We start from the raw sequence: 72,089 nt of genomic DNA, 5'->3' as shown, positions 1-72,089 counted from the left end.
TACGTGTGTGAATATAAGTGTGCATGCATGTGTGTGCACAATGTAAATCAGTGGATTAATGCTTGCTGCTTGTGCTTCTACAGACTGGGTGGATAGACAGCTGATGTAGTAGTGCTGGCTAACAGAATGAGCTGAGCTGTGGAAACATCTGTCTCCAGTGGTGTGTGTGTCAGCCCCAGGGGCCACAGGCCACCATGTAAGCACCACATAACTCTGCTGTTTGCAGTATACACTATGCAGCAAGCCCCGTTAACATCACATAACTCTGCTGTTTTGCAGTGTAGGCCAGCATCACTTTAACGCTACCATGGCCACTGGGCTAAATACAGCTAGAAGCTACCATATAACTCTACCTTCGCCATTGTATGCTATAAAGCTAGCGCCTCAGGACCATGACTCTACAGCTAAGCCCTTTGGCATCACATAACTCTACCTCAGCCACTAGGACACAAATAACCCATCATTCTACCATAGCCAGCTCCAGTCTAAATGCAGCTAGCTGGACCAGGAAGTCATTCTAGAGTACTGGTACATAGCTCCAGTGAACAGCTTCAGAACAGAGGTCCAGTGAAGCTTTCACTCTTCCTATGGGCTCAGCTGTCAGCTGCCCAATCCACCACTTTTCTCTCGTTCTCCTCTAATCGACTCCGATTCCAATTTCCAGCTACAGCCGCTGGAATTACAATAGGAATTGATTGAAGTGGCAGCAATGCCAGAGTCCATTACTAAAGACTGAGTCTGGGAGAGGCTTGGGGACTTCCGGTGTGTGTTGGGAAATTGAAGTGGGAATTCTGTCTGGATACGCCAGGAAGAGAGAGGAGAAAAGTGGGATGTGGTTAGGAGAGAGAGGAGAGAGGAGAGAGAGGAGAGAGAGAGAGGGAGAGTTGTGTTTTAGGGTTAAATTTAGAATGTGGGGGCAGTCGGGCGAACAAGGGGGAATGAGGACACACACTAATCTGAGTGTGTGCAATTAATCCACCATTCAGAAATAGCCTCTAATGCAGGGGTCTACTAGGCATACCTGTATGTCGCCAACACAAGCGCGCGCACACACACACACACACACACCTCTTAAAATGGGGAACTGAGGTTATTTCAGTCACAAAGTGGATGTTTGTGGTAGAACCCCTCCCCCTGGTTATGGTAAATGATGGGTCCTCAACATCCCAAGGGATTTAGAGTAGGGTAGGGTTTCCAGAAAACACACACACAGCTAACATTCACACACATAAACAGGGGTATGATATGTGAGCCTGTAGAGGTATCCAGGTCAGGTGTCTCCTGGCTGCTTCAGAGCTTTCCATCTGATTTAGGGTCCATTGATCAGGTTATAAATATGTCTCCTTCTGCTCCTCAGGGATCACAGGGTTATTATAAGGTCCTGATCAATAAAGCCTCTCAAATGAGGGGAAGAGACCATCACAGGTTTTATAGTCGAGTGAGTGTGTACTGGAAAGGTGTGTGTGTGTTTTCAGAAGTGTAGTTATAGTGTCTACGTCAGTCAGTGAGTGAGTGCAGTGAAGGGAAGAGAGCCAGTGGGGCAGTATACCGTATATTACTATATACCGGTATTGATGCACGGACCAGTTTGGGGTTTTACTTTACCTATAACAGTATTTCAATGATTGGTTTATTAAATGTGTTAGGCCACTCCGCCGCGTGTAATGTCAGTTTTTATACAGTAGTTCACTCCATTTGCTAGTTGAGTCGTCTCTCTCGAACTCTCTCCTTCAACACACACCAAGCCCCGTCCCCCATCACTCTGTACCCTGTCACTCAAGGAGAGCAGTTTTTGCTCTATCATGAGTCACGACAACTTGCCGTTCACTTGCCGTAACAGTCTGCGTGGTCAATGCTGCAGATGCAACAAGATGTTGATTACAACAATGTTGCTTTCCACTTTTGTCTCTTAATATAAATCCTCAAGCGTTCTATATTCGTACTATTAGTTTGTGTATCTTACGGTCGGCAAACAGCTAGCTAGTTTGTCTTTTCTTAGCAAGTTGTGGCTAAAATAAATTGTGCCGCTAATGCTAATTGCTAGTTAGATGACTAGTTAGCTAGCTAAATGTACTGGGTCAGAGCAAATGTAGCTAGCTAATACCGCCTGATACCAGTGCTGGTGTAGGCCTAGATCAGCATGTTGTTGGTGCAACGATATATTCTAAAATCAGAGAGGTATAGGCAACGCATTAATATTTTAGCTACATCAAAGCTATATCAAGTAAGATAAAAATGTAATGTAACATCTAATTAGGGTCCACTGGGAAACACTGACCAACACTTTGGTTCATACCTTGTCACAATAACCCACAATAACCCCTCCCTGGCTTTTTCATTTGTTGTAATGTCAACGCTGTATTCAAAGTGCCCACTATAAGTTTGATTGAACAGTATAAAACAAATCAGAATGGAGAAAGCCCCATTAAAAACACTTAGAATGTATGTGTTGCCACCCTATGGTCATGCACTACTCATGAAGCATATTTAGAACTTACATTACTAAAAAACCTACAACAGTCAAACACCATCAAAGACTTGAAACATATTGTGAAATGATGGCCATATTGCCCAGCCCTACCAGTGATTCCCTATGAACTAAATCAAATGTAACAGCTCCACACTTCCAGGAACAGGGTTATGATTTCCTCGCAATCACTCTTAATGGAAGCACACACATTCGTGTATGTGTGTATGAGTGTAAGTGTGTGTTAGAGTGTTCTCCTCTCTAAAGCATGTGTGCAGAATTGGCTAAGTTTAGTGTGTGCGCGCAAGAACAGTGTTTGTTATGTTTGGCCTATGTGTCGTGTGTGAGTGTGCATCTACTGACTAGGGTGGCTAATAAGGGCACTGTGGCGTGTTGTCAGCAGTACAGATGGCACCTCAACCTGAAGAACAGGGCTCTGGCCAAATCACTGCTACGCTATACTTGTACACACACCTGACACCTGACACCTGACATACAGCCTGCCGGTTCTACTATAGAATAGAAATACACATTACAATGCCATCGCCTTTTTTTCATGCACATAGTGAAGTTGGTGAGAGTGTGTATGCAGGTGTGCATGTGTGTGCGAGTGCAATTATATTCAGTATTCACTTTGCCATCTCAATGTAAGACTCAGCCCCTTGGTGTTTAGTCTAGCCGTCAGCAAGGCCATATGAATCGGTTCAGGGGGGCTTAAATGATGCCTCTAATTGTAATGCCTAGCGCCTGCTTAGTGATTAGTGTGTGTGTTTGTATATATGTGTGTGTGTATGTGTGTGTATACGTGTATGTGTGTCAGGTGAGCTCTGTGTGTTAGCGAGTGCATGTCCTACTCTCTTGCGCTAAACACACACTTCCACCCCCGCATCCCTTGGGCTAGCTGCATTGGTAAACGGCAGCGTGCATTCTTCTGCCCTCCCGCCCTATTAAAGGAAAACCAGGAAAGAGTTAAAAATAGCCTGAATTTTGAATTTTCTAATCTAATAGAAGTGGAATCCACCCTGCTGATATAGAGACATATATGTAACAGATATCTTGAGATTGATACCAAGGACAAAAGTTCTGTATGAGAGGCTAAACGCACCAAATTACATTTAATTCACATTACAGACATTAAATCTAATTCAGAGAAACTGGAGGAAACTCAAGATTGTATTATTACACTTAAGTTCCACGAGGTACAAAATAAGCTTGTGTAAGATGCTCTTGGCATGTGATGGGGATGATGAGCAGGCGGACCTAATCACATTACAAGTTACAACACACTACCACCGTGGTTGTGTTTTTAGGCCCTCAGTAAAATATACCATGAAGGGATTCTCTCGGCCTGTCTACATCTCACCAGTGTTCCCACCTCTCCTGTGTGTACCTTTTCCTCTCCTCTCCTCTACCTGCCTGCTCTCCCTCTCGCTCTCTGGGACATGGTAGAAAACAGATCCAGTCTAGGTGGCACATGATGGAGGGATGAGCCCTCTATTAAAGAAGAGGATGAGGAAAGTGGTATTGGGTGACAGGCCAAAAAATAAACCAGCAATGGAAAATGGAAAAGGTAGGCTCAACCTTGAGAGATGATCAGATTTCAAAAACCAAAAAGGTATTTCTGGTGCAAAGCAATGTTCAAACCAAACCACTTGACCATAACTTTCTATGTAATTAAATGAGATGCAATTCATTTCAATGGAAAACACTGCATGAATGGCTTAACTACGTTAACAACAGATGGATATAATGTAAAAAGCCATAGTAGGTTAAAGTAGGCTCAAGTAGACCTGAAGGAGGACCAAAGGACCAACTCAGTCTGACACTTAAAAGGTCCAATCTATTTAAATGAAAACCACTGCATCATGAGCATGAATGGATTAACAAGGCTAACAGATGGACATAACCTCAAGGCTCCAAGTAGGTTGAAGTGGGTTGAAGCAGGCTAAAGTGGACCGTCCAGAAAGAGGGCCAAAGGTCCAACTACAGTGAGGGAAAAAAGTATTTGATCCCTTGCTGATTTTGTACGTTTGCCCACTGACAAAGTAATGATCAGTCTATAATTTTAATGGTAGGTTTATTTGAACAGTGAGAGACAGAATAACAACAAAAAAATCCAGAAAAACGTATGTCAAAAATGTTATAAATTGATTTGCATTTTAATGAGTGAAATAAGAATTTGACCACTGTAAAAAATAACTTAGTACTTGGTGACAAAACCCTTGTTGGCAATCACAGAGGTCAGACGTTTCTTGTAGTTGGCCACCAGGTTTGCACACATCTCAGGAGGAATTTTGTCCCACTCCTCTTTGCAGATCTTCTTCAAGTCATTAAGGTTTCGAGGCTGACTTTTGGCAACTCAAACCTTCAGCTCACTCCACAGATGTTCTATGGGATTAAGGTCTGGAGACTGGCTAGGCCACTCCAGGACCTTAATGTGCTTCTTCTTGAGCCACTCCTTTGTTGCCTTGGCTGTGTGTTTTGGTTCATTGTCATGCTGGAATACCCATCCACGACCCATTTTCAATGCCCTGGCTGAGGGAAGGAGGTTCTCACCCAAGATTTGACGGTACTTGGCCCCGTCCATCGTCCCTTTGATACGGTGAAGTTGTCCTGTCCCCTTAGCAGAAAAACACCCCCAAAGCATAATGTTTCCACCTCCATGTTTGACGTGGGGATGGTGTTCTTGGGGTCATAGGCAGCATTCCTCCTCCTCCAAACACAGCGAGTTGAGTTGATGCCAAAGAGCTCCATTTTGGTCTCATCTGACCACAACACTTTCACCCAGTTCTCCTCTGAATCATTCAGATGTACATTGGCAAACTTCAGACGGGCATGTATATGTGCTTTCTTGAGCAGGGGGACCTTGCGGGCGCTGCAGGATTTCAGTCCTTCACGGCGTAGTGTGTTGCCAATTGTTTTCTTGGTGACTATGGTCCCAGCTGCCTTGAGATCATTGACAAGATCCTCCCGTGTAGTTCTGGGCTGATTCCTCACCGTTCTCATGATCATTGCAACTCCACGAGGTGAGATCTTGCATGGAGCCCCAGGCCGAGGGAGATTGACAGTTATTTTGTGTTTCTTCCATTTGCGAATAATCGCACCAACTGTTGTCACCTTCTCACCAAGCTGCTTGGCGATGCTCTTGTAGCCCATTCCAGCCTTGTGTAGGTCTACAATCTTGTCCCTGACATCCTTGGAGAGCTCTTTGGTCTTGGCCATGGTGGAGAGTTTGGAATCTGATTGATTGATTGCTTCTGTGGACAGGTGTCTTTTATACAGGTAACAAACTGAGATTAGGAGCACTCCCTTTAAGAGTGTGCTCCTAATCTCAGCTCGTTACCTGTATAAAAGACACCTGGGAGCCAGAAATCTTTCTGATTGAGAGGGGGTCAAATACTTATTTCCCTCATTAAAATGCAAGTCAATTTATAACATTTTTGACATGCGTTTTTCTGGATTATTTTGTTGTTATTCTGTCTCTCACTGTTCAAATAAACCTACCATTAAAATTATAGACTGATCATTTCTTTGTCAGTGGGCAAATGTACAAAATCAGCAGGGGATCAAATACTTTTTTCCCCTCACTGTACATATGGAGCATGAGTGTCTACCCCTTAATGGTCCGAATCACTGTCATACATAGGTTGCCTTCCTAACGACGTGCGTGCTTAATATAGAGATAACCTACTCATGTATCCTGCTCCAGTAGCTATCAGTCTTCATTAGGCTGGCTTTAGTCCCAGAGTGGCTGTGATGAATGGCTCCAGAGAGAGAGAGGTTGTGTTCCAAATGTGCACTACTTTTGACCAAGGCTCATAGGGCTCTGGTCAAAAGTAGTGCATTTTATAGGGAATAGGATGTCATTTGGGGCACACCCAGAGAATACAGACAAGTTAAACACCTTCAGTCTGCCTCTTTCCATCTCTTCCTCAGTCTCCCTCTCTCCGTTTCTGTTCTCCCTCAGTCTCCCTGCATCTATCCTTTCTTTCACCCTTCTGCTTTGATCATACTGGAGGCCTTAATGCTCAAATCAGTTTTGTTTTTCAAATCCGTTCTGGAATACTGACTGTCCAAAAAGCAACGTCTCAGCCGCGAAGTGGTAGGCCACACAAGCTCACAGAATGGGACCGCCGAGTGCTAAAGGGCGTAGCTTGCAACACTCACTACCGTGTTCCAAACTGCCTCTGGAAGCAACGTTAGCACAAGAACTGTTCATCGGGAGCTTCATGAAATGGGTTTCCATGGCCGAGCAGCCAAAGATCACCATGCGCAATGCCAAGCGTCGGCTGGAGTTGTGTAAAGCTCGCCGCCATTGGACTCTGGAGCAGTGGAAACGCGTTCTCTGGAGTGATGAATCACGCTTCACCATCTGGCAGTAAAGTTTGGTGGAGGAGGAATAATGAACTGGGGCTGTTCTTCATGGTTCAGGCTCTTAGTTCCAGTGAAGGGAAATGTTAACGCTACAGCATACAATGACATTCTAGACAATTCTGTGCTTCCAACTTTGTGTCAACAGTTTGGGGAAGGCCCTTTCCTGTTTCAGCATGACAATGCCCCCGTGCACAAAGCAAGGTCCATACAGAAATGGTTTGTCGAGATCGGTGTGGAAGAACTTGACTAGCCTGCACAGAGCCCTGACCTCAACCCCATCGAACACCTTTGGGATGAATTGGAACTCCGACTTCGAGCCGGGCCTAATCGCCCAACATCAGTGCCCGACCTCACTAATGCTTGTGGCTGAATGGAAGAAAGTCTCCTCAGAAATGTTCCAACATCTAGTGGACAGCCTTCCCAGAAGAGTGGAGGCTATTATAACAGCAAAGGGGGGACCAACTCCATATTAATGCCCATGATTTTGGAATGAGATGTTCTACGAGTAGATGTCCACATACTTTTGGTCACGTAGTGTATGTGTTCAGACAGCAGTCATTTGCTGACTGACATGTCTACCGCTAGTTGTTATAGTAACGACAGGTGTCTGCGCAGTGGCGTAAGCTGATTGGTGGTGGTGCTCGTGTTTCCTCTCACTCAGACGTTGTGTAGCTAGCTAAGGTGACAGTGCCTGCAATGGAAGACTCCAAGTCCCTTCAAAGGATGCTCCAACTTTCAAAACGAGTCATTTTTGGCTAGCCACAACAGTCGCATGGCCAGGAATCAGATTTGTATCTGATTTACAACCACCTATGGAAAATATCAGACTCCATGTGCTTTTTGGCTGCTCAAACTACAGGAAATAGATCAGATGTGTCACTTCAAACTGCCAGTGTGTGAACAAGGCTTTATTACCTCTCCATTTTCTCTCTACCCCCACTCTTTTCCCGTCCCATCTCCCAGCACAGGAGGTTGTTTATATAGATCGTAACAGAGGTACAGAGGCAGTCTGCCTTGTCAGAGCTTTAATGTACTGTATTGTAGCTGTACTGTAAAGACACACAGCTGGCCAGGTGGGTAGTCAGTCCCCTTCAGAGGCTGAATCGGAAACGTCCCAATGGTTTCTGGAGGTGGGCACAGCCACACTCACATAACTTCACCCAGAGAGTCTTCCCATGCTTCTACAATCTGCACAGACACTTACCACCCTCTGAAGCTGGTACCAGAGTACATCTCTGTATGTGTGGAACCTGTATGTGTGGAACCATTTTCATTTTGCCCACTTTCTTATTTTCTCGTTCTTCCCTACTTTTTCACACACACCCCTTCTCGCTCCCTTTTCTCTTTATTTAAATCTCTGCTAATTAACTAAAGGGAAACTTCACAGAGAACAGAGTATTGTGAGAAGGCTTCATTTAGAATGCAAGGCCTAGTTAGAGAGAACTGAATATGGTCATAAGACACATCAAGTTTATTTAATATGACAAACTAGAGAGTAAAAGAAAAGGCTGAAAATGATCAAAAGCACTACCACAAAGAGAGCTAGAAAGAAAAGCGCAAGATATTTTTTTAAATACAGGTGAAAGAGAGAATGAGGAAGCTCAGCTCATACAAAGTGACGTCCAGTCAGCCAGTACAGAAAAGGCTTACCTCTTCTCCTCCTCCTCCCTGTTTCTCTCCTCCTTTTCTTTCTCTACACCCTGCTGCCCCTCGCTCTGCCCTGCCTATTGATCCTCAGTGCCAAGGGCCAGCCCTGCCACACTCCAGTCAGTGTCCTGAGCCCACCTCGGCTGGCATACACGCACACACAGACATAAAAAAAACGGGCACACTCTCCTTTCCTCTCACATGTAGCCACCGAAGCCTTCAGTGACAGGGAACATAAAAGTTCCCTGTCTGGCCAGAGGACAGAAACACAAAAGTTTGAGTAGACAGACTGAATCCTAAGCAGTGCGGCGAGTGTGTGCTGATGTGAGAGATTATGTGAGAGTCATGAACAAAGAGTGAATCCTCAGCGGTTTGTGTGTACATATGTGCATCACGCTTGCCATGTCACAAATGTGTGCGTTAAATTCATCGTCGAGGGCTCTCTCAGTCCTTTCACAGGACAGACACTCCCTCTAGTACTTTTACTACCCCACCGTGGGGTTTACAGAGGGCTCAGATGGAATCAGGCTTCACTTTTTAATTAAAGCCCTGCTCTGTTCTGTGTGAAGCTTGCGAGAGGAGACCGAAGATGGAACGAGAGTGGAAGAAAACGCTCTAATGATCAGCTATAAGGCTGCAGTCCCATTCTCTGTAAAACAGATCATCCTGTGTGGCTCTCTCAACTACTAATTGTGTCACAGGCTCACAGCATGGAAGGCAGTGAAAAGAGTGATGAAAAGTAGAGAGCGAAAGCTTGAGACAGTTCTCAGAATCTGAAGATAATCTACGAATTCTGAGAACTGGGTTTGTGGGTTTCTAGTCTCTTTAATTTTGTCACTGTTATTGACGATTGCGATTCTGAGGGGTGTGTGACGAATAGAAGGATACGTTGCAACCTCTTTGTAAACACGCACGGATACACACACACACACACACACACCTCAGCATAATAGACAGTGAGAAGGAGAGTCACGTTGCACTCAAGGGGCATGCTGCTGCAGAAGGAAGGATGCTGTAGCTAAGCAAGCAGCTTTGAGGAGGGCAGGCAGGCCCAGACCTGAACCTCCTTAGATCAGCTCTAACACAAGGCCAAGGCCAGACGCTCACATCCCTACATTACAATAGGATCAGTCTTAGTGTGATCAAGTACAGGGTCTTTTAAATGCACCTTTGAATCAAATAAACACAGGGTGTTTCTCAAAATGCATACTTCCGTGCTGCGAGCACGCAAATTGGAGCACGGGGGGCACTTCTCTAATACGTCAATGGCGGCCATTATTTTCACTGAAGCGAGAGAAACTACAGACTTCGGAATTAAATGTTGTCTATTCACATCGCATATGTTGCCCGATTACAATATTTTAAACTTGATACGTTAATAAATACATGCTGTGTTCATTTTGGCATGTTTACCTGCCTACAATATCCCCTGCAGTGTGCGCAGATCTCAAGCCCATATTAAGTCAATAGTGTTAACGGGCTAGCTACAATTTTTAGCTAGCTAAACATTTGTTTTAGGTCATTTTTGCCTGTTAAACTATCCGGTTAGCTACATTATTACGATTCACATATACTGTATATAGCTGATAGTTGAAGTAAAACGTTTGCTTTGTGTATATCGTGTTTCGTCTCTATTGTTGCCATTGTCCTGGCTGGAATAAGGTTCAGTGAATTGGGAGGTGCAGCGTGAGGTAATACAGTATGGGAAGTGTGAGTAATATCAAATGTAATGGCTTATGCGTTCTCCACACTCTCGTCCTCACAAGAACATACTCAAGAGAACATACTTGGAGAATGCACTCGGCGCATAAGTGTGTGGAGCACGGTAGTAATGCATGTTGACTCAATACACTTGTCAGTGGCAAAGAGAATGGCAAGGACAAGACAGGGCGGCAGGTAGCCTAGAGGTGAAGAGCATTGGGCCAGTAACCGAAAGGTCGCTGGTTCGAATCCCTGAGGCGACTAGGTAAAAAGTCTGTCGATGTGCCCTTGAGAAAGGCACTTAACCCAAATTGCTCCTGTAAGTTGCTCTGGATAAGAGCGTCAGCTAAATGAATAAAATGTAAAAGCAATTTCGACAGCCTAAAAATCCTATTCAAGAGTGGAGCCTTTTTGTACTATTCAACATTCATTTCCCAGAAATCAGCCAAACTGGCATAGATACAATGTCATTCTATATCAATGAGCTGTAACTGAATTGTCGACACATAAAACCAGTGTCTTTCTGGCACTTTGGAATGAAGAGCGCAGAAGAAGTAAAGGGCAGCCTAGTGGAACTCTTAGTATAAGCCCTGTACTGTACAGTAGGCTAGAAGACAAGCAGTGGTTTCTGTCTGTGAGCAAGTGGTTTATTCAGACATCCACTAGCCAGACCTTCAGACAGGAGACCATTAGCTGGGGGATGGACACACACACACACACTAGGGATCCCTTAGAACAGCCGTCCCCACAGTCGCTAACTGGGGGAGAGTGGGAAAGCCGAGGTCCCCAGGTTCAAAAGCAATCAAAGCACCAAATGGCGGAAGAAAGCTGGTTGAGTGACAGATGTGTGTATGGAAAATGTGCGTGAAGGAAGAATGTGTGTGCGCATAAATGATGGAGAGTGCTGATTGAGTAGTCGTTCAGAGGTCTACCAAGACATGCGTATGCCTCATGCTCTTCACTTTACCTTGACAACCCAGAGCAGGAGAATGTAGATGGATATTTAGATGAGTGCACAGGATAATTGGAATATGACACTTAATATGCACTGGGAGCTCATCTGAAACACGAGGCATTCTAGAAGATCTCTGTTCCTTGAGAAAAGAGAAGCGAATAGATTTCTATTCTCTACATTTCCAATGCATCTAACAAAGAACAAGTGCATTAATCTGAGACCTAGACCAAGGTTGTGCATTATTGTACAGTAACAAAGACGGCAACATCTGTAGGATAGAATACATGCCTCTAGAAACTAACACCAAACAGTACAACAGCTTGGCTCACATACAACCCTTTATGTTACGGTACACGTGCAACTTCCTAGATAGCCAATAAAGAAGGCTTGACTGAGCTGTTCTGGATGCAACAGAAAACCCCTCAGACCAGTCTAGACATAGGCTCTCACAATGCCCTAAGAGTTTAAGGCCACCCCTGTAGCTATAGCCTAATCACTCTAACCAACACTGATGTTATGGTTACGCAATAACCCACATACAACTCAACACATTATTTTCTTTGGTTCTTGAACACTGAATGGACCTCTTGAGATGTAACTAACTGGGGAAAAAAACTATTGGTTATGTGGGATATTGAAGGTTGCTTAGTACAATGTAAAAACTAAAGAGGCCTCGTCATTCAGCAGTAGTTTGACTGTAAAGCATCACTTATGTTATGCGTTTCAAGTCAATAACAATGTCCCTCGGAGGATGAAGTAATTGCTTTGGTTGGTGTTTATTTTTCTTGCCTGTCAATGGATCAGTAGGAGGACATCAGCCTCTGTTAGCGCCATGATCCTCAGCAATACAATACAAACAATGTAGCGACTAGCGCTCCCGGACACCCCGACATCGGCGGAAGACTTACAGCTATTGAAACAACTCCAGAACGTGTGTGTGTGTAGCTATTCAAACAGCTCCACAACGTAATTAAATTGAGTCGTGAGCGTGCGCACACACGCGTTGCTGTTTTTACCGTCGGCTCCGGGCGCCAGTGACATGTGTATAACCCCAGATGCTCGTTCAGATTGCGGCACCCGTCGCAGCCACCACCTCAAGGACATCCAATGAGGAGCTGTCAAAAAGCCTTATCAATGGAGAGAGCAGAATCAAAAGGATAAACAAATTCTTGTAGGGATAAACTATTCTTTGTGTAAACAAACATTGGTTTTCTGAGAAGAGTCTTCAGACACAGTGAATGGGCTGATGGGGACATGAAGGTGTTTGAGTTTGACTCATCATGCTGTAGAATAATGTATGGGGAAAATGTAAAGGGATTTACAGAAAGGCATTGCATTTGTTTGTGCAGACGTGTTTGATTATATTTCGCAACTGATGCTGTGAAATGTTGTGTGAGTCATGATGGCATCTGTGTCGAAGAATGGAATTGTGACTCTGTGGAGATATTCTGCTAAGCTTTCAACTGAGCTGAGAAACATGCCATTTGTTTCTGAACAGGTGCGATTTGACTTGAACTGAGGACCTTGAGTTGAATGTCACACATTAGTATTATATGGCAACTTCTTGCTGACGTCACAGGTAAGTGTTGCATCAAAGTACAGATCCAGGATAAGCTTGCCCTATTCAAATTCAGAGAATTCTTAGAATCTACTGAAGGTGCTACACCTAGAATTTCTCATAATTCCTCCCATATGTGGAAGATAGGTGACTTGCAACAGCACTTGGATGCATTCAAAATAAATCTCCCCCTCCCCTGCATCCCATTTCCCTGTAACATGCCGGAAACTTGGGCTTGAGCCTTTTACTTTCGGTTTTGGTCCACCAGCTTCAAAAACGCTATATTTTGTTATTGAAAATATTTCACAGTGATTTAGACGGTACAATGATGCCCTACACTATTCAGTGCTTGTTTCCTCACAAACTGAATTTGAGCCAACAGTGTAGAATTTTAGCAACCAGGAAATGACAGAATGATTTCTACATTGGCCACTTGACCCGAATTCCACTAGATAACACAGCCAAAGTCAAAACAGCTTTCCCATTTTGACAAAAGATGCCGCTCCGGCCGGAGAAATCAATAGGCGAATATCACAGCCAATCACAACTCTGGCAGGTAAGTAATACTGTGAAACAATATCATTCCGCTATTACTGGAGATATATTATGGAAATGTTCTTAAAATACCATGCAAAAATTCTTAAAAATCCTATGTGTAATACCTTTAACCAAAACAGACCTTGGATCAGTGCTTGCATTTTAAGAACTGCATGTACTGAGACGAGGCTGGTTTAAAAGTAGTGTACACAGACTTAGCATAAGTGTAGTGAGGGCCAGACTTAGAACAGCTCAGGACAGGCATGTTTGGCGCTGCTCACAAGGCCAACTAACAACAGACACGACATGTATTGACACACAACACAGGCACACACGCTGAGCACGGATAGGATGAGAAGGCGGATACGTGAACATTAGAACATGCTGACATGAGGGAGGCGGCAGAAAAATGTAGGCAAACATTAGAGACTTAATTAATTAAAGATTGGCTAAACTGCAATCAAGTTTGACAAATATAATGTAGGATAAATAACATTAAGGCTTGTTTCTGTCAACATACTAGTTCAGATCAAATGGTCACCAGAAAGGAGAGAAATGCAAGTGCCTGTTGTGCACTGCACATCACCAATCTGAGTAACAAAATCTCAACCAATTTAATTGTTTGAAACCTGGATGTTTTACTTCATACTATGAGGCATGTCTTACCTTGCTTCAAGGTAGCTTAGCCAAAATCCCACCATAGAAACATTTCATTATTTCTCTACTATTCTCTTCGTTTCCAAATCAACTTTCTTTCACAGCTAAAGGCATAATCCTAGTCATATTAACAACCCATGCTAGTTGCTGCATTTTTTAGATCTCCCCTCTTTCTAAACTGATATTTATTTCCATCTCTGTCACATGAAACCGCTGGCATTTGCAGTGCTCATTAGAACAGTGTTTTCCCGCTATTTGCATTTTGGAACATTTGTGCGTATTGCCGTGTGTGCATTGCTGTGCATATAATGTGAAGAAATAATAGTTTATCAACATTTTAAGCTTAACGTTCTGATCTGTTCCAACAGCCTCGTTGCAGCCTCGTTGTGTTTTAACATTTTCGGATAAAACCGTGGTTGTATGAACTTTGGATCCATCATCCCAGAACTGTCCCACAGGGTCTGTTTTGAACAGTCCCAGACATATTTTTTATCGTCCCCGGGACACCCTTACATTTTAAGCTAGGGTCGGCACAATTACGGTATAAGCGTGTAACCGACGGTTATGGATGAAGACCGTCATGAAAATATATACACTCACAGGCCAGTATATTAGGTAAGCCACCCCATTTACGAAAATGGACTGCACCTACAGACAGTGAGACACATGGCCGTGGCTTGCTATATAAAGCAGGCAGACCGGCATCGAGGCATTCAGTTATTGCTCGATGGAACGTTAGAAGAATGGGCAAAACTAAGAGCGTCTGCTAAATGACTCAAATGTTAAATGTAAATAAGCGACTGAGCATGGTATGATAGTCAGTGCCAGGCGCGCCGGATCCAGTATCTCAGAAACGTCCACCCTCCTGGGCTTTTCACGCACGACAGTGTCTAGGGTTTACTGACAACAGTGCAACAAATAAAAAAACATCCAGTCAGCGGCAGACCTGTGGACGAAAACAGCTATTTGATGAGAGGGGTCGAAGGAGAATGACAAGAATCGTGCATGCTAACAGGCAGGCCACAAACAGACAAATAACGGCGCAGTACAACAGTGGTGTGCAGAACAGCATCTACGAACGCATAACTCGTCAATATTTGTAACGGATGGGCTATTGCAGCAGACGACCACAAGCGGCTCCAGTGGGCATGTGATCACAACCAATGGACAATTGAGGAGTGGAAAAACATTGCCTGGAACATGACAGCGAGTTCAGTTTACTTGAGTGGCCTGCGCAGTCCCTAGACCTCAACCCAAAAGAGCATCTTTGGGATAAGATGGAACGGCCTGTTTGAGGCATGAATGTACCGCTGTTCAATCTGCAGCAACTACGTGAAGCCATTGCGTCAGTACGGACCAACATCCCTGTGGAACGTTTCCGACACTTTGTAGAATCCATGCCCGAAGAATTCAAGCTGGTCTGGAGGCAAAAGGGGGTCCGACCCGGTACTAGATGGGTGTACCTAATAAACTGCCGAGTGAGTATTATGTACAGTGTCTTGCGAAAGTATTCATCCCCCTTGGCATTTTTCCTATTTTGTTGTCTTACAACCTGGAATTAAAATAGATTTTTGGGGGTTTGTATCATTTGATTTACACAACATGCCTACAACTTTGAAGATGCCAAATATTTTTTATTGCGAAACAAACAAGAAATAAGACACAAAGAAACAGAAAACTTGAGCGTGCATAACTATTCACCTCCCCAAAGTCAATACTTTGTAGAGCCACCTTTTGCAGCAATTACAGCTGCAAGTCTCTTGGGATATGTCTCTATAAGCTTGGCACATCTAGCCACTGGGATTTTTGCCCATTATTTAAGTCAAAACTGCTCCAGCTCCCTCAAGTTGGATGGGCTCCGCTAGTGTACAGCAATCTTTAAGTCATACACAGATTCTCAATAGGATTGAGGTCTGGGCTTTGACTAGGCCATTCCAAGACATTTAAATGTTTCCCTTTAAACCACTCAAGTGTTGCTTTAGCAGTATGCTTAGGGTCATTGTCCTGCTGGAAAATTGAACCTCCGTCCCAGTCTCAAATCTCTGGAAGACAAAACAGGTTTCCCTCAAGAATTTCCCTGTATTTAGCGCCATCCATCATTCCTTCAAATTCTGACCAGTTTCCCAGTCCCTGCCGATGAAAAACATCCCCACAGCATGATGCTGCCACCACCATGCTTCACTGTGGGGATGGTGTTCTCGGGGTGATGAGAGGTGTTGGGTTTGCGCCAGACATAGCGTTTTCCTTGATGGCCAAAAAGCTCAATTTTACCAGAGTACCTTTTCCATATGTTTGGGGAGTCTCCCACATGCCTTTTGGCGAACACCAAACGTGTTTGCTTATTTTTTTCTTTAAGCAATGGCTTTTTTCTGGCCACTCTTCCGTAAAGCCCAGATCTGTGGAGTGTACGGCTTAAAGTGGTCCTATGGACAGATTCTCCAATCTCCGCTGCCTCTCTGATTAATGCCCTCCTTGCCTGGTCTGTAAGTTTTGGTGGGCAGCCCACTCTTGGCAATTTTTTAATAATGGATTTAATGGTGCTCCGTGGGATGTTCAAAGTTTCAGATATTTTTTTATAACCCAAACTTGATCTGTACTTCTCCACAACTTTGTCCCTGACCTGTTTGGAGAGCTCCTTGGTCTTCATGGTGCCGCTTGCTTGGTGGTGCCCCTTGCTTAGTGGTGTTGCAGACTTGGCCTTTCAGAACAGGTGGCTATATACTGAGATCATGTGACACTTAAATAAAGTCCACCTGTGTGCAATCTAACTAATTATGTGAGAGACAGAATAACAACAAAATAATCCAGAAAAACGCATGTAAAAAATGTTATAAATTGATTTGCATTTTAATGAGGGAAATAAAAGACACCTGTCCACAGAAGCAATCAATCAGATTCCAAACTCTCCACCATGGCCAAGACCAAAGAGCTCTCCAAGGATGTCAGGGACAAGATTGTAGACCTACACAAGGCTGGAATGGGCTACAAGACCATCGCCAAGCAGCTTGGTGAGAAGGTGACAACAGTTGGTGCGATTATTCGCAAATGAAAGAAACACAAAATAACTGTCAATCTCCCTCGGCCTGGGGCTCCATGCAAGATCTCACCTCGTGGAGTTGCAATGATCATGAGAACGGTGAGGAATCAGCCCAGAACTACACGGGAGGATCTTGTCAATGATCTCAAGGCAGCTGGGACCATAGTCACCAAGAAAACAATTGGCAACACATTACGCCGTGAAGGACTGAAATCCTGCAGCGCCCGCAAGGTCCCCCTGCTCAAGAAAGCACATATACATGCCCGTCTGAAGTTTGCCAATGAACATCTGAATGATTCAGAGGAGAACTGGGTGAAAGTGTTGTGGTCAGATGAGACCAAAATCGAGCTCTTTGGCATCAACTCAACTCGCCGTGTTTGGAGGAGGAGGAATGCTGCCTATGACCCCAAGAACACCATCCCCACTGTCAAACATGGAGGTGGAAACATTATGCTTTGGGGGTGTTTTTCTGCTAAGGGGACAGGACAACATCACCGTATCAAAGGGACGATGGACGGGGCCATGTACCGTCAAATCTTGGGTAAGAACCGCCTTCCCTCAGCCAGGGCATTGAAAATGGGTTGTGGATTCCAGCATGACAATGACCCAAAACACACGGCCAAGGCAACAAAGGAGTGGCTCAAGAAGAAGCACATTAAGGTCCTGGAGTGGCCTAGCCAGTCTCCAGACCTTAATCCCATAGAAAATCTGTGGAGGGAGCTGAAGGTTCGAGTTGCCAAACGTCAGCCTCGAAACCTTAATGACTTGGAGAAGATCTGCAAAGAGGAGTGGGACAAAATCCCTCCTGAGATGTGTGCAAACCTGGTGGCCAACTACAAGAAACGTCTGACCTCTGATTGCCAACAAGGGTTTTGCCACCAAGTACTAAGTCATGTTTTGCAGAGGGGTCAAATACTTATTCCCCTCATTAAAATGCAAATCAATTTATAACATTTTTGACATGCGTTTTTCTGGATTTTTTTGTTGTTATAGACTGATCATGTCTTTGTCAGTGGGAAAACATACAAAATCAGCAATGGATCATATACTTTTTTCCCCTCACTGTAGAGATTATATATATATATATATATATATATATATATATATATATATATATATATATAGTGGAACAAACAGCTGACTGAAGAGGGACGGCCGGGCATTCGTGAGGTTGAGTCCGTTTCTGCAGTAACATGGACTCTTGACAACATGATGAAACTTTGTTGCTCCTTGTTGAAACAAGCAAGGTGTTGTAGCAAACGAGTCTTCGGTTGCCTAGGCAACACCCCCCCTCCTTGCAGCAGCACACATAGAAATAGAATGAATAGAAAGGGCTTGGAACCTCTAACTCTGGAAATTTGACTGGTAAACTCGCAATGGCTGCCTGGTATTGTGATGCAATAATTTCCATGGTAACGTAGAATGTTCATACAAATTATGTTAACTGATGTGGCTCCTGCAATGGAATGCATTTTTTGTAATATCAGTTGAGTTTAATCAAATCACAGCACATGTTGATGGGTCAAAGGTCAAATAGGGGGTGCTTATATTTGTCCTGTTTCACTGCATGTACAAGTGGGTAACCTGTATGAGTATCAGGTGTGAAATTGAAGTTATTTTTGCATATCCCAACTACCCCGGAGAGTGGGGTCACGGCCAGCGATCAGCCATTATTGACAGCGACCTTGGAGCAATTAGGGTTAAGTGCCTTGCTCAAGGTCAGATCGACAGATTTTTTACCTTGTCAGCTCGGTTACTAGCCCAATGCTCTTACAGCTCTAGGCTACCCGCTGCTCTCTTCCTGCTTTTACTTCCTGCTTTGCTCCTATGGGTACACTCGCAATGGCCGCCAGTACACCCATTATGCCATCATTGACTTACATGGGGAAGCATGTTCTATTAATTATATTTCTATAGCAGCACATGCAGTCAGGAGCAGAGGAGGAGAAAATGTGTCTTACAAAAATTAAAAGCAACTTTTTTTTTGCTATTCGAACGGTTATTACGGTGACTGCAGTCATTTGGCAGGCTAATTAGCGTCATCCAAAATTCCATGACCGTCACAGCCCTATTTCAAGCCCTGGCTAACACACAAATCACAGTTTTGCACGCGTGCACACACAAAGTTAGAGCCCACACAGATCCATCCACAATGCCAGCCATTCACACATAGCTAGAATAACAGTAGATGAAGTTAAGCGCAGGAAGTGAAGTAGCATTCACTTCTTTCTGTCCCTAGAGTCACATCCTGTCTTCCTGTGTGTCTCTCCACCTGCTCAGTAATCTGTATCCTCTCCATGGCTGGGCTCCAATGGGTCTTGCCAAAAGATGCACACACACACACACACACACACACACAGGAGCGCTCACACGCGCACGCAGCCGGCGTATTTTAATAATAGTGCCACACTGGCCATTTGTCCCTGAACATCGCTGACACAGAAACAGGACTGGAGCAGCAGCTGAGAGATGAGTCACTGTGAAACTGTGGAGAGAGCAGCAGCAGGACACAGACGCTATTCATTACACAAACACACACTTACCATCTTCTGCCTACCACACACACAAACTCACTCATACCTCTGCCACTTGCCAGTGCTGTCATATAAATCTGTAATAACCCAATCCACTGCCACTTTTATAATTTGTTCTGTCAAACTGTTCGGCCTCTCCATCACTTTTGTGACATGGAGCGAGCAGTCCCAAACACCTCCCACACATTCACACACACACAGTCACACCCACACTGCAATGGTGTGTCACACAGCACTCACTCACTCTGCTTACTGAGATTATGTGAGGTCCTACTAACACAATGGTCACTCTCACCGTCAACTCTCACATGACACTGTCACCATCTCACGCATGCATGCATGCATGCATGCACGCACGCACGCACGCACGCACAGGACAATACACCGCCACTCACTCAATCAATCATTATTAACAGGCAACAAAAGCAACACACTGACCATTATGTCTAATGTCTTTGCTCAAGGCTCTTGACCCGTCCAACAGTACACAGAAAATCTATGCTCCGTCTCTTCAATGTCTATAGTAGGGCTGTTCAATGTCGGTCCTGGAGGGCCGAAACACTTCCGGTTTTCATCCTCTCCTTCTAAATCAGGGACTAAGTCAGACCTGGGACACCAGGTGAGTGCAATTAACTACCAGGTAGAAACAAAAAACAGAAGTGTTTCGGCCCTCCAGGACCGGAATTGAACAGCCCTGATCTATAGGAATGTGAGGATGGAAGAGAATAAAACACAGTGCCTTTGAGAGAGTGCCACTGATGGACAACCTGGATTCTAACTAAATCTCTGCATTTGACTCATCTTTTTATTGTTTTTCTTAACTCACCAATATACACAGTGTACAAAACATTAGAAACATCTGCTCTTTCCAGGACATAGACTGACCAGGTGAAAGCTATGATCCCTTATTGATGTCACTTATTAAATACATTTCAAGTCAGTGTAGATGAAGGGGAGGAGACGGGTTAAAGAAGGATTTTTAAGCCTTGAGACAATTGAGACATGGATTGTGTATGCGTGCCATTCAGAGGGTGAATGGGCAAGACAAAAGATTTGAGTGCCTTTGAACAGGGAATGGTAGTAGGTGCCAGGTGCATCGGTTTGTGTGTCAAGAACTGCAACGCTGCTGGGTTTTTCACTCTCAACAGATTCAAGAATGGCCCACCACCCAAAGGACATCCAGCCAACGTGACAACTGTGGGAAGTATTGGAGTCAACATGGGCCAGAATCCCTGTGGAACACTTTTGACACCTTGTAGAGTCCGTGCCCTGACGAATTGAGGCTGTTCTGAGGGCAAAAAGTGGGTGCAACTCAATATTAGGAAAGTGTTCCTATTGTTTTGTACACTCAGTGTACATTCAAAGGGGATCAATGTACTGTACTATAACATACAAATAGACACTTGATCTATTCTAAACGTTTGAGACCACCACCAGATCGTCTGTAGATCTCTAGTTGTTTTTCATATGATATTTATGAGGTGATCAGCAGTCAGAGAGCTGATCGATACTGCTCTGCAGTGGTTCCTCGCTCTCCCATAGGGATCCCATTGCCTTGACCCGTGCCTCGACTCATAAGCACATTGTTTATAGACCCAATCTATGGGATCTGCCACAGACCAAGGGAAGTAGACAACCATACATCTTCCTGGGTGCTAAATGGTTCTCCCACTGGCCCAGAGGGGCTAGTAGGACATCTCTACATGCCAGAGTTTCCCCTAGCTTGAACAGTTTGTGCCTAAAGGGGGAAGCAAATCATTGAGCATTGGGAGAGGAGGGAACGCCATCTTTGCATGTCAAGATGTGATTTCCACATTGTTCTGAAAATATTTAACTCCTCTCTTTATTTGGCCAAACGATCATCCACACCTATGGAATGTGAGGAGAGCTGTATTTTTTATATAAACGTCCCTTTTTCAGGACCCTGTCTTTCAAAGATAATTTGTAAAAATCCAAATAACTTCACAGATCTTCATTGTAAAGGGTTTAAACACTGTTTCCCATGCTTGTTCAATGAACCATAAACAATTAATGAACATGCACCTGTGGAACAGTCTTTAAGACACTAACAGCTTACAGACGGTAGTCAATTAAGGTCACAGTTATGAAAACTTAGGATACTAAAGAGGCCTTTCTACTGACTCTGAAAAACACCAAAAGAAAGATGCCCAGGGTCCCTGCTCATCTGCGTGAACGTGCCTTAGGCATGCTGCAAGGAGGCATGAGTACTGCAGATGTGGCCAGGGCAATAAATTGCAATGTCCATACTGTGAGACGCCTAAGACAGCGCTACAGGGAGACAGGATGGACAGCTAATTGTCCTCGCAGTGACAGACCACGTGTAACACCTGCACAGGATTGGTACACCTGCGGGACAGGTACAGGATGGCAACAACAACTGCCCGAGTTACACCAGGAACGCACAATCCATCCATTAGTGCTCAGACTGTCCGCAATAGGCTGAGAGAGGCTGGACTGAGGGCTTGTAGGCCTGTTGTAAGGCAGGTCCTCACCAGACATCACCGGCAACAACGTCACCTATGGCCACAAACCCACCGTCGCTGGACCAGACAGGACTGGCAAAAAGTGCTCTTCACTGACGAGGTGCGGTTTTGTCTCACCAGGGGTGATGGTCGGATCACGAAGGAATGAGCGCTACACCGAGGCCTGTACTCTGGAGCGGGATCGATTTGGAGGTGGAGGGTCCGTCATGGTCTGGGGCGGTGTGTCACAGCATCATCGGACTGAGCTTGTTGTCATTGCAGGCAATCTCAACGCTGTGTGTTACAGGGAAGACATCCTCCTCCCTCATGTGGTACCCTTCCTGCAGGCTCATCCTGACATGACCCTCCAGAATGACAATGACACCAGCCATACTGCTCGTTCTGTGCGTGATTTTCTGCAAGACAGGAATGTCAGTGTTCAGCCATGGCCAGCGAAGAACCCGGATCTCAATCCCATTGAGCACGTCCTGGACCTGTTGGATCGGAGGGTGAGTGCTAGGGCCATTCCCCCCAGAAATGTCAGGAAACTTGCAGGTGCCTTGGTGGAAGAGTGGGGTAACATCTCACAGCAAGAACTGGCAAATCGGGTGCAGTCCATGAGGAGGAGATGCACTGCAGTACTTAATGCAGCTGGTGGCCACACCAGATAGTGACTGTTACTTTGGATTGTGACACATTATTCCATTTCTGTTAGTCACATGTTTGTGGCACTTGTTCAGGTTATGTCTCAGTTGTTGAAACTTATGTTCATACAAATATTTACACATGTTAAGTTTGCTGAAAATAAATGCAGTTGACAGTGAGAGGACGTTTCTTTTTTTGCTGAGTTTACTGTCAGGATCACACTAGCGCAGTCACCCACCACCTCTTGTCCCTTTCACACTCCGTTCTCTCTCTCCCGCTGAGATCTCGACACAGCCCGGGTAATAAAAGAGAATCTAAAACCCAATCAGGAGCAGTGTTTGAAAACACTGATAAATAATGTAGAGGGAGTTCTACTGGACAGCAGGGACTCAGATCTACAGCCTGTGCAGTGCTAGCAGAGAAAGCAGCTCAAAGAAAGAGAGAAAAAGTTACGGGGGAGACAGATAGGGAGTTGGAGAGAGGGTGAGAGAGAGTGGAAGAGACAGACTATGCAGGCATGCAGAGAAGTCATACCATCCCTGCTCTGTCCTGCTCAGTCAGTCTTCTCTGCCACAGGGCTGTTAAAAAGGTAATGGCATTCTGACAATGCTGCTGCTTTTAAAACAGGAGCTTTCATCTCAACCAGTGGAGAGGAGGGGAGAATCTCCACTGACATGTGGCACAAAATTAACAATTCTAACCAACTGTTTCCCAAGAAAGAGGGGGAAAGGGGGGAAGAGGAATGCATGATATGAAAGAGGGTGACAGTGAGAAAGTGCCATGGAAGAAAGTAGGGAACACATGAAAGAGAGAGGAAGGGTGAGGAAGGGTAGGAAAAGGCAGAGTGGGACAGAAAGAGAAAGGAAAGAGAGAATGGTGTCTCAACACAGATGAGACAGTCATGAAACTGAATGTGGTGCGAGTCCTCAGTTGAATCCGCATCCACAGTATAACAGAACGGGTAACTCGTGTAAGACAAGAGAAGACTGGAAAAGAGAACAGCACTTTGAGCAATTGTAATCTGTGCGCTGATTGTGATCAGTCATGTTTTACTCTTCATAGCCAAGAGTTATTAACCAACGGCAGTCAGTTGTTATGCAAGCTGTCACATACTGAGGGCAATACGACGCTGATACAACATGTAGGCTACATCATTATCGATCTCATAGGAGTCGTGCAACGCCAGCACAAATCGAGCTAGCTACAGCAGCATCCGCCTACTGTGCACATAGCTGTGGGAGTTTCATTTCTCTCTTCTCTGCCAATAGCGGTGGTTGGTTTGTGTATAGCAGTGAAAATGAAACCCTGGAGGTATAAAATATTAACTGGAGCACATTAGGAAGCTGAGTGTGTGTTAGCTAGGTGACAATGAGCTCTAGAGGAGAGGAGAGGAGAGGAGAGAGACTAGTAGAGCAATGCACCCCCTGAACCCATTCAGAGGCAGAGCAGAGGCCCAACACTGGGTCAGTGTGGGCGAGATATTGACGAGGACTTGAGATGTGTTTCAACTTTGACGATTAGATGAGATGCGACGCGATGAAAGTGTCAATCCCAGTTCACCACAGATCATCATTGCTGTGCGTCACGTGTGAGTGGGCGTGTGAGCATGTGTACATTTGTCGGTCACGTACGCGTCACAGGAGGTTGGTGGCACCTTAATTGGGGAGGACGGGCTCGTGGTAATGGCTGGAGCGGAATAGGTGGAATGGTATTAAATACATCAAACAAATGGTTTGATGCCATTCCATTCGCTCCGTTCCAGCCATTATTATGAGCCGTCCTCCCCTCAGCAGCCTCCACTGGTATGTGTGTGTATCTCTGTGCAAAGTATAGAATAGAATAGGAACAGCATAGGTAGGACATGTATAGGTATAGAAACTGCCAATGGTTTTGGCCAAGGCTTCCCAGCGTCTGTGATTGTCCATAATGGGCCTGTGTATCAGTCAGTCAGTGTGGGCTGGCGGGGTGAAGGATCATGATGAGATTAGCCCGTTGTCCCTCTGCAGCGCTGCCGTGCCAGGAGTCTGGTGTCACTTTCACTCAGACTCTTTATCAATATTGAACCGCTAGCGCTAGGTCAGGCTATGTTAGGCTACGCTGCGCTAGGCTATGCCATGATAGCCAAGGGGACCAAATAGGCCTAAAGTACACAGCCATTACCAAGTATTGTAGTTTAACATATGTTGGGCTAAATTAGCAATGTAAGGCTAAGCCATTAATTCACAGCTATTTAGATAGATACACTGGTGGGACATATGTGGGCTAAATCTGTTACAGTGCACTAGCTACAACCCAAGGGAACCAGAGCCAAAAATAGGCCATGTGAATAATTTATAGTACAGATGGACATATGTGGGCTTATGTGCCATAGATGGGCATGCTATGGACTCCTAGCCAGGATATAGTGTATAGTCTCTAACAAAGTAGTCTATCAAACCATTCTCTGGTCCAACTGTAACACTCCCTCAGAGAGAATGACATACAGACATAGAAAGAGCAAGAGTGCACGAGAGAGAGACAGAGAGAGAGAGAGAGACAGAGAGAGAGAGACAGAGAGAGAGACACAGAGAGAGAGACACAGAGAGAGAGACACAGAGAGAGACAGAGAGAGACAGAGAGAGAGAGAGACAGAGACAGAGAGAGAGAGGGAGAGAGACAGAGACAGAGACAGAGACAGAGACAGAGAGAGACAGAGACAGAGACAGGAGGAGAAAGACTGGGCTCTGGGCAGCAGCCAGGTCAGTATTTTGTCTTCTCTCAGTGTTCAGTGACAGCGGCAAGGAGAGTCACTGGAGAAAGTCTCTCCAAACATGGGCAGTATAGGCACAGTTGTCAAGAGTTGAACAGAGCTTGGATGCAACTGTACCAACGAGGTGGCCACTAGTTTTCAGAACACGCCAAGGAAGACGGAGAGTTGATTTCGTGCAACAGGGTTGTATTCAGATTGTGGTTCAGGTCACCTTTGAAAGTCGAAAGCAAAGACTTTGTATTAGTTACAACGGCTACGTGTAAATGATACATCTAAAAGCACAAGATACAGTATCTAAAACACAAGAAGGTCATTTTAGGTCCAGTTTCATTTTCATGAACGAGCCACAGTCAGTGTGTGACAGGTAAGAGGGTAAGTGAGTTCAGCCCAGTGCTGGAATTATTTGTTACAGCATAGAGAGGTCTGTGGTCCAGCAGTGGTCTCTGGTCCAGCAGTAGGCCTATGTCCTGAGGCTGGAAGAGACTGAATCCCTGAATGCCTTTTCACTCCTCCGCTCCTTCTCTCCTCTCTCCCACCATCTGGTACCGACCTCTGGCTCAATCAGCCCACACTCAGCTGGTCTGTTTCTCTCTCTCCCGCTCTTTCTTCACGCTCGCCTTCTCCTTCCTGTCCTTCCCACGCTCTCATCTCCTTTCCATTCTATACTTCTCACTTCCCCTCTGTGCCTTTCCCTTTCCTTCCCTCTCCTTCCTTCCTCCCCTCTACTTCTCATTCCCTCTGCATCACCCTTTCTTCCCTCTCAATCTCCTTCCTTCTCCTCCCCTCTCCTTCCTTCTCCTCCCATCTCCTTCCTTCTCCTCCCCTCTCCTTCCTTCTCCTCCCCTCTCCTTCCTTCTCCTCCCTCTCCTTCCTTCTCCTCCCCTCTCCTTCCTTCTCCTCCCCCTCTCCTTCCTTCTCCTCCCCTCTCCTTCCTTCTCCTCCCCTCTCCTTCCTTCTCCTCCCCTCTCCTTCCTTCTCCTCCCATCTCCTTCCTTCTCCCCTGTAGCCGTACTTCCCCCCCAGCCTCTCTCACAAACACACAAATTTGTGAACTCCCACTGCACTCACACACACAAATTTGTGAACTCCCACTGCACTCACTCAGTGCCAGTACACTCCATACACACACATACGGTCAATAAACTCACAAACACACCATATCCTGAACACACCTAACACCCGCTCAAAAAGGTCAGATACACAGAAAGCATTACTATGCACCCTCACACCCACATATGCTCACATACTTTTTTTTACATACTAAGTTTGCTGTAAGTGTCTGTATTAACATATCAAAACTAAGTTATGCGCACTAAGTTATGGCCTTACACAGCCAAGGCAACTTCACTTCAGAGACAACACACACAGAACTCCACTTCAGAGATTACAGATCCCTCTGCTCAGAGAGCCCATACCGACACTGAGAACAGGGACGCACTGGTGGGGGATGGGACGGTGTGTGTGTGTGAGAGAGTTGGTATGTGTTGGTGTGTTTAAGTGAATTGGCTTATGTGCACGCCTGACTAGAGAGACAGTGATACACAACACAGTACGTACAGGTACAGACTGGTATGGGTGGGTGGTGAGTCACTGAGGTAGAGTAGGAGGAGGGAGAGGCGGGGTAGGAGGTGGGAGAGAGTGGAGGGAGAGAGGAGGAGGAGGAGGGAGAGAGCGGAGGAGGAGGGAGAGAGGAGGAAGAGAGCGGAGGAGGAGGAGGGAGAGTGGGAGAGGAGAAGAGTGGGAGAGGAGAAGGGAGGGAGACGTGAACTCGGGGCCATGTGAACTCACTCACCCTAGGTTGCCAGTTCTCATACTGCTTCTGCAGGTTGGCCCCGATGGTCTCCAGGGCTTTCTGTGGACTCATGGACAGAGGGTCTGGAGGAGAGGAAACACAGACACTCATTATCATAGAGAGACAACAGTAGACTTGGGTACAACCAGCACAGCAAAACACAGGGTGAAACGTTCTGTCCACAAAACAGTAGTGGAATACAGAAAAATGACCACATTACTCATAATACTTTGCTTTTACATTGTTCACGAGATGGGAAGGTAAAAGTAATATAGATCTGAAGTAACATATCTGTATACAGTGTGTATAAGTGATGTATATGATGCAATCGCCAGCTGCAGTATTCCAAACATGATCTGGATGAAGTGTCCTCCAGCCCATTTGATATGCCACAATACAGAGATCAGATATATCCCAATATTGCCATCACAATGAAGCAGAGATTCAGTTTAGACAGTTACCCCAATAGAGACCCAGTATGACTATCCCTCGCTATGTGTTTAGTAGGGCTGTTTCGCTTATCAAATTAAAACTACATAATATGGAGACATGTCCCCAGCGCTTCAGAATGAAATATTGACAAGAAGAAATCAATTGTATAAAGCATAGCGCATATTATAGATTATGAGATATCAAATTCTGCCCACAATGCAGAGAATAACATTATTGATTTAGAAATATATTCAGCTGCACAGGCAATTTTTTTGGGACAAAGTATATTTATTGATAGATTATATATTTTCAGTAGCCAGCAAGTTAATGAAATAATAACAAATGTATATTGTGCAGTATAATGCAACTGCTGTGAGCAAACGTAAGATGATGATGACCCTAAAGTGGTATGATGCATTCATTTCTCTTCAGATAGGGATCAGTAAAAGGAAGGAAGGAGGAAGGGAGCGACAGTTATCTTTAAATAAACCATGATCTGATGATTGACATTTTGCATTGTCCTCAGTCAAAGTCTACAATGAGCAGACTGTCAGAAGTCTTTGCTTTTTTTTAAATGTGTTACGTGCTTCCTTTCATAAACTCTACCACCAAACAGTCTTGAGTTTTACAACAGAGACAGTTTCATGTGGTTTCTGTTTGTCAAACCATCTGTGTGGGCGTATTGTTTCATTATTATTGTAATTTTGTCTATCTGGGTAATTTTCAGTTGTCTTAAATACAGTTACGAGATGACATAAAACCTGGATGTAGGCCTTGGCGATATGTCATAATTTCATAACACAATATTTTTCTCATTTTTAAACGGTATGACGGTATTTAGGCCTAATGTTTTGGAATAATACAAGTTCTAAATATGCTTCACAAGTAGTGCATGACCCTAGGGTGGCAACAAATACATTCTAAGTGGTTTTAAAATGGGTCTCCCTCTTCTGATTGTTTTATACTCTTCAATCAAACTTCAACCAAAAATAATTTTCAGCATTTTCATGCATTTCTGAATTTCCTTCACTAATTTGTTATCATTTCCACAATGTAAACATTCGTTTTCCTTTATCAGAATAATCATTATTCTCAAAACCAGGTTTCCAGCAAACCTTTTTATGCGAGTAAAGCACATTCACGACAGGCCTGATGAAAACAGCAAATTTGTCGGTAAACTTTCCAAATGTCGACAAAATAAAATACGCTAGACAAGGTGGGATCTTTTTGTGTCGGTAAAATGAATTATGCAAGAAATGGCGGTGGTAACGCTTTTATGCGCAAATAGATATAATAACCATCATATCGAAGTAAACTTGGAGTCACGTGATGACATGTGTGGTCCTCCTACTACGACACGGGAAAGCATGCGGTTTATTAGGCCATAGATTAAATAAATTATGATGAACGTCACAGGGTGGTGAAAGTGCACGGTGATGAGCTTGATGCTCCTTTCCAATAGATTGAGGGTATTATTATGGTGACATGTTGATCGATGCTGCCGTTAGACAAATAAAAATTATCTTGCTCTTTTGTCCATAATAATCTTGTCATGTAGGCTTAGACACTAGGCTATACCAGCACTGTAAATGTGCGCTGTTGGCTAGAGAGCATGTGCCAATACCAGAGTGAGCAAATTCGCTACACCAGCAGTAGAGTTGAAAATGCGATAGAAACCCATTTAACTTTATTCTTCAGTACAGTACATGGGTATTTAACCGCAAAAGCTATTTTTATGTGCACTACGACATCACCGCACCAATAAGTCAATTTGATGGAAACCCATCTCTGGTTTGAAAATGCGAATAGTCTAAAATCCACAAAAAACAGTACTTGAATGAAAATCTGTCGCCAATTGGATGGAAACCTAGTTTATGACCATGTATTTTCAAATGGATTAAATGGCAGTACTTTCGCCACAAGGGGCATTATGCACATGGCATATGTGCTTTTTTTTGTTGTTGAGCAAAACGTTTTGTGGAAGGTATTACACAGCGCGCTGACCCCCTCCCGCACTCAATGTCGTTGAGATATGTCGAGTTTCCTTGTAGGCCTATTTGGCGGGAAACTGAAGCCAACTGTATAGCCTATTGCCCGTTTCTGTTTATGAGTCTTTCAGGGGCGCAACTTTCACTGGGGACGGGGTCATGTCCCCCCACATTCTGAAATTGCACCCCCCAAGTTTTATCATTGCAATGTTATACAAAAATCGGCAACGGTGTGCTTTAGGACCAATAAGGACGCCGCCGAGTGGTTGGGTAAGCTATTTGGAGTGTTCAGCCAGCAGGATTTAGGACCGTGCAGATGCCACAGAGTGGGCTGACAGGCTGTGTGAAGGCAAAGCATCTGGAAGGCTGGCTAGACCAGCACAGGAGAGTTGAGCATAGTTCAGTGTGTATGTATTGCACTCTTTCACCGAGTTGTAAACGCAAGCAGAGCAGAAACTGTCTACTCTTTAGTTGACTGATGTAGCTGGCAAGGTAACTGCTGTTTAACTTAACAGAAAAAACAAAAAACTAGTGTTTATTCGCAGTGCTGAGCTAGTATTGTAACTGACATGTAATGTTAGGTAATGTTTCATCCTCTCTCGACAGAGGTAAATTAATAAGCTACGCTAGCTAGTAGCCACCACAGCCAGGTCAGCTCTAGCCTCTAGTTATCTGTTAGCTAATAATAATAACCACCTCATATCGCTTTCTAACAGCTGTTGTTTGTATGGAAATGTTTTGTAGTCTTTGTTTTGTCCCGTTTCAGAAGTAAATGAACTTTGCTAGCTTTCGCCAGTTGATGTATCGTTAGAGAGAGAACTGGCCAAAAGTTGGCTAACTTTAGCTATTCTTTTTGCCTCAATCTCACTAGACCTGAATCAAACGATGAACCCCTCGGCCAAACGATTTAAGATTGATATTCTGACGCTTTTTCAGTGCAATGTGAGTTTTATTAGTCAGTATGGCAATGTAACGTTATTGATCTGTCAGTTTCTGTAGCTAATTCCCTACTTCTCACACTGACAGTTATAAACAGCTCTAAATGTTACAGACATTACTGTCATGCTGTACAGTAGAGGTTTGCGCGGGAACGATTTCTTTTTCCTTGGAAAGATAACTGCCCCGTGCTTCTCAGCCCATGCTTAAGCTATAGCCTTCTCTATTTAATTGAGACCACACGCGCACCTGATCTCGCAGGTATGGCTAATGAACTGGAAGCAGCAAGAAAAATGACAGCGACACTACGTTTTGCGTAGGCCTATAGGATATAGCCTACCTTTTAGGAAGACGATTTGCAGGCACTGACAAATAAATGGGTAATCAATACTTATTGAAAATGAAAAGGCGCAACGCTCGCTCACCATAGTATGATTACTGAATGTTTTGATTGCACTTCGACTCACATTGGTTGAGAGCCCTCCACTTCTTTCCATTATCAATATTTATTTACAGGCACTCTATTAAACTACAGTCTAATCATATTTAAGTTAATTTCATATTCAAGTTAACTGCCACATGATTCTCTGCCCATGTAGGCAGCCTACTCGAGTTCAATGAGTCCACACATACTAGGCGCAGTTGAACTCTCACGCCCAACTAGGAGAAGTAGCTACTGAAGTTGAAGCAGAGAATTCTGAGTGTGTGAATAATGAGCAAAATGTGATTTTAATACAATAGATAGGCTATCGCATACAAAGCAGAAAGAGAACTGTTTCCAAATAATCTGTGGGACAACAAAAATATTTGCATCCCTAAGTCGTCTGTCTGACCGTCCGCAGCATGAAAAATGCCAACCGCGCCGCAATGACCTCTGTCGGGACCCGCAGGAATGCATGCAGTCAGTACACAACACTATGCTCGTCATGTCTTAGCAGGATCATATGGTGACGGGTCCAAAAATGGTCAGACAGCCAGGGAAGACCAGTCTATGGAGCTCAGGTGAATTTTGCAGTATATTAACAATATCAGTGAATGATACAAAGTTCCATATTGAATTGATGGGTAGACCTACAGTAGCTACAGGACAGCATCTTAAAATTAAAGCAACAGTCTGGGAATAATGGTCATCTAAATTATTGAACCATTACACTACCGGTCAAACGTTTTCGAAAACCTACTCATTCAAGGGGTTTTCTTTATTTTTACTATTTTCTACATTGAAATAACACATATGGAATCATGTACTAACAAAAAAAGTGTTAAACAAAAAAGATTACTCAAATTAGCCACCCTTTGCCTTGATGACAGCTTTGCACACTCTTGGCATTCTTTCAACCAGCTTCACCTGGAATGCTTTTACAACTGTCTTGAAGGAGTTCCCACATATGCTGAGCACTTGTTGGCTGCTTTTCCTTCACTCTGCGGTCCGACTCATCCCAAACCATCTCAATTTGGTTGAGGTCGGGGGATTGTGGAGGCCAGGTCATCTGATGCAGCACTCCATCACTCTCCTTCTTGGTCAAATAGCCCTTACACAGCCAGGAGGTGTGTTGGGTCATTGTCCTGTTGAAAAACAAATGATAGTCCCACTAAGCCCAAACCAGATGGGATGGCGTATCGCTGCTGAATGCTGTGGTAGCCATGCTGGTTAAGTGTGCTTTGAATTCTAAATAAATCACAGACAGTGTCACCAGCAAAGCACCCCCCACACCATAACACCTCCTCATCCATGCTTTACGGTGGGAAATACACATGCAGAGATCATCCGTTCACCCACACCGCATCTCACAAAGACACCGCGGTTAGAACCAAAAATCTCCAAGTTGGACTCCAGACCAAAGGACACATGTCCATTGCTTGTGTTTCTTGGCCCAAGCAAGTCTCTTCCTATTATTGGTGTCCTTTATTAGTGGTTTCTTTGCAGCAATTCGACCATGAAGGCCTGATTCACGCAGTCTCCTCTGAACAGTTGATGTTGAGATGTGACTTGAACTCTGTGAAGCATTTATTTGGGCTGCAATTTCTGAGGCTGGTAATTCTAATGAACTTATCCTCTGCAGCAGAGGTAACTCTGGGTCTTCCATTCCTGTGGTGGTCCTCATGAGAGCCGGTTTCATCATAGCGCTTGATGGTTTTTGCGACTGCACTTGAAGAAACTCTCAAAGTTCTTGACATTTTCCGGATTGACTGACCTTCATGTCTTAAAGTAATGATGGACTGTCGTTTCTCTTTGCTTATTTGAGCTGTTCTTGCCATTATATGGACTTGGTCTTTTACCAAATAGGGCTATTTTCTGTATACGGGGGGTACCTTGTCACAACACAACTCATTGGCTCAAACGCATTAAGGAAAGAAATTCCACAAATTAACTTTTATGAAGGCACACCTGTTACTTGAAACGCATTCCAGGTGACTACCTCATGAAGCTGGTTGAGAGAATGCCAAGAGTGTGCAAAGCTGTCATCAAGGCAAAGGTGGCTATTTGAAGAATCTCAAATATAAATTATACTTTTTTGGTTACTACATGATTCCATATGTGTTATTTCATAGTTTTGATGGCTTCACTATTATTCTGCAATGTAGAAAATAGTAAAAAATAAAATAAAAACCCTTGCATGAGTAGGTGTTCTAAAACTTTTGACCGGTAGTGTATATTATCTAAGAATAGAATCAATCTATAAATGTATGCCAAGGTAATCCTTTGTCATGCCTCATTTTGGGAGGATCAGATGGTGACAGGGGTCTCAGCAGGCAGCCAGGGAAGACCAGTCTGACGCAGGCGAGCTGAATTTTTCCAGATACAACCTTTTATTCTCTCCATGCAGCAAACACTGGACAAGCCACATGCTATTTTAAGGCAGTCTGACAAACCTCCAAAGTTGATTTCCAAACTGTATCAAGGGTTGATGGAGGCTTTTTCCGATGACACAAAACATGTCAAACAAAAATGTGAGGAAAACCTGGTAGAAGCTATTGATGATATGAACATGACTGGGCATTCATCATCATCATCATCATCATCTCAGACATAAATTACTGCAGTTTAAGACCATCCATAGAACGTACTATATGCCAGTGAAACTGAATTACATGCACTCAGAAATGTCATTCCTCTGCTGGAGGTGTAAAACACAAAAGGGGACATACTTGCATATGTTACAGCGCATTCGGAAAGTATCCAGACCCCTTGAATTTTTCCACATATTGTTACAGCGTTATTCTAGAACGGATTAAATAGTATTTTCCCCCTCATCAATCTATACACAACACCCCTTAATGACAAAGCAAAAACAGGGAATGTATTTAAAAAAAAACTGGAAATATCACATTTATATAATTATTCAGACACTTTACTCAGTACTTTCTTGAAGCACCTTTGGTAGGGAGTTCAGCCTCGGGTCTTCTTGGGTATTACACTACAAGCTTGGTACACCTGTATTTGGGGAATTTCTCCCATTCTTCTCTGCAGATCCTCTCAAGCTCTGTCAGGTTGGATGGGGAGCGTCGCTGCACAGCTATTTTCAGGTCTCTCCAGAGATGTTCGATCTGGTTCAAGTGTGGGCTCTGGCTGGGCCACTCAAGGACATTCAGAAACATGTCCCGAAGCCACTCCTGCGTTGTCTTGGCTGTGTGCTTAGGGTTGTTGTCCTGTTGGAAGGTGAACCTTTGCTGCAGTCTGAGGTCCTGAGTGCTCTGGAGCAGGTTTTCATCAAGGATCTCTCTGTACTTTGCTCCATTCATCTTTCTCCCGATCTCGACTGGTCTCCCAGTCCCTGCCGCTGAAAAACATCTCCACAGCATGATGCTGCCACCACCATGCTTCACCGTAGGGATGGTGCCAGGTTTCCTCAAGACATGACGCTTGGCATTCAGGCCAAAGAGTTCAATCATGGTTTCATCAGTCCAGAGAATCTTGTTTCTCATGGTCTGAGAGTCCTTTAGGTGCCTTTTGGCAAACTCCAAGCGGGCGGTCATGTGCCTTTTACTGAGGATTGGCTTCCGTCTGGCCACTCTACCATAAAGGCCTGATTGGTGGAGTGCTGCAGAGATGGTTGTCCTTCTGAAAGGATCTCCCATCTCCACAGAGGTACTCTGGGGCTCTGTCAGTGAGACCATCGGGTTTCTTGGTCACCTCCCTGACCAAGGCGCTTCTCCCCCATTTGCTCAGTTTGGCCAGGCGGCCAGCTCTAGGAAGAGTCATGGTGGTTCTAAACTTCTTCGATTTAAGAATGATGGAAGCTACTGTGTTCTTGGGGACCTTCAATGCTGCAGAAATGTTTTGGTACCCTTCCCCAGATCTGTGCCACGACACAATCCTGTCTCGGAGCTCTACGGACAATTCCTTTGACCTCATAGCTTAGTTTTTGCTCTGACATGCAGTGTCAACTGTGGGACCCTATATAGACAGGTGTGGGCCTTTCGAAATCATGTTCAATCAATTTAATTTACCACAGGTGGACTCCAATCAAGTTGTAGAAACATCAAGGATGATCAATGGAAACAGGATGCACCTGAGCTCAACTTGAAGTCTCATAGCAAAGGGTCTGAAAACGTATGTAAATAAGGTATATTTCTAAAAACCTATTTTTCACTGTCATTATGGGGTATTGTGCGTAGATTGATGAGGAAAACATCTTACTTAATCCCTTTTAGAATAAGGCTGTAACATAAAATGTGGAAAAAGTAAAGGGGTCTGAATTCTTTCCGAATGCACTGTATGGTCTTGTGAAGGCTGGCTGAAGTCTGGCAAAGAGTATGTTCATTTATCTCAGCACGCCTGCAGATTCTATCTGTGTAACCAAGCATTTATAGTGTCTAAGAAATGCATTGCCATTAATTGGAAGGTTGGTTTTCCTCCTACAATGTCAAGTTATGTATCACTAGATATATTTTATCTTTTACAAGATTAAGGGTATACTGAACTACTTTTATAAGGTCTGGATGCCTTATATGGAATACAGCACGACTAAGAAAGTCTGTATTGAAAACATGCCCACGTAAGGGGAGATACCTATTTAGGCAATCCCTGGTTGCCGTCCTGTGGGTGGTCACTCTGGCCTTGGCCTAACACACCTGAAACCAATAATGAATGTTCCACTAAGATCCTAAACCTGAGTGGGGGGGGTGTTGGTTTTTTTATTTAGTTTTTTTGTTTCCAAAAAATGTAAGGTGTGATTGAACTGGAAGGAAATTGTGTTGGGAGAGAGTTGAGTTATTGACTAGAATGGTGGGGGTCGGGCGTGCAGGCGGCTTGGGCTGGCTGAAATTTGATATAGCGGATGTCTTAATAAAGATAAGTCTTTGTATTTTTTCACGAGTTGTTCAATTGTTAGGCTATTGGTTAAAGGTGCAACAATATTTATTTTTGAATTACCTTTGATATAGTTCAGTCTTAATCACAGAAACATAAATGACTAAAATGTAAATGTAATAATGATCTCTTACCTAGCTTGGTGACTGAGGGCATTTTTGTGTAATTTTCTTCTAAATAGAGATGGCACATTGGATTGTGTAAAAATTCACAAAATTAGCTTTAGATGCCCAAATAAATTCTGGGGGAGGACCCCCAGACAGGTTATGTCCCTCCCCCACTTCTAAAATCAAAGTGGCACCCTGGAGTCTTTTATTAAAGAATGTGAAACAATGTGTCTCTTTGCTGCTTTTCATTAAATCATACATAGCTGTTCTTTATATGGCCTAAAACAAATGTGTTCATATGGGCAGAATATTAGGCTATAGCATACCGAATCTTCATCAGCTATGAAACTAGAACACTCCAAGAAAAAACATTACCTGGTAAAAGGCAGACATTTGGACGTTTCAATAAAAAATTACTGTCACGTGACTATAGAAATGTAAACATTGTGATTTGAGAGACACAAAGTAACAATAGCCTATGATTAAAGGGTTAGACTATACTGGGCTCTCACCATCATCATTATTCACATCATTCCAATTTAATCAAAAAATATGCCTGAGAGATTCACAAGACTATAACATTAGAATGTTGTAAAGTGCAGCCCAACCCTGGCTGGCGAGGACACTCAGGTGAATACTAAGCACACAAACTAAAGATGACTATTTTAGTATTTTATTAACTTAAGATTCTCACCAAGACAGGCAGACAGACAAACAGTATAGTAGGCTATACATTGCACAAGAAGATTATAGGCTATTTTAAGAGAATGAATGAAAATGTATGCTGCTAATGAACAGTAACTAGGCCCAATCGATTACCTTTGAATCTATCCTCTTTGAACTGCCAAATCTGAATAAATGGGTTGGATGGATGGCTTTGAGTGTCCAGCAATCGAATTGTAAATCGTTCAAATGCTAATACAAATATTCTGCTTAAAAAGATCTTGCACTGCTACCCTCAGCATTCATTATTCTTGGAGGAGGTCAGAACAAGCAACAGGGACGTCACCAGAGATTCATAACCAGGGGCTCAGCCCTGAAGACCAGGGGCTCAGCCCTGAAGACCAGGGGCTCAGCCCTGAAGACCAGGGGCTCAGCCCTGAAGACCAGGGGCTGACGGGGTACCCCCAAATCATAGTATTTGCAGGTCTGAGAAAACGACCCATGTCTTAAATGCAAGAGTGGATGAATACACAGATTGTAGGCCTGCAATATGAGGAGGAAATTATAGTCCACCAACTTTCCACTTATCTAAGGTCCTGGTGACGTCCCTGACAAGCAATGGAAACCGAACTGATCCTCTCTGTGCTTCTAAAGAAATATCCTGCCGCATGAAAGCTACAACTACAGACGGGAATGACACCACAAATAAGTCGTTCTGGAAGCGCACCGAATATGATGCTTTCGAATGCCGAGGTCGCATAATGCTCACTGACGGGGTTATCTCCAAGTTATGCTGGATACGCGGTTATTTCAGTGCCCAGAATATCAACTGGAGGAGCTCCTGACATACTTTCAGGCAACATGGGTTGGGGAGAAGGTCAGACGCATTCGAAGAAAGCCAATGTTTCCCAAAGGTATGTCTTGTTTAAGATAATAATGACTTTATTATTCTTAATTATTTGTGTGCGAGTTGAGTTTGGAATAGCTTATGCAAGTCTGTGTTTGTGTTTTCTTACCGATCCAGCACTCCAGTCTGGCGCAGGGTGAGGTCTTGACCACGTCAGGTGGGTCCACACCCACGTTGAGACACAACACCAGGGCCACACTCACTGTCTTCATCTGGGGGGAGGGAGAGAGAAAGACAGACAGAGACATGCAGAGGAAGAGAGGGAGAGAGGGAGAGACCGGGAAAGATGGAGAGAGAAAGAGAAGTCAATACACATGCTTCTCAATACACACTTCATTGGGATTATATCTCCTATAAACACATGCTCTCATATACAGAGAGAGGAGACACCCTGTTTATTTACATTTTTATTTATTTATTTCACCTTTATTTAACCAGGTAAGCCAGTTGAGAACAAGTTCTCATTTACAACTGCGACCTGGCCAAGATAAAGCATAGCAGTGCGATAAAAACAACAACACAGAGTTACATATGGGGTAAAAAAACATAAAGTCAAAAAATACAACAGAAAATATATATACAGTGTGTGCAAATGTAACAAGTTATGGAGGTAAGGCAATGTTTTGGGTGAAGGACGTTCATAGAGAGGCTTGGACTCGAGTCCTCATACACACTCTACACGGCTCTGAGGCAGGCTCAGCATCACCCGCTATTTAACTTTTATACCGGTAAAACATTTAACAGCGTATAGATAACAATCCCTAACAAATTGTAGGTTGTCACTCAACTAATAAAGTGTAATATACAGGACCCCTGTAGCTCAGTTGGTAGAGCATGGCACTTGCAACGCCAGGGTTGTGGGTTCGTTTCCCACGGGGGGCCAGTATGAAAATGTATGCACTCACTAACTGTAAGTCGCTCTGGATAAGAGCGTCTGCTAAATGACTAAAATGTAAATGTAATATCACACAAGCCATTTTAGCATTTGAATGCTGAAGGTGCCGTGCAGATGTGCAAGATCAGGAACAGGCCGCCTACCTCGCGTTGGTCAGCGTGCGAAGCTGGGCACAGTGCTCAGTTTGACTAGGCTACTGATATTGCCTAGGGTTGTTGGGCATGCAAAATGACTGTCAACTCAGTTACATGCTTAGTTCGACACTGAAGGAGAGGAGGCATCAGTTGTCACAAAATATTAGGTATTTTCGGAAGGTAGAAAAAATTTAATATGAGCAAAACATTTAAATGAAAAGGCGATTCGTAAAATTTGAATCTATTTTTTGACCGATGCATGCTACATTTGGATCGGTTTGGGGTCCCGCGGACAGATGCACTCATATCAAACATTTGAACCGGGGACCAATGCGTATCGGTGAATTTGTTAGATCCCTATCCACCACCAAATATTAAAAGTAGGGATCAGGTATTTCTGCATATGCATTGTTCTTTCAAAGGCCAAACCGACCGCTGGTGTGTGGCCAAAGACCTCTATTTTCATAGCACCGGTGCCAATCTAAGTGCCAATGCCATTTAGCAAACTCCAGGTGGCGCTATGGTCAGATGGCATGAAAATTGAGCTCTTTGGCCATGCACACCAGTGGTGGGTTTGGCATTCAATTTGTACACACACAAGCTCCCGCAGGTGTCTGACACGCCAAAACGTCAGCCCCTTGTTTTATCAAGAAATAATGCTCCTGCTCTTATTTTAATTTTTCATTACTTGGTGTCCTGGGGTAAGATAGTTTTTTTGGACAGCCATACACACTATTTTGACCTTGCCCTCTGGCATGGATGGATCCAATGGCAGGTCTGTCTAGTTGGCATAGCCTGACGTGACTTTGCAATTCTGAACCACTGAGTGCTGCTGACCTGATCTGGAGAGTGAAGCGCCATGTTGTCTATCGGCAAGACAGAGGCTGGATCCAACACTATTACACTATGCCAAGCACTACAATATGGAGAACACACCAAAGTGTTCTGCTATAAGAGAGGGTAGAACTTAACACACACACAAACTTCTCTTTGAATTCTGTAGACTGTCACGACTCCGATACAACAGTCACGATTCATGTGCTTTCTGTAATTAAAATATATATTTTTCTTAAACAGTCACAACTCTGAATTTAAACCTTGCCCAGATGTCGCTTAAATAATACAGCAGTAAGAAAGAACCCATTTACTGGTGATTGATTTATCTCCCAAGGACTTTCCAAGAAAGGTCTATTGAAGTGTATTTAATTGAATGTGTGCCTGAATAATGGAAGTTAATTGAACTCTGTAACTGACAAACAGAAAGGCAGAAACTCTTTGCAGACAGAAGTGTATTGAATTTAGTATGGTGGTGAGCAGAGTTCTGTAGCTACTGCTCCTAACAGACAGTTTACTGTAGTGTAGACTAGTCTGATAGAGAACAAGCCCAGGGGGAGAGCAGAGGGAACAGGGTCAGGTAAAAATGTGCACCAGAACACAGATCGATCCACTGGGGCGCACACGGATATACACACACACACAGAGCTAGAGAGAAGCCAGAACCTCCAGGCCAGAACAGAGAGCGCAGTCTGAAACCCTGCACTTGAGGAGCTCATACTCCGGTGTTACTAGCTTTGTGCATCTTTAATAGTAATAGTCAATGAGCAAGCTCGCGTCAGTCACCACGTTTACATGCGCATAGTATTCTGAATAATAGCTCATATCCCGATTAAGTTATTATTTCAGGATAAGCTGTTTACATGCAGCTTTGATATTCCACTCACGAGTATCCCTGTATCCATGAATAAAAATTATATTCCTAATTTGTCCAGGGACGGCAGTTTTTTTGGGGGACATTGGATGTGGGATAAAAAAAAAAAAGTTAAGCCACATTTAGATATTTTTTTCTGCTTATAATAACCGACATTAGGTAGGCTATTTGTTAGTCAACTTTTCTATAATTAGATACATGCAGCTACTCTTGTTATTACTTGAAGCTCTAGAATACTAAATAAAGCCTTGCTCACCAGAATGTCATAAATCGATAGAATGAATGCATCAACAATCTAGTTGACATCTGTAAAGTTCTCTTTCATTTCTGCTTCTTTCACTGAGCGAAGACGTTTAGGGACCGGGGAGATTCTCCATGCAAAATTTCACATTGACATCACCCAGTAAGATTTTATTTTATAAATACATCTAAAAAGGCAGGTTTCAGGTTCTGAATGAAAGGTGAAAAGACGTATTTTCTGGACGTTTTGGTCATTCAGCAGACGCTCTTATCGAGATCGACTGACAGTCAGTTCATTCAACTAAGGCAGATAAACAACATATCAATCATAGTAAGAAATAAATATTTCTGTAACCATTACTGAGAATGTTGATGAGGTGGGTATGTTGGTTGGACTCCTTTCAACATCGCTGCCAATTTAAAAGCTTTTGAAAAACTAACATAAGTGCATGGGACAGATGGGAGCAATAATACATATTCTGTTGCAATCTTCAGTTAGTTCCTCTTTCCTATATTGAATAGATTTCAAATGTATTATTGTGATAGAATGCTTACTACATTGAGAATGTATGTGCAGTTGAAATTTGGGCATAGAATGAATTACCAAAAAAAACGTATTTTCAACAAATGTAAATTACATATTTTCAACTTTCATTCAGAAGCAAAAATTAACCTGAGTTCAACGTCAGGGAAATACGTAATTTCATAATCCGGAAATGTCTATGACCAAATTTCAACTGAACATACATTCTCAATGAAGTAAGCATTAGATCACAAGAATAATTTTTCACTGAAGATTGCAACATAGAATCGACAAAGATTTTTTTTTAAGGTCGGGGACAGCCCTAACACACACACACACACAAAGCAGAGACAGGGGAGTAGAAGTCAAGATACAGGAGACAATAAAAGATGCAGCTAGGTCTCAGATGAATCTCATACAAGTGCAGGAGGAGCTTGAGGAGTGAGCAAAGCTGAGAGGGGGAAAGAACCTCATGGCATTTCATTTCCCACAATGTTGTGGTTCCAACTCTAATCAAACCCATAGGAGCGTGGATGTGAATCCATCTCTGTCCCATAGGATCCCTCAGTAATAGAGGCTTTACTTTCACTACACTAACCTCAGGTAGGCATGACTGCTTTCCTATACATTGAGCCCAGTGGGGATAAGTCGGTTGGGATGTGCCCTTTAAAGATACTATAGCTGAAATGACAACACGCCTGGGGGAGTTTTCAGCCCTGCATCAACAGAGAATCTACAAAGGCAGCATCCCATAAGGCTCTGGTCAAAAGTAGTGTACTATATAGGGAATAGGGTGCCATTTTGGACGCAGGCAGTCTACAGATTGCAGGTTTTACAACTATGCCTGGCAAAAAGGAAATGTGTTAAGGGAGATGGTAAATATTTTCTTTCCTATTTATTCACACAATAGTTATGGCTGCAATTGGGAAGGAGTGTACTGACTGATTGACTGAAACAAACTTGAACAGCCATGAGTATTTCTGACTGCAATTATTCTTCCAGTGTCTATTGTTTGATCAAACTGAAGATGGCATAGCTACCCACACAAGCACCCACACGGTTCACAGTCAAGCACCAAAAGCAGGTCCTGGATTTTAAAACCGTCTACCAACACCTATCCACACCCAGTCACGCACACACAAACCCTCACCTGTAGATCAGTTTTAGAAGTGAGGTACGTTCATGCCAGACGTTCTATCCTGACTTGGCGAAGTTCAGCACCATACTAATTCACCAGCAACATTACCAAAGCCTGGCACTAAGGTGATTATCATCACAATAAACAATCCTAATGAAATTATTTGTTTCCCAACGACATATGTGAGCGACTAATAAAACAGAGGCATTTGCATGTAAAAATGTGTTATAATGGAGACGAATGGGGAGGTAGAATCTTTCTTTCGGATTCATAATAGGCTAATGTGGCATTTAGGTTTGACAGCAGCCAGATGTTGGCTCCCATTGATTGAATCCCATTCATTTCTCACTTCAGTGGAGAAGTCTATTGTCTTCCTATTGAGATCATACATTCCAACTGGAGGAGACATAAGGGCTGCAACCCTATGGGCCCTGGTCAAAAGTAGTGCACTATACATGAAATAGGGTGTCATTTGGGACAAAACCAAGATGCTTGCCTTGTGCAGAGAATTTTTTTTGGCTTGTGACAGGTTCTTTAATATTGTAGTGGTTTGGTAGGCTGTTATTTTGCGGCGGTTTTTAGCCACCGAAATAATGAAATTACTATTGGATTTGGGTAAGCTCATTTAGTACCAGAGAGCTACAAGCAGCACAGAAACCACTAATCAAGAGAATGGGGACTAGAATGTGTACATGTTGTAGCAAGCTCAGTACAAAACAGTGTGCTGCTTTAATACACTTTTGAAGCTCTTCTGTGTTTAAAAAAAAAAAATATATATATATATATATATATATATATATATATATATATATATATATATATATATATATATAGAAGATGAACACTGAACAGGAGAGGAGGAGAAAAGGAATGAAAAGGAGGCGGCTAAATCCGGCCCCCCTGGGGAGAGGCTCTGATCCTCCATAACAACGGTCTCCTTCTGAAGAGGGTGCCCCCCCTTGATTGTTAACAGTAATCTGAAGGAAAGCCTAAACAAAATTACATTTTAATACAGGTCTCCTGGACCTCATGGATTTCCAATAATCCCATAAATCCTGTTCGGAGCAGCGCAGAGGGGGAGAGGGGGGAGAAATAGAGGGAGTGAGGGATAACAGTGGAGGAGTAGAGTGAAAGCTGAAGCAGACTTTGGTTCAATCTGTTTTTGTGGACTTGTTCACAATGCTCACTATCATACAGGTGAATGGCACGGGTACTTAATTATTTGTCTATCCGTGACTGATGGAAAACACAGAGAAACTTTAAGACGGACGACAAGGGTTTGTGATAATGTACGTGTATCAGGAGTGTGACCGTTCCCTAATGTGTGTCCTGTTGGCTATAAAGTGTGAGTGGCCCAAGCTGAGGCTGCGATCTCCACGGCCGTCCAGCCTGCTAGTCTGCTTGGCCTTGCCCTGGCACGGGGGAGATCGATGCCCCCTCTGTTTAAATAGCCTTAATTTATAGCAGGCCTAACAAATGGAATAGTCACTGGCCATTGATCCGTATGGGCCGAGGTGCTGGATCGGAGGGAGGGAAGGAATGGCTCAAAGTTCCCTGGAGTCCCATGCATGGTTATTAATGAGAGAGGGGGAGTCCCCAAACTCAATTACCAGTTTAAAGACAACATACTTTGTGCGCGCGCACACACTCCGGTCTCCAACACACACACCAATTGTGTTCTTCGAGGGCAACAGTGGCTGTTGATTTCGATAAAGCTCCTACAGAGATAACGTAGTAGTCAAAACGTAAAAAACAGAGTAGAAATGACATCCAACTGCTCATCCCTGCATTAATGTGTCCTTCTGATACAGATCTGAATTTTATTCATGTCAAAGACTATCTACAGTATCTGAATCAGACTGCTATTCAAGCTGGATTTACTGCTCTCCTGAAGAAGATTCACTGGTTATCATGGCAATTATATAGTCATTTTGCATACTGAACAGAGGTATTGTTAAAGGATGAAAATAATGGCTAATATGGAGGAAGCCAGCCAAGCAGAAAGCCAAGTTATGCAATTAGTGGGCTTGATATTGCAGCGTGCTTTTGAGGATTGTGTGGAAATCATTCTTGGAAAGCCATTACTTTAGGTGTAAGCAGAGGTGGTTGGTTCATTGAAACGCTAAAGCTAGCTCTGATTTTGACAGCACCCAGATATCCTTTTTACACAATGGTCACATGTCTAATAGGCCTAGTTAATTAACTGTGTGCATTGATTTAATTCATCCATGATGGATTACTGATTAAGACAGCAAGGAATTATAAATAGCACACCAGCCTCATTTCGCTCCTGCTACAATGGTGTGGTTGTTGATTTAGTATTGATTTAATGTATTGTAAGATGGGATACTTCTATTTTCCACTCTCTCTATCTGGTGCCGTGTGTGTGTGACCGTGCGTGCAGCCTCCACATTCCTCTGATGAGGAACTGAGACAGGACAGGGGTGTGGTCTCACGTGCTGAGTCAACAGCTGTGTGTGCACATGGGTCAGGGATCATCTGATACACAGACAGCCCTCACCATCACGTCATTGGTGGAACATCTCTTATGAACGGTGTCATGGAGAAAGAGCTTTGGAATGGAAATGAAGGCAGTGTTTTGAAGTCAAGCTTACCCGCTTAACCACAGCACATTGATTTCATAAACACAGCTGACGATTGATATCCTTTCCTAAACATACCATGGAGGTCAGGCCATGTAGCTGAGCAGGGTTGGCGCTTTCTGGGCTGAGTGGTAAAGAGGGGGCTGGGCATGGCATTTCGCAAGTGGCTAGTTTGCATTAACCACCTTCACTTAAACCACCACAAAGGTTTTGCCTGCAAAATTTGGTTTTGAATTACAACGTTCTGGCATGTCTGTCTTGTGATTTGTTGGGAGAGTCAGTCTGAAGAGGACCCTGCCTGAATCCCACACCTAGTGCTGTTGTGCCTAGCTCTGGGTTTCCGAGAGTACCTTCATACAAGCCATACTGATGTTTAACTCGGTTCTGAGGGCCCCCCTGGGTGTTTGCCCTAGCACTACACAGCTGATTCAAATAAGCAAAGCTAGATGAGGAGTTGGTTATTAAAATCAGCTGTGTAGTGCTAAGGCAAAAAGCAAAACGTGCACCCAGAGGGGGCCCCAGGACCGAGTTTGGGAAACCCTGGTCTAGGGCACAGCTTCACATCAGGGCCAAGCCCTGGATATGGCATAGCTTCTCAAAAGGTTCTGGTATTGTGTGCTTATGTATTGGACATGGATATGAACAAGTCTCTCTCTCTCTCTGGTATAGTAGATGCAGGCCTGGCTGTTCTGTACAGGGCGCTATCCGTCCTGGTTTAATCTATCTACCCTCGCTCTCCAGTGAGCCACTGCTCATCCACCAACAGCTCACTCTATAGTCCCAGTTCAGGCAGGTCTACTAACAATGTACTTTTGGGTTAGGGTTGGTTTGTCTCACACTACTCCATGTCACTGCGTTTGAATGTCATTCAGTGTTACAATGTATCCTTTCAGAGGACCCTAGCCCCACCCCTCTCCCTGACAGAGCCAAACCCACTACTATTTTGGGTACCATAAATAACATATCTATCCCATAAGGTCCAATGCCACTAACACACAGCAGCAGCCATAGACAAGCCCAACTGGGAGAGGCAGAGTTTGTGGGATTCAGAGCAGCAACTCGGCTGACCAGGCCAGATTTTCTGCAATCCTGCATCGGAATCATTTACACACTTGCACTATATTAGCAGGTGTACACACACACACACACAAGCTGCTTTGCTTCATGAGCGCACCACATACATCGACATGGTCACAACTCAATAGCAGACACCTCCACCGGGACCGGACCCCACCTTGACCAATGTGCCTTGTAACTGGGCAGCCTGCCACCTCTCATCCTGAGAAAGTCCAACAGTGTCTGTAGTGTAGTAGCTAGCTGGCCATGATCCTGCTGATTTCCCACGATGCAGCACATCATTTATGGGCCACTCCATAGCCCCATCACAAGACACTCCTCTCAACAGCTTTAACTCTTTAGATACACAACCAATGGGAACCCTAGTACCACCCCTATCATTATCTCCCATCACTATCAATCAGTGCCCTCCTGAATTATTGGCACCCTAGGTAAATATGAACAAAAAAGGCTTTGAAAAAATGTCAGTTGTTAAATCAGCTTGATCTTACACTTACAATATCATATGAATCTAACCTTTAATTGAGTTAAAATTGTTCAAAGAAAAATCGTCATCAATAAATTATTTTATTACAAAACATGCATGTCACAGTTATTGGCACCCCTAGAAATTCTTATGAACCAAATCTAATTGATGTATATTCCAATTTTACTTTTTAAAGTTAATGTGAGTCTTTGGGAACGCTTGTGGTCATCCATGACTTCCTGTTTTGGAGGTGACACACAGGCAGTGATGCCAAATTAGCCATTTTATTGCTAGATTTAGCAACTTTTCAGACTACCCTGGCAACTTTGTTTTCAAACAGCACCTAGAAACAAATGTAGCAACTTAAAAAAATGTCTTTGGAACTTTCAGCAACTTTTGAAAAGTGACTCAAACGCTAAAATGCACACATTTCCCCTCTAAATTACACCCCAAAAAAATTATGTCACACACTCAGTCACAACACACGTGCCTGGCTGCAAAAGTGCATTGTAAGTGATGTCAGCAGCAGCAGTAGTATGCAGCAAATTGCAAATCATTGTTGGCTGCCTGCAGCAGCAGTAGTATGCGTTTGATGAGACAAACCCAATGAATATAGTTGGTCATGAATGTTTGATCTTGAACAGAACTTACATCAATCAACATGTCTCAATCAAAATTGTACAGCCAGAAGTACAGAAAAGAATGGGAGTATGAACCTGAATTTAAAGGGTGGCTGAAGCCAGTAATTGGGGATGATTGTCGGGCATACTGTGCGTACCGCAAATCAGATATGCTTGCAAAAATGTATGACATCAAAAAACACTGAGCTACAGCAAAGCATGTAGATAAATCAAAACCGTACAACCCAGTCTACATTACCACAGTTGGTTAAGAAAGTGGATAACTGCACAAGCGCAGAAGCTACTATGGCAATGGCCATAGAGGAGCATTGTTCCCTGCTAGCATGCAACCATTTAGGTATTGCTTGCAAAACTGCCTTTTCAGATTCTGTGGCAGCAACAAACTTCCAAATGCACCAAGTGCACAGAAATGATTAGGGGAGTCCTGGCTCCTTATTTTCTCAAAAGGGTAACATCAGATGTGAGGGATGAGAAGTTCAGTCTCCTTTTGGATGAGTCCACTGATGTCAGTGTTTTGAAATACCTGGGTGTGGTGATTCGGTATTTCAGTGCTAAAAAAAGAACAGGTGTGTCCACATTTCTCGGGCTGGTTGAATTGGAGGGGGGCGATGCCAGATCACTTAGCAAAGGTGGTAGTTGAGTTTCTTGAGAAGTGTAACCTTAAAAAAGAGAATCTTCAGGGTATTGGCACTGATAATGCGTCCATGATGACTGGGGTGCACAAGATTTTAAAGGAAGAATGTGCATTGCCCAATTTGGTACTCATCCGCTGTGTGTGCCATTCTTTACAATTGGCTGTCAGTGCAGCATCCAAAGAAACCATCCCTAGGAGTGTTGAGTACTTAATCAGGGAAACCTACAACTGGTTTTCGATTTCCCCAAAACGGCACGAGGCGTATAACGCAGTGTGTGCCACACAAAATTGATGTCCTGAAGGATGCCATTGATGGACATCTCAGTCCATCACCATACCTTGGGTACCTTTTCGAGAGCACGGTGTACCAACTCAGTCTTGCGCCAGAGGACGAAAAGGTCATTCAGAGACAGTGCATCAACTACATTGGAGTTGCAAGCAAGGAGTTGCAAGCAAGGCTCCCAGACAACCTAGAAGCCTTGCGAAACATGGCCTTGTTCAGTGTTAAGGAAACGCTAAAGCACAATAAAAGGCACCACTGAAATTATTAAAGTAGCTGAGCTACTGGGGTACCAGCCACAAACAATTGATCAAATGGTTTCCCAATGGAGAAACATCCATCTGTTTAGGTGGGACTCAACAAAAATACAGTAGTTTTGGAGTGAAGTGAATAATTACATGGACTCTTCCGGGTCAAATCTATTTGAAGAACTGCGCAAAGCTGCACTCGCTGCCCTCTCCTTGCCACACTCAAATGCAGAGGTTGAACGGCTGTTCAGCCAAATGAGTGTGGTCAAGTCAAAGTTAAGAAATATAATGTCACTGCACACTCTCAACTCCATACTCCTGGTGCGGTATTGGACTGAAGCTGGCTGGTGATACCTGTTACCAGCATAAACTACCAAGTGAAGTTCTACAGCAGTTTGGCACTACAGCAGCATGCAGCTTTAAGGCCACTCCATCCTCTTCTGCTGGTTCCAGCTCCGTGACAATGCAGTTGGACAGTGAAGATGAAGAGACTTTCTGGAACTGGCGGAGACACACAGCTGATGGTGGCAGTGTGCACTGCAGTGTGAGCGAGAACAGTGGCAATATCTGGAGGAAACCATTGAGCAACTAGCCAGCCAAGCAGCACAACAACCTGGAGAGAGATGCCTAGCGCACACACATCATTATTTAAGTTAAGCTGCTTGTTCAGTAAGATAGCATATATACCTTATTAGCTTGTACCTATAATTGTTGATCAGTTAGGTAGCATGTTAACTACAAATACACTGCTTAAAACTATAAATTGTTCAGAATGTGTAGGTTTACTAGTTAAAAACAAAATAAAATGTAATTGTTCAATAATGTGTCATGTGTAATTGTTCCATAATTCAATGCGTCGTGTTTAAAAATAAAAATATCTGATCATATAAAATGTGTTGTGTTTATAAATGTATTACTTTTACAAATATGTGATAATAAATAAACAAATCTAAACTAACAAATGTAAAATCCTATTTTTCGCCGAGATAGGCAGTCAATTTGAGTAATGTTATTGTGTATTCTACATAATGACGTAGTTTTACATTATTACGCAATGACGTCATCACGCAATGACATCACAACGTCATTTAGCAACTTTTAGCAACAAATCGACCTGCCTCTAGCAACTTCCCCAGAAAATTAGTTTGCAACACTGCACACAGGCTAAACTCCCTTAGTCACAAATGAAATGACAAAAGGTTGTTGACCTTCACAAATCAGGCAATGGCTATAAAAAGATAGCTACAAGCGTGAAAATACTCATATCCACTATTAGGGCAATAATTAAGAAATGTTTAACAACTGGAGCTGTGATGAACCTGCCTAGATGAGGAGTTTGCTGGAGTTTGCTAAATGTCATTGGAACTTTGATTGGAACCAGGATCTATGTCTGATGAGACCAAAATAGAGCTTTTGGCAACAAAGGTGGGTTTGGCGTAAAGTAACCTAATCCCCACTGTGAAGTATAGTGGTGGATCTGTGATGTTGTGGGGCTGTTTTACTTCCAAAGGCCCTGGGAACCTTGTTAGGATACATGGCATCATGGACTCCAAGTACCAGGAGATTTTAGGCCAAAACCTGTCTGCCTCTGCCAGGAGGCTAAAACTGGGTCGTCGTTAGATCTTCCAGCAGGACAACGATCCAAAGCATACCTTCAAATCCACACTTGGTTCACTGATCATAGAATCAAGCTTTTGCAATGGCCATCCCAGTCCCCTGACCTAAACCCCATTGAAAACCTGTGGGGTGAGCTGAAGAGGAGAGTCCACAAGCGAGGACCAAAGACTCTGAAGGATCTGGAGAGTTCCTGTATGGAGGAATGGTCTCAAATCCCTTCCTATGTGTTCTCCCACCTCATCAAACATTATAGGGGGCGACTCAGACCAGTTGTCTTGGCAGAGTGTGCACAAAGTTCTAAACACAGGGGTGCCAATAATTGTGACATCCATGTTTTTGAATAAAATAAATATTTATTGGTGACGATTCATATGATATTTTGAGTGTAAGATCAAGCAGATAAACAATTACATTTTTTTCCCCAGCCTTTTTTGTTCATATTTACCTAGGGTGCCAATAATTCAGGAGGGCACTGTAGATCCCCCTCTAGTAATTCGCACTAAGACAGTAGGCCAGGGATCATTAACTACATTCAGCAGCAGGGCGATTTTTTTCTTGAGCGGATGGTCAGGAACACAATTACAAATAATTTGTAGACTGCAAATTGATCATAAGAACCCCAAAGATATTTAAATAAAACAATTTCAAACCTTGCTTACATTTGTATACGATCACATATAGCTCTATACTTTGGAACAGATTTCCAAAAATTAAAATCACTTGGAGCTGATTTGCTGGTGTTTTTACAGTCTTATGTCCAACAATAAAAAATGTAATACTAATGTTTTATAAAATCACCCATGGGCCAAATTCGGCACGCGGGCCACCAGTTGAGGAACCCTGCAGTAGGCCCTACTCAATCAAAACCGGTACAGTAAATAAATTAATTGATGCAAAACAATGTATTCTTTGTAGAACATAAACTAGCCCACATTATTTAGGCACATTTTCTAGCAGTGTTAGAGAAAGAATGTCTCTTTGTCTTACCCCAGCAATCCCTCCTGTTTTGGAATGAATATATAAATGAATGTTTTATGGATCCAATATAATTCAGTGCCTAAAGCCAGACTTAAGCACAGTGTAGCAGCCTAATTCTGTCATATTAGCAGAAGTGTGTTACAATTTCATTTTGCTGAATGTCTAGCCAATAGGGATATTAAGTCAGCCGGCATAACGTATGGCAATGTGACACTTGGCATTATTGCAGCAATAGCTCTCCATAACATCATCTATGAAACAATGAGGTAGCTAGTGCTGCAGGGATCTAACAGCACCTTTCATATAAGCCCTGGCAGGTGTAACAGAAACACAGAAATCCCACTGTCACCATTTACTAGAGAGAAGCATTGAAATCCCACTGTCACCATTTACTAGAGAAAAGCATTGAAATTCCACTGCCAAAGCCTGAAGCAGAGTTCAAATGAATTTCTACTAATGGGGAATAATATTGACAAAGGCTAACCTTAACAAGGGTTAATGTGGAAGTCTCGCTGTAGAACCAATTATGTATTTCCTAAAGCAGTAGACTGTGATGATAGTAATGTTATATCAAGATGTTCCTGCCATACAGATTTTTGATGTACCGATTCCATGGCACAGGGTGTATGAGTTGATATAAAAAAATGACGCAAGATTCAAGACTTCGTGGTTTTCAGCAAAAATTATTGTACAAAATTCTTGCCACCAACGAAATTTTGAATATTTAGGGAATACAATCATCGCAGCTCTGTAGATTTTGTTGTGAGCATACAGAATCAATAGACCATTTGTTCTGATATTGCCCTCAGGTAGCCTGTTTCTGGACTCAGGTTCAGGAATTGCTGAAAAAGCATAACTTTAATCTAAAATTGAACCTAGAAATAGCATTGTTAGGAGATCTGGAGAGACCTGGTCAGTCAATTACTAGTATTTATCTTCAACTCGCAATCTGCGGATTCTATTCGATTAGATAGGTTCAAATTGTCCTCTGGCGCAAGACTGAGTTGGTACACTGTGCTCTCGAAAGATATATGGCGCGTAGAAATCTGAAGAGGGTGGCCAGCAGAGATAGGAGGGAAAGGCTGAGGGAAACTGAAGGTTGGGATATAGAACTGGAGACAAGTGGGAGTGGAGTTGCTGGACGGGGGATAGAATGACGGTCAAAGATAAGAGTCCAAAAAAAAGTCACTAATAAATAAAAAGTCAGCTTGAATGACACTGAGGGGCAACGCTGTTACATCCAGTGACTGTATGCCTGAGGCTGAGGCCGCACAAGTGCTTGTACGTGTGTACACATGCATATACACACACTCACATTCAAACGCACACATGTGCACACACTCGGACACATGTAAATAGTGCCACACATGCACTGAAATGTATACAGTTGGCCTTGCTATTTAGATTTTTGTTGTCCTTGACGTCATATTTTTGCATTATTGTTTTCTGTTGTTGTTTTTATCCTATGTTTTTCTCTTTGGTTAATTTAGTTGGTTGTTGGTGCATTGGGGGACAGTGACTTGGTGGGGGTGGGGGTTGGGAGCTTGGGCCGGTGGCAGATAGGTCGCTGGTTTGGGTCCCCGTTTTCACTTGGTGGGAGTCCCCGTTTTCACTTGGTGGGAGATCTGTCGACGTGCCCTAGGGCGGGGCGCTTGACCCTGGTTGCTTCTGTGGGTCGCTCTGGACAGGAGATGGTTTGATGACTGAATGTAATGTAAATGTTGAGCGGCTTCACTGCAGATAGATTTAATGTTTTAATATTTAAAAAAGTATTAAATAAATACAAAAAAAGATTGCAAACTGGATAAAAAAAATTAAAACAATCCTGCGTGTCGTTTCTGGAAGGCAAACGATATGCAAATTTTTTTTTTTTGTCATTTAGCAGACGCTCTTATCCAGAGCGACTTACAGGAGCAATTAGGGTGAAGTGCCTTGCTCAAGGGCACATTGACAGATTTTTCACCTAGTCGGCTCGGGATTAGAACCAGCGACCTTTCGGTTACTGGCACAACGCTCTTAACCACTAAGCTACCTGCCGCCAGGTAGTTCAACAGCAACTTTGCTTTGATGGAAGTATGCAAGTCAAATTCAATTATCAAGTAGACCTACTTCAGTCAAATGTGATAATGAAGTTAAATAAATTAAATGAGAACTTAAAATAATCTGGAAAAGCAGCTGTTTAAAAGAAGAGATCTTAAGATCGGCACAGCTGTACAACCTAACCATAGCTTCTGGATATTGAACACAACACAGTGGTCTCCAGTTAAAAAGTCTCTGGTTTCAGACCATCATTCGTGAGCTACTTTCAAAGATTCAACAAGATTAACCTTAAAATGAGAACCAAGAGCAACTGCATAATATGAGCAACGCAGTTAGGGCCTTTATCCGTTCACCAGTAAAAAGCCCTAGTTCAGTAGACCAGCGTAAAGACTTAGGACATGGTGCACCGGGACCATAAGGACTAAGGATGTCTCTTACCCTGTCCTTCATCCTCCAGCTCTGGGCTAGGGCCTTGGAGCCCTCGATCTTCTCTGAGTGGCGTTTCTTCATGAAGGCCAGCGGCAGGTTCCAGTCGCTCATGTCCGCCTCCTCCTCCTCAGCCAGGCACACGGCCGGCGAGTGCAGCAGTTCCGAGTCCATTTTCATCAGGGCCCTGAGGGAGAGATGGTCAGGTTGAGGTCAATGTTAAAAAAGGTTTCTTCATTCAATAATAGGATATAGCTGTACAGTATGTTTTTGTGTAACATTGAGGAATATTACAAATATTTAACATGTGTCCGTCAGATGCAATCTATTTTTGACCCAAACTATTCAACCATTTTAAGTTCTGCTTCCTAATGACTAGGAAAGTTTGGGCAGCGTTGGGTTAGCCATAGACCAGCTCACACTGCCTGTCAGATGAGGAGCAGCTCTGGGTTAAAAACTACCACCACCTAGCTTTGTGACAACATCGGAAGTCTGTATTGCTTGGACACCATGAGTTGTGAATCGTTCTGGTGGCGACGTTAGATAACCCTACCACAATTTAGCTGGCCACACTAAAAAGGTGTTTGATAGCGAGGGACACATTTAACTTTACGTCTGGTAAGTAAAGTTCCTAGAGATTATACAAATGCCTTTGTTGACAGGAAACACTTTTTTAGTGTGGCCAGCTAAATTGTGGTTGGGTTATCTAACGTTGCCACCAGAACGATTCACAACTCACGGTGTCCAAGCAATACAGACTTCCAATGTTAGATCATCTCGAAACTGTTAAGTACAGTTTCGAGATTATACATACGCCTTTGTTAACAGGAAACGTTTTTTGGGTGAAGCTGGCTATATTGTGGTAGGGTTATTTTTTGTTGCCAGCCACCAGAACTATGCACAACTCAGGGAGTGCAACCAATACACAGACTCCCGATGTTGTGTCCCAAAGCTAACCACCACCCATAAATGGCATGGACAATAACATTAGCAACCTCACATCCCTAACCCCATTCACAACAGGTGTCCCTGGTGAGTGATGGGATAGGAACTCAACAGCTTTAGTTCCAAAACAAAGTACCACCATGCAAGACTCGTTTATCATCATGTGCTGTAGTCAGCATATTCTCGTTCTAATACGTACATAACTAGTAACTACCAGTATTTGCATTTGACACGGTTAACATTAGCTGTGTAAAAAGGTCAAAGTCTGACAATGACGTCTCACCAGTGAATTCCCTTTAAATTAACTTAGCAGTCAAATGGTAGATAATATGCGGAATGGACTGGCTAACTTACATGGAAATTCTATTTTCTAAGGAGATATCAAATATTGCAGAATGATACTTAATAGAATTGAAAATCGGCATAACGTTATCAACCTGCAGTGATTGAACCATGTTCGCGCGTGGCTGTTCTAGAGTTCGGAGTCGAGTTTGACAGGTTAGCTTGTGGCTAACTAGCTAGCAGACCCTAGCCCACTTGCTGACAACTAGCTAGTATTGTTATCACAGATTTGTACTTCATGTTTGTAAAACTGTGCATGCTTCATGTTACTTGTGGAATTTAAAGTTACAGTAGTTAGATACATGTTTTAGAAAAGACTGACTGGCAAGTGAAGCAGATGTGCAGAAATTGCCCTTTTCACAGGGTGGCGTGCAGCGTACAGACCTTGGGGCGGTAGAATCCTCTTCGATACGGGCTTGGAAACCTCTCCGTCTCCTGACTATTATAGACGCAGTCGCACAAACAATTCTTGAAAGAAAATTGTACGGTAGCGTCCACAATTTGTAAACAATGTCGAACCCGACAGGTCCAAGTTCGACCGGTATGTGTTTGCAGGGAAATCTGCGGTTTCTCTCCCCACGGCTGCTCTTTGCTATGGGAAGGGGCTCGAGACGAGGCCCATCTTCACACGGACACTCTGCCACAACCACGCCACGCGCTGTCAGGCTCGAGCTGTCAATGACGCTTCTCGTATGGTCTTCTGACACAACCGTGTGTCGTCGTGGCAAATTTTGTAAGCTAGTTGCGGTGAAATTATCAAACAATTCCAACAATTTCTCCAGAGATACTTCTTCTGCACTTCAGCAAGGGCGCCGCCATCTTGGGAAATACCCACAATGCACTGTAGCATGCAAGGCTGGACTGAAGATGCCATTAATAACGTCATCATGGTCAGTGCATGTCCCTTTCCCTTTCGAAAGTAAAATAGTCAAGTCCTAAATATTCCATACAGTTCGGTTGTGATGTCTCAATGAGATCCAAAAATCTACATTTATTATTGCATCTCTTGTACATTTTGAGAGATTGATGTTGTTGAAAATCAAACTTTTTATTAAACTTGTCCCACTATAATAATATTTCTGACTATATAGGCCTACCATGATGGTGCAAGTAGTGCCCTATCCCAAGGTCACTGTGCAATTATAGACTACATCATGTTTTAAAGTGAAATCTTTCAAGATACTGTATTAGAATCCAAACAAACATAAAATACCTTAAAGGGGCAATAACAAAGCACTCTCTTGCCCCTAATTCGGTAAAAAGCTGAGAGATAATAATATGCCATTTAGCAGACGCTTTTAACCAAAGCGACTTACAGTCATGCGTGCATACATTTTTGTGTATGGGTGGTCCCGGGGATCGAACCCACTACCTTGGCGTTACAAGCGCCGTGCTCTACCAGCTGAGCTACAGATGGAGCTGGAGAAATGTAATCACGCTCAAATTCATAGAGGACTGACCAAGACTAGGACTGACGATCCATGATATCAAAATTATAGTTTTAACCATATTTTGAGGCTAAATAGTGTTTGTTTACATTTACTTTGTTTACAAACATTGGAGAACAAGCTTATGTTTTGGATTATAATGTGGTAAGACAGTTGAACTAAGCTAATGAGGCATAAGTATATTCTTCAAGAATCAATGGGTACATATAATTAATTCCAAAAATGGACGTAGCAACTGCAGATTGCCCCTTTAAACATGTAAAATGTACTTCTTTAAAGTATAACATTCAAAGGTTGCCCTTTCTTACCTAATAAGATTTTCTCTAGAAAATTACATTTACATTTACATTTACGTCATTTAGCAGACGCTCTTATCCAGAGCGACTTACAAGGGTTTTTCAAGTTTGCACAGTTTGTTTAAACTGTGTTAGGCTACATTATCCCGAGCATAAATATGTTGCTGACTTATGTTATTAATTTGCGACTGCTGGTACAAGGTGATTACTTAATGAATCCACAGAATGACTGTCACATCTTGCAGTGCTCAAAATCACATTACATTCAAGATCTGCGGTGGGTACACCATATCATGTAGTAGTTAGTGATACAGGGTCTGCTGTATTGTGCTTTGACTAAGTGGACGTTAATTAGACCGTTATCTTGTGTATAACAGCGTGCAGATGTTATGGCTCTCGATGACCTGGCTTGTCTACCTTTCTTCTAGTCATTAGCAATTCTATCCATGTGCATATTCTAGCAAGGTGATGCAAAGTGCAAACAGCGCAACAATATATTAAAGCTGTGTGCCGTGGAGACTTTTATAGGGGGATTATAATTTGTCTCATGCAAACTGGCCTACATGACATCTAAATAAACATCAAAATAAGCACATACAATTCTTTAACCAGAGAAAAGTAATGGGGGAGGGGAGGCAGGGTGGTGCTCAAAGATATTTCCAGCATATTTTTTGTTGTCTGTTGTTACATTCCTTCTGACCAGATTTTTTACCTCAAGGTTACCCGGCTGCAGGAATGTTTGCTGAATTGCACCTTGCAGATCTCACTGCTTGTTTCCACTGAACAAGTGAATTCACACAGCAAGCAGCTGCCTCTCTATTTTCCCAGTATCCTCTGCTGTCTGCCTTTTGTGCTCATTCTTCACTCAGTTGGGGTTTAAGGTTTTAGAAGAAACACTGAAGAAGAAAAAACACATCCATCTGTCCCTGTGACAAAAATGAAACCCGCTTTCTGTTTACTCTCTACTAAGAGATTGAAAAAGGTTCATCCACCACGTAGAGGTGGTGATTACGACAACAAATTACTCCAAAGAGAAGCCATGTGGATATATACATTACATTCTGTATCTCCACACGGTTTAAACAAATAATTAGATTTCACCTCCTTCCTATAAGCCAAATGTAGACTGTTATAGGTTACAAGAACAGGTTATCAGATTTTGCATATCGTTTGTGAGTTGGCCCCACATATTTATGAACGGCTGTGCCTGATGTCTTTTGTGGTAGTGTAACTCATTTATTGATATGATGTATTCAGGTGAGCGGACACCTTGGGCGGTTGATTCGTGAGTTGCCTGCTCCCATACCCTATAATTCTGTATTACCTTGTGACTAATTTGTATACAGGTAGACCAGAAAAGCCACATCCCTGATTGGCAGATGAGTGGGAACCCTAATTAGAAGCACTTGATCCTCATTGGTTGTTCTTTACAAATGTTGTTTTGAATTCAAATAAAATTGTACCTACACACTGAAGAAGGCTGTAAAGCCGAAACGTCTGTGTACGCTATCCCTGATCCAGTGAAAATCATTTAAAAAATCGAATAATGAAGTAAGCTTTATGCAACATCTTTTTGAGTGTGAACCTATAACAATTTTTTGTTTGTCTGAATTCGCTGGTTTTACGCACCAGCCAAGCTTCTGGGAGAGCGCGATGGTTCTCTTTTGATTAGTTACTCTCTACTAAGACAAATGGTATGGTTGTGAAGCAGTTGGAGTGTGACATAAGAAAATGGCGCCGGAGGGGATGGCTGCCATTTTACGGCCTCCTAACCAATTGTGCTATTTTGTGTGTTTTTTCGCATTGTTTGTAACTTATTTTGTACATAATGTTGATGCTACCGTCTCTTATTACCGAAAATAGCTTCTGGATATCAGAACAGCGATTACTCATCTCGAACTGGACAAAGATTTTTTTTTATGAGTCTGACGCGAAGGATATAATGTTGTTCCCTTGTCCGGGCAGAATGCAGAATGAGATACCGGGGGGTGAAGATCAGGGTGCCTTGTGAGAATTCGTCAGCGAGTGGGTAACCCGCCTCAACCATCAATTATCTTGGCCAACGTGCAATCACTGGAGAATAAACTGGATGAGCTCCGTTAGAGACTATCCTACCAATGGGACATCACCACAAACCGACGCTGACACTAAGACCGCACTCAACGAGCTGTATAAGGCCATAAGCAAACAAGAAAATGCTCATCCAGAAGCAGCGCTCCTAGTGGCCGGGGACTTTAATGCAGGCAAACTTACATCCGTTTTACCTCATTTCTACCAGTATGTCACGTGCAACCAGAGTAAAAAAAACTCTAGACCACCTTTACCCCACACAAAGCTCTCCCTCGCCCTCCATTTGGCAAATCTGACCATAATTCTATCCTCCTGATTCCTGCTTACAAGCAAAAACTAAAGCAGGAAATACCAGTGACTTGCTCAATATGGAAGTGATTACGCTACAGCACTGTTTTGCTAGCACAGACTGGAATATGTTCCGGGATTCATCCAATGGCATTGAGGAGTATACCACCTCAGTCACCGGCTTCATCAATAAGTCATATCGACGACGTGACCATACGTACATATCCCAACCAGAAGCCATGGATTACAGGCAACATCCGCACCGAGCTAAAGGCTAGAGCTGTCGCTATCAAGGAGCGGGACACTAATCCGGACGCTTATAAGAAATCCCGCTATGCCCTCAGACGAACCATTAAACATGCGAAGTGTCAATACAGAACTAAGATTGAATCCTACTACATCGGCTCTGACATTCGTCGGATGTGGCAGGGTTTGCAAACTATTACGGACTACAAAGGGAAACCCAGCCATGAGCTGCCCAGTGACACGAGCCTACCAGACGGGCTAAATGCCTTTTATGCTCGCTTTGAGGCAAGCAACACTGAAGCATGCATGAGAGCACCAGCTGTTCCGGACGACTGTGTGATCACGCTCTCCGTAGCCGATGTGAGCAAGACCTTTAAACAGGTCAACATTCACAAGGCCGCGAGGCCAGACGGATTACCAGGACGTGTACTCAGAGCATGCGCGGACCAACTGGGAAGTGTCTTCACTGACATTTTCAACCTCTCCATGACCATCTGTAATACCTACCTGTTTCAAGCAGACCACCATAGTCCCTGTGCCCAAGAAAGCGAAGGTAACCTGCCTAAATGACTACCACCCCGTAGCACTCACATCGGTAGCCATGAAGTGCTTTGAAAGGCTGGTCATGGCTCACATCCATACCATCATCCCGGAAACCCTAGACCCACACCAATTCGCATACCGCCCCAACAGATCCGCAGATGACGCAATCTCAATTGCACTCCATACTGACCTTTCCCACCTGGACAAAAGGAACACCTATGTGAGAATGCTGTTCATTGACTACAGCTCAGCGTTCAACACCATAGTGCCCACAAAGCTCATCACTAAGCTAAGGACCCTGGGACTAAACACCTCCCTCTACAACTGGATCCTGAACTTCCTGACGGGCCGCCCCCAGGTGGTAAGGGTTGGCAACAACACATCTGCCACGCTGATCCTCAACACGGGGGCCCCTCAGGGGTGCGTGCTTAGTCCCCTCCTGTACTCCCTGTTCACCCACGACTGCGTGGCCAAGCACGACTTTAACATTAAGTTTGTTGACGACACAACGGTGGTAGACCTGATCACCGACAACGATGAGACAGCCTATAGGGAGGAGGTCAGAGACCTGGCCGTGTGGTTTTAGGACAACAACCTCTCCGTCAACGTGAGCAAGACAAAGGAGATGATCGTTGACTACAGGAAAAGGAGGGCCGAACACGCCCCCATTCACATCGACGGGGCTGTAGTGGAGCAGGTCAAGAGTTTCAAGTTCCTTGGTGTCCACATCACCAACAAACTGTCATGGTCCAAACACACCAAAAAAGTTGTGAAGAGGGCACGACAATACATTTCCCCCTCAGGATACTGAATAGATTTGGCATGGGTACGCAGATCCTCAAAAAGTTCTACAGCTGCACCATCGAGCGCATCCTGACTGGTTGCATCACCTCCTGGTATGGCAACTGCTCGGCATCCGACCGTAAGGCACTACAGAGAGTAGTGTGTACGGCCCAGTACATCACTGGGGCCAAGCTTCCTGCCATCCAGGACCTATATACTCAGCGGTGTCAGAGGAAGGCCCAAAAAATTGTCAAAGACTCCAGTCACCCAAGTCATAGACTGTTCTCTCTGCTACCGCACGGCAAGCGGTACCGGAGCGCCAAGTCTAGGTCCAAGAGGCTTCTAAACAACTTCTACCCCCAAGCCATAAGACTGCTGAACAATTAATTACCTGTTGAATTTGGCGCATGTGACAAATAAAATGTGATTTGATTATTTCATATTTAAGGACTTTTAATTGTCATCAAAAGACACAGAACGGTTCTTTACTACTGTGTTGTATTGCAACAGAAAATGAAAATCATTTTCTCTTCCTGTTTCCGTCAGTTTTCTTGGTTGGTTCATAGGAGACAGTACATAGGGGATGCAATGGAGATGATCTTAGGTAGATTGGAAGTAGAGGCTCTTCCAATGTCTCAGTCACTTCCCTGTTTAATCAGACAAAAATATCACTCTCTCATCTTCTTGGTGGTGAGCACACCACACCACAATACAGCTCAGATCGTATATGCACCACCACAAGGCCGTCAACACAGCTCATCAGAAAACATGAAAACAGTATGGCAGATGGACAGTAGGATATTCTCCCTCTCAATGCATTAGCCAGTGCAGTAATCATTATGCTGGCCATTTGGGTTAGCCAGCAGCAACACTATGGTCTAGCAATCTAGAGCTTTGTAAGAAACTCATAACTGTATCAGGCTGACTCTATCCCTCCTGTCTCAGTGTCCAGTGTGAATGGGAAACACATCCAATCTCCTAAGGTGTCATGGAGGTTGAGACCCTGGGTTAGTGGGGAGGGGAGGGGGAGATTTGTCACACACACACACAGGCAGACAAACACATCTTTCTCCTTCCAGATTGGGAGCATGGTGACAAGGTGATCAACAGGGCTCAATCCGGAAACTGGAGCTGTTCCCAGAGCCAAAACAGACAAGGGGGAAGAAAAGCCAACATCTCACCTCCCTGAGGACTGATTACAACAAGGCTAGCAAGACGACAGAGCTAAAGAACCATGCAAGAAGAGAGAGAGCAGAGAATGGCAGAGAGCGATAGAGAGATGGATCGGAGAAGTTTGCAATTGGATATGGAGAGGTTTGCTTTACCAGGAAGCTTGTATATAATAATCATGTGATCCTCTAAGTGGACGATAATAGTGTGTCCTCTCAGACGGGAAACTGGAGACGGAAGAGCCGTAATGGGGCATTAACTCGCCCCACCCAGTTCTTCTCAGTCACATAAAGGTACATACGGGCGACATTATGGGGATCAGAGCTCACATCATGGTGTCCTGACTCAGCATGACTTCTTATTCATCTGCGACCATTGGTTTCTTAAATCATGTTTGACGACAATCGATGCTTGTTAGAAATCGAAGCCTTTCGCAATACAGCTAAACCCATCATTATAAGTCATGCAGCATCTAATTTCACCTAATTTGAAGAAGTTAAGGAATTAAAGAAAGGTTGTACATTAAAAGTTGTTTGGGAGGACGAAACAACACCAGCTTCTGGGTCCAGTTTTAATTATGCATGTTGGCGCCGTTCGTCTGCCAAGCTCACAGACCATCAATAAAAACAGAGATGGCGTGATTAATGCTTTGCATTCTTCAGCATTATTATCATCATCAGTATTTTCTCCAAGTGCGACCATTTTCCCTGACAGTCTCGAGCCAGCTTAGGTGCTCATAACTCACATTCAAGGTTGATATTGCCTTAAATCAAATGCATCAAGTTTCCATCTCAAAACTTCAAACGATAATGGCCGCTGTGTTTGTATGGGGTCTTCATCAGAGGTTGTCTTCAAAAGAGACAACAAAGCATCACGTTCTGAAGCGAATGACACTGATATCTCTCCCTCTCTCTTTCTCTCTCCCCTTTCTCTCCCTCTTTATCTCTCTCTCTCTCTCTCTCCATTGAGGTGGGAGGTTAAATACGGTTAGAGAGATGTAGGCCTCAAAAGGTAACATTAACATTCTCACAACGTTTGAAGTGACAAAGACCATCAGAGTTGCTGCTGTGAGACCCTGATATAAATGACAGCACAGAAACAATTACTTTTTTTATAACCAAAGAAAGACCTTTACCAATAATTAGCTTTGAGAGATACACTGATAGCCCTAACATGAATGTAATTCCACCATCATCTGTAATGGCTTCAACAGAAACGTTCATCAATAACCGCTTAGACAGGTGTCCATCAATTCATGACCAACAACGCAGCTATCACAGAACACACTCCCAGACGCAGTCTCCGTTTACGCCTGATCAATGTGTTAATATGAGATGATCTACCAATCAGGAGAACGCTCCATCCTGTGTATGTGTGTGTGTGAAGTCCTCACAAGGATAGTAAAACAATAAATATTAGGCTTAGGGGTTAGGTTTAGGGTTAGAGTTACACTTAGGGTTAGGGTTAGAATTAGGGTTAGTGTTAGGCGTTTGGGGTTAAGATTGGGGTTAAGGTTAGGGAAAATAGGATTTTGAATGGGAATCAATTGTTTGGTCCCCACAAGGATAGTAAAACAAATGTGTGTGTTTGTGTGTGTGTGTGTGTGTGTGCGTGTGTGTGTGTGTGTCAGATGAACGGGTGTGAAACACACGCCCCATAGATTACCTTTCAATTATCATTACTGGGTTACTCAAACCTTTCGATGGAAAGGATTTGATGATGAATGGCGAATGGAGGATTTGAAAGAGCTGGTGGGAGTGAGAGAAAGAGGAGGAGAGGAGTGGGAGAAAGGAGGGCAGGCTGACCTTGAGTTGAAGAGCACTTCAATGGTTGTGAAGTCATTTGTCATTTGACAAAAGGAGGAGAAGTGTAAGGGTTGGTGTGAGGTGTGACCCAGGTGCAATGCAGGATAGACAGTAGGCAGTAGGCAGAGATGGTGAAACAAGGATCTTTACTGGTGGTCCCAAAATCAGGATACAAAATAACGGACTAACGATAAAATAAAGGAGGAGCAAATTGGTCTCCAAAAACAGGCTGACAGCAAACATACAAAATACTAACTACGACTGAAAACTACTAACGAAACAGGGAGAACATCTCTCAAGTACCTGTACATTGGTCTCCGATCAGACACTGAGTAGTACTGCTGGACATAGAGAAACTAACAGAGAAAACTGAGCAAGGGAACACAGGGAAGTGAGGGCATAAATACACCAGTGAACAGGTAGACACAGGTGACACCAATAGGTTACTGATTAGTCCAGACTGTGAGTGAGGAGGTGCCTAAGGTTGTCAGAGGATGACACCTAGTGGGTCACTCCGGAACTGCGACCCCCTCCTGTAACAGAGAAGGTCCTAGAGGGGATTTTGGTACCTCAGGTTGTAATGGTGTGATGTCACCATTGCTGAGCCAAAGGGCTATTTTTAGGTAAGTGCGCACACACACACCCGCACACACACAAACACACACATTTGGAGCCAGTGGACGGGCAGGCAGCCTATTCTCAGCTTTCATCCACACTGGATGGGAGAACAGCCAGCCCCGTGTTCACACTCATTCACAGAACGTCCCTGACGATCCCCACCCTGCGAACATGAGGACCCATTTACCACAGAGAAACAGCTGCTTCTCCTCTCCTCTCTCACACGCACACACTCTTTCTCCCTCTCTCACACACACACATACACGCACATCACACACGCACATCACACACACACATACACACACACACATATTGCCCACACACACTGAAGAGGTTTGTCCTTAGGTGTTAATCAGTACAGGCCCCTTCAACCAGAAAAGGTTCAATGTTTTGAGCACATGGTCATGGTAAGACATAATTGCCCCCTGTATAATATACTTATAATAGAGTTATGTCACCATTTTGAGGGTTATGATTGAGTTAAACATAACATGACCGGATTCAGTCCATGATCTTGTAAAAAAAAAACATTGAAAATGTATCCATCTATCTGATGCTGTCTGGTCAAAAATAATATGATATTGTTGCCGCCCGTAGCATTGAATACAAGGGAAGCCAGCGAGCATTTGGCCTCCCTTGATAAAAAAAATTAATAATAATAGCCAATCAGCATTGAGCTAAACTGAGTGCGCTCAACTGTGAATGGTCCTAGCGTACCCCAATCACATCACACCAAAAGCCAAACGTAATTTACAGATTTTTTTTTAAATTGTTGCATCTAGTTGTGTTGTCTTCCGGTGGCTAGCTAGCTAGCTAAAATTGGCCCTTTTTAAATTAGCCATGGATGGAGATAGGGATTTGGACTTGTGGTTTTACTTAATTCTCCGTACTGGCCAATGATTATAACGGTGATTCTGATCCAACCATAAATTCATACATTGTGCCCCTGGCCTGAAAGGAAGGAAGTTCAACATGTAGCTAGATGTAGTAGGCTAATGTTAACTAACTGGCCTGGCTTTTTAGCCAGGTAGTCTCAGACAACAAAAACTAAAAGCGTGTACTGTATGACAGAGTCATAGACCGTTTAGGCAACATGAAAGAGGAGGATGGCATTGGCGTTTCTCTACAAGTAGGGTGAGTCAACATGTTTTTTCTACTTGCACGCACACATGCAAACTGGACTTCACCAGACAGAGCTTACTCTCCGGTTTTGTGATGAAACAAAGGTGTGGTTGAGTTTATTCTGCCACTGTGTCTTCCTATTGTCTCGGCCTTAGGCCTATATATCAAGGTCGCAAGACATATGTGTCAATGGGTGCTGAAGGTGGGTGTGGTGTATGAATCAGGCGCAGGACGCAGAGGCTCAGTCCAAAAGACTTTAGTGCAAATTCACGAAAAGAAATAAGCACAATAAGCCCGAAGGCAAATACACGGCGCACACAGGCGTCAAATAAACGGCGCACTAACATGTGCAAAAGGAACCTCTCCAAAACACTGGAGGGAAATAAGTAGCTCCAACACGAAACAGAAGAGCAATCACACACAAAGACAAACACAACCAACGAGAACTAAATAGGACACTAACGAGGACTAACAAGACACAGGTGTACAACATCAAGACAAAACCAAACGAACATGAAACATAGATCGGTGGCAGCTAGTACTCCGGGGACGACGACCGCCGAAGCCTGCCCGAACCAGGAGGAGGAGCAGCCTCGGCCGAAACCGTGACAGTACCCCCCCCTTGACGCGCGGCTCCAGCCGTGCACCGACTCCCGGCCTCGGGGACGACCAGGAGGACGCGGAGCAGGGCGCGCGGGGATGGTCCCGGTGGAACTCCGACAGGAGAGATGGGTCTAGGATGTCCCTCCGCGGCACCCAGCACCGCTCCTCCGGGCCGTACCCCTCCCACTCCACGAGATACTGGAGACCCCCATCCGGCGTCTGGAGTCCAAGATGGACCGAACGGTCTCACGCCGGAGCCCCTCGATGTCCAGTGGGGGCGGAGGAGTCTCTCCTATCTCATTGTCCTGGAGTGGACCAGCTACCACCGGCCTGAGAAGAGACACATGGAACGAGGGGTTAATATTCTTATACTCAACAGGTAGATGTAACCTATAACACACCTCGTTCAATCTTCTCAGGACTTTAAAGGGCCCACAAACCGCCAACCCAGCTTCCCGGCAGGGCAGGCGGAGGGGTAGGTTTCTGGTAGAGAGCCAGACTCGATCTCCGGGTGCGTACACCGGCCCCTCACTGCGGTGGAGATCGGCGCTCGCCTTGTGACGAAGGACGGCCCGCTGCAGGTGGACGTGGGCAGCGTTCCACGTCTCTTCCGAGCGCCTCATCCAGTCATCCACCGCAGGGGCCTCGATCTGGCTCTGCTGCCACGGTGCCAGAACCGGCTGGTAACCTAATACACATTGGAAGGGGGTTAGGTTGGTAGAGGAGTGGCGGAGAGAGTTCTGGGCCATCTCGACCCAGGGAAGGTACCTTGACCACTCCTCAGGCCGGTCCTGGCAATACGACCTCAGAAACCTACCCACATCCTGGTTGACACGTTCTACCTGCCCGTTACTCTCCAGGTGGTACCCTGAGGTAAGGCTAACCGAGACCCCCAAACGCTCCATGAACGCTCTCCAAACACGGGAGGTAAACTGGGGGCCTCGATCAGACACTATATCCTCGGGCACCCCGTAATGCCGGAAGACGTGGGTAAATAGGGCCTCAGCGGTCTGTAGGGCAGTAGGAAGACCCGACATAGGGAGAAGACGACAGGCCTTAGAGAACCGGTCCACAACGACCAGGATGGTGGTATTCCCCTGAGAGAGGGGAAGGTCTGTCACAAAATCCACCGAGAGGTGGGACCATGGTCATTGTGGAACGGGAAGGGGTTGTAACTTACCCTGGGCAGATGTCGGGCGCCTTACACTGGGCGCACACCGAGCAGGAGGAGACATAAACCCTCACATCCCCTAGCCAAAGTAGGCCACCAGTATTTAGTGCTAAGGCAATGCACTGTCCGGCCAATACCCGGATGTCCAGAGGAGGGGGACGTGAGCCCAGTAAATGAGTCGATCCCGAATCCGAGCGGAACGTCCTTCCGACCCTCAGGACACTGTGGAGGGCTGGGGTCGGTGCGCAACGCTCGCTCGATTTCGGCATCGACCTCCCACACCACCGGTGCCACAAGGCAAGACTCTGGTAGTATGGGAGTAGGCTCAACGGACCTCTCCTCCGTGTCATACCGCCGGACAGCGCATCTGCCTTACCATTCTGGGACCCAGGGATGTACGTGATTTTAAATACGAACCTGGTGAGAAACATACTCCATCGAGCCTGGCGAGGGTTCAGTCTCTCGCTGCCCGGATGTACTCCAGGTTCCGATGGTCAGTCAAAATGAGGAAAGGGTGTTGAGCCCCCTCAAGCCAATGCCTCCACACCTTAAGGGCTTGAACTACAGCTAACAGCTCCCTGTCCCCAACGTCATAGTTACGCTCCGCCGGGCTGAGCTTTTTTAGAATAAAAAAGCACAGGGGCGGAGTTTAGGTGGCGTGCCAGACCGTTGAGAGAGAACGGCCCCTATACCTGCCTCAGACGCGTCCACCTCAACCTGAAAGGGTAATACGGGATCCGGATGTGCCAGCACCGGAGCCGACGTAAACAGGTCCTTCAGTCTCCCAAAGGCCCTGTCCGCATCAGCTGACCACTGCAGGCGCACCGGACCCCCTTTCAGAAGGGACGTGATGGGAGCTGCCACCTGTCCAAAACCCCGGATAAACCTCCGGTAGTAATTTGCAAAGCCCAAGAACTGCTGCACCTCTTTTACAGTAGGTGGGGTTTGCCAATTACACACAGCGGACACACGATCCACCTCCATTCTCACCCCTGACGCGGACAACCGATAACCCAAAAAGGAGACAGACTCCTGGAAAAACAGACATTTCTCTGCCTTGACATATAGGTCGTGCTCCAACAGCCTCCTCAATACACGACGCACCAGGGTTACATGCTCGGCTCGGGTAGACGAGTACACCAGAATATCATCAATGTACCACGACCACCCCTTGTCCCTGCATATCCCGGAAAATGTCATCTACGAAGGATTGGAAGACTGATGGAGCATTCATCAACCCATATGGCATGACCAGATACTCAAATGACCTGACGTGGTACTAAACGCTGTCTTCCATTCATCGCCCTCCCTTATGCGCACCAAGTTATACGCGCTCCTGAGATCCAATTTTGTAAAAAACCGCTCCATGCAACGACTCCGTCATGGTCGCAATCAGAGGGAGTGGATAACTGTATTTCACAGTAATCTGATTGAGACCACGGTAATCAAAGCACGGGCGCAACCCTCCATCTTTCTTCTTCACAAAAAAGAAGCTCGAGGAGGCGGGAGAAGTGGAGGGCCGAATGTATCCCTGTCTCAAAGATTTGGCTATGTAAGTCTCCATAGCTTTTCTCTCCTCTTGAGACAAAGGATACACATGGCTCCGTGGGAGCGCTGCTCCTGCCTGGAGATCAATCGCACAATCCCCCTGTCTATGAGGAGGCAACTGTGTCGCCCTAGTTTTACTAAACACGAGAGCTAAATCCCCATATTCAGGCGGAATGTGCAGTGCGGGCACTTGGTTTGGACTTTCCACCGAAGTCGCCCCCCACGGAAACACCCAGACATCGCCCCTCGCACTGAGCAGACCACCCATCGAGCCCTCTGTTGCCACGAAATAGCAGGGTTATGGGTGTTAACCAGGGAATTCCCAGCACCACCGGTACGCAGGAGAGTCGATCAGATACAGCTGTATAGTCTCTTCATGACCCCCCTGCGCACACATCCTAAGTGGCGCTGTGATCTCCCTAATCTGCCCCGACCCCAACGGGCGGCTATCTAAGGCATGAACTGGAAAAGGGTTTTCAACAGGTAGGAGAGGGATCCCTAAATCTAAACAAAACTTCCGATCAACAAAATTCCCAGCTGCGCCTGAATCTACTAGCGCCTTATGCTGGGAATGAGGTGCAACCTGTGGAAAACAAACAGGTATACAAAAGTGTGCAACAGAAAGCTCTGGGTAAGTGGGACGTCTACTCACCTGGGAGGCCCCCCAGTGCGTGGCCTGTTGTCTTCTCCCCGGAGAACCCTCCCCAGCACCTGGCCGCAGTGTGCCCTCCACGACCGCACTTGGTGCAGGAGACAGGCCCCCTCGGGCTCCTCCTCCTCCCTTTCTCTAGTGCCGGCACCCCCCCGAGCTCCATAGGGCTCGGCTCGGAGGTGCCGGAGGCGGAATGGAAGGACCCCCTCGGGACGTCCACGGGTGACCAGCAGGGTGTCCAGACGGATGGACATATCGACCAACTGGTCGAAGGTAAGATGGGTATCCCTGCAGGCCAACTCACGTTGAACGTCCTCCCGTAGGCTACATCGAAAATGGTCGATGAGGGCCCGTTCATTCCACCCTGCGTCCGCCCGGCTAGAGTCCGGAACTCTAAAGCAAACGCCTGTGCGCTCCTCCTCCCCTGTCTCAGGTGGACTAGACGCTCCCCCGCCGCTTTGCCCTCAGGTGGATGGTCGAACACGGCCTTGAAGCGACGGGAGAACTCGGCGTAGGAGATGGTGTTGGCGTCCATCTTCCTCCACTCGGCGTTAGCCCACTCCAACGCCTTGCCCGTGAGACAGGAGATGAGGGCGGAAACGCCTCGTGTCCCGAGGGCACCGGGTGTACAGTGGCCAGGTAGAGCTCCACCTGCAGGAGGAACCCCTGACACCCGGCAGCTGTTCCGTCATACGCCCTCGGGAGCGAGAGCCGAATCCCCCTGGGTTCCGAACCTGGGACTGGTGGACCGGCCGATGGGGTGGGCAGGGTAGGTGGAGGTGTGGGTACCCTGCTGGCCTCCCATCGGTGCAAGGTGTTGATTACGTCCTGTAGAGCGGTCCCCAGTTGTCTTATCTGGTCATCTTGCCCACGGATATGCTCCTCGAGCGACTCAGGCGTAACTGCCGATCCTGCTGATTCCATTATGGTGTGTGATTCTGTCAATGGGTGCTGAAGGTGGGTGTGGTGTATGAATCAGGCGCAGGACGCAGAGGCTCAGTCCAAAAGACTTTAGTGCAAATTCACGAAAAGAAATAAGCACAATAAGCCCGAAGGCGAATACACGGCGCACACAGGCGTCAAATAAACGGCGCACTAACATGTGCAAAAGGAACCTCTCCAAAACACTGGAGGGAAATAAGTAGCTCCAACACGAAACAGAAGAGCAATCACACACAAAGACAAACACAACCAACAAGAACTAAATAGGACACTAACGAGGACTAACAAGACACAGGTGTACAACATCAAGACAAAACCAAACGAACATGAAACATAGATCGGTGGCAGCTAGTACTCCGAGGACGACGACCGCCGAAGCCTGCCCGAACCAGGAGGAGGAGCAGCCTCGGCCGAAACCGTGACAATATGAACTAACAACTTATAGAGCAAACCATGCAATTAGGTTGTAATATGGCATTTTTTTCTGCCTTGGCTTCACCAGTGATTTTACCCACTCACCACTACTGCTGAATGGTACTGGAATAGTGGAGGCAGCACCTGTTTTCTTTGTGACTTGCAGTAATTCTCAGTGGTTCTAAATCAATAGTTGTTTAGTAGTCCAATCCTGTATTCAATCCTTGGTCCAATCCTGTATTCAACGAACGTGACAGAAGATCCCACCACCAACGGACCAAGCAGTGTGCCCAGGAGGAGCAAACACCCTGGACACAGGTGGGGAAGATGTGGTCTTGGGATGAGATATTTGCTGGGAAAGGACCCTGGGCAGGTAGAAGCCCAGGTAGGAGAGGATCAACGGCGACGCCAACGGTGCCGACCGCGAAGGAAGCCCGAGAGGCAACTCCAATAATTTTTTGGGGGGGGGGCACACGGGGTGGTTGGCTAAGCAGCAGGAGGCTCGGAGAGACCTGCAGATTAGCACTCTAACAGAAGAGACAACCACCTTACGGGGGCTGATCGCGAAGATAGAGCAGGAGAGCTCCCTTCAAAAGGAGGCGCTGCAGGAGGCCCTTAGGGAGAAGGAGTCAATGGTTGCACGGAGAGCTGGCCAGGCAACAAGAGAAGCTGAGAGAGGAATTAACCCTCCAGCAGCAGAGAGCTTAGTCTTTAGAGCAGAGGTTAGCAGAGCCAACTCCCCGCACTCGCATTGAGGAGCGTGTGACCGTGCAGGCACCAGGCTATGCGCCGGCTTTATGCACTGTGCCGCCAGTGCGCCTTCATAGACCGGTAAAGCCTGCTCCTCGCACCAAACCCGTGGTGCGTGTCTCCAGTCCGGCACGGCCCGTGGCTGCTCCTCGCACCAAACCAGTGGTGCGTGTATCCAGTCCAGTACGGCCCATACCTGCTCCCCACACCAAACCAGTGGTGCGTGTATCCAGTCCAGTATGGCCCGTACCTGCTCCCCGCACCAAACCAGTGGTGCGTGTTCCCAGCCCGGTGCGGCCCATGTCTGTTCCTCGCACCAGACCAGTGGTGCGTGTCCCCAGCCCGGTACGGCTGGTGCCAGAGCAGTCCGCTCCACCGGTGCCCAGTCCAGCTCCGGTTAGCTGCTCCACTCCGGTGCCAGAGTAGTCCGCTCCACCGGTGCCTAGTCCATTGCCGGTCAGCTGCTCCACTCCAGTGCCAGAGCAGTCCGCTCCACCGGGGCCCAGTCCAGCTCTGGTCAGTTGCTCCAGTCCAGAGCCAGAGCAGTCCGCTCCACCGGGGTCCAGTTCAGCTCCGGTCAGCGGCTCCACTCCAGTGCCAGAGCAGTCCGCTCTACCGGTGCCTAGTCCAGCCCCGGTCAGCTGCTCCAGTCCAGAGCCAGAGCAGTCCGCTCCACCGGGGTCCAGTTCAGCTCCGGTCAGCGGCTCCACTCCAGAATCAGACGTCAACCCCTCTCCAGGGTCGGGGCCTCCCACACCAGGGTCCAGACAGGGCTTGGTGCATCGCGGGGGGATTGCCGGTCCAGACCCAGACGTCAGCCCCTCTCCAGGGTCGGGGCCTCCCACACCAGGGTCCAGACAGGGCTTGGTGCATCGTGGGAGGACTGAGAGGGGAAGCATCGCGCCGAGGTCCAGACCGGACCAGGGGTGCAACGGGGAGGCAGAAAGGGAGAGGACGTCACGCCCGGAGCCGGAGCCGCCACCGAGGCTGAATGCCCACCCGGACCCTCCCCTAATGAGTCAGGTTGGTCCCTCATTAAAATGCAAATCAGTTTATAACATTTTTGACATGCGTTTTTCTTGATTCTTTTGTTGTTATTCTGTCTCTCACTGTTCAAATAAACCTACCATTAAAATTATAGACTGATCATATCTTTGTCAGTGGGCAAACGAACAAAATCAGCAGGGGATCAAATACTTTTT

At 44.8% G+C, this 72,089-nt stretch overlaps 1 protein-coding gene across 1 annotated transcript; it reads right to left on the bottom strand.

Annotated features, from left to right (window-relative positions):
- Positions 1–26,728: 26,728 nt before the first annotated feature.
- Positions 26,729–55,901, bottom strand: LOC123481509. The gene is made up of 6 exons (XM_045205835.1): positions 55,895–55,901; positions 54,803–55,211; positions 53,144–53,318; positions 37,593–37,695; positions 27,137–27,219; positions 26,729–26,740 (listed from the first exon to the last, which is right to left on the bottom strand). Exons 1-6 carry the CDS (start codon positions 55,899–55,901, stop codon positions 26,729–26,731), a joined length of 789 nt encoding a protein of 262 aa, XP_045061770.1.
- Positions 55,902–72,089: the final 16,188 nt, after the last annotated feature.

Source organism: Coregonus clupeaformis, chromosome 20 (genome assembly GCF_020615455.1).
Source record: "Coregonus clupeaformis isolate EN_2021a chromosome 20, ASM2061545v1, whole genome shotgun sequence".
Classification (NCBI taxonomy): domain Eukaryota; kingdom Metazoa; phylum Chordata; class Actinopteri; order Salmoniformes; family Salmonidae; genus Coregonus; species Coregonus clupeaformis.
The sequence above is the reverse complement of the archived record's forward strand: the minus strand, read 5'-3'. Positions and strand labels throughout refer to the sequence as shown.

Excerpts from the sequence above, each read along its gene's own strand:
- LOC123481509 (XM_045205835.1), bottom strand. Across the intron at positions 53,319-54,802 it reads GAGGATTCTACCGCCCCAAG|GGCCCTGATGAAAATGGACT; the intron begins GTCTGTACGCTG and ends TCTCTCCCTCAG. Across the intron at positions 37,696-53,143 it reads GCTGGAGGATGAAGGACAGG|ATGAAGACAGTGAGTGTGGC; the intron begins GTAAGAGACATC and ends CCCTCCCCCCAG.